This window comes from Rousettus aegyptiacus, unplaced genomic scaffold (assembly GCF_014176215.1).
Source record: "Rousettus aegyptiacus isolate mRouAeg1 unplaced genomic scaffold, mRouAeg1.p scaffold_m13_p_17, whole genome shotgun sequence".
Taxonomy (NCBI): domain Eukaryota; kingdom Metazoa; phylum Chordata; class Mammalia; order Chiroptera; family Pteropodidae; genus Rousettus; species Rousettus aegyptiacus.
Window position 1 is genome coordinate 22,157,458 of NW_023416292.1, and position 65,803 is coordinate 22,223,260.

General features: G+C 60.5%; 1 protein-coding gene across 3 annotated transcripts; it reads left to right on the plus strand.

The window, feature by feature from the left end:
• Positions 1–32,091: 32,091 nt before the first annotated feature.
• Positions 32,092–60,626, plus strand: RXRG (retinoid X receptor gamma). 3 transcript variants are annotated; one of them, XM_036234711.1, is made up of 10 exons: positions 32,092–32,275; positions 41,033–41,280; positions 49,454–49,598; positions 51,945–52,124; positions 53,446–53,606; positions 53,730–53,859; positions 54,880–55,030; positions 56,216–56,307; positions 57,469–57,574; positions 60,345–60,626. In XM_036234711.1, the coding sequence occupies exons 1-10, from the start codon at positions 32,227–32,229 to the stop codon at positions 60,490–60,492; spliced, it is 1,410 nt and encodes a 469-aa protein (XP_036090604.1). In that variant the 5' UTR covers positions 32,092–32,226; the 3' UTR covers positions 60,493–60,626. The 3 variants fall into 3 exon arrangements, with proteins under 3 accessions (XP_036090604.1, XP_016004041.2, XP_016004043.1); XM_016148555.2 differs by having other exon boundaries at positions 32,093–32,275; positions 54,880–55,012; XM_016148557.2 differs by lacking the exons at positions 32,092–32,275; positions 41,033–41,280 and adding an exon at positions 42,721–42,828.
• Positions 60,627–65,803: the final 5,177 nt, after the last annotated feature.

Below are 65,803 nucleotides of genomic sequence, written 5' to 3' on the forward strand. Positions count from 1 at the left end.
CGCTGGCGTTGGGTGTTGGCCGTCCACCAGCGTGCGTGGAGGGGGCGGGGCAGGGGCGGGGCAGGGGCGGGGGGAGGGGCTAGGGCGGAGACTGGATCACGTTCCCTCCACAGACTTTCTCCAGGGTGGGGAAGGATGCCCTAAGACCCCTGGGACACGGGGTCCCCTGTAGTACATGGAGCTCAGACGCCACGGTGTGCTGGTGGCGCAGGCGGGGCCTCTAGGAGGAGCCCTGGGCGGGAGGGCGGAGCCCCTCGGTGGGATCGGTGCCCGCGTAAGGGACCCCAGAGAGCGCCCTCGTCCCTTCGGCCGCGTGAGGACCCGAGAAGTTCGAGACCCGGCAGGGGCCGTCACCCGACCTCAAACTTCCAGCCTCCGGATCTGGGAGAAGCTCGTTGTCCAAGACGCTCGGCCTGCGGCGCTTTCTCGCAGCGGAGGCGCAGACGGCGGCGCTGGGGCACGAGGCGTTGGGTTCGAACAGGGGTTTTCTGTTCTTTTAACAACAGTGCTTCAACACGGCAACTTTGAAATATCCCCCCTATCGTTCTGGGCGCCTACACTGCCAAAAGCCTGAACATGGATTTCAGTTCTATTTAATTAAGACCGAAGCCTATAAAAATACACACTCAGTACTCACAGTACACCCCTGACTTGTTCCCTGTGAGCATAAACAGGTGAGATATCTTTTCGAACTCAGAGTTCTGAGGTAACTGAGATCAGTTGCCATAGAGAGAGAGACAGAAATGCATTAAAATGTAGCATTTTTCCGTGTTTAGGAAATTCATCTAATTAATAGGGCCATCACGTCAGCCCAGACCCAGATGCCTATTAATGTGTGGGGCGCACGAGGCGGAGTGAGCCGCCTCTGTCGGGGGAGCGTTCTGGCGGCTCCACCCACAGCCTGGTGACGGGGTAGCTCGCCGCTGTCCCGTGTGGGGCTGTCCAGGCTTCTGGTCCTCACCTGTCCTGCTGGAGGAAACGAGTCGATGGCATTACGTTGCCAGTTGCTAGTATGCGTTTGCGGCGTTACAGAGGTGTTCTGAAGGGAGGCATGACCCGGCCGTCTTCTCTGTGCTGCATGTAAAGATTCCGGTGTCCCGGGAGAACTGGGACGCCTCCTCATTGGCCGCGAAGGAAGCGAGGCCTCGGAAAGTGAGCCGGCGTGCATGGCCGAAGGCTTCGCCTTCTTCTGAGGACTGTCCCCACCCAAATGCCTCGTAGAAGCCATGAGTGTTTTAGAACTCCCTCACGAGGTGTGGCCATGAGAGAAAGAGAGAGGAAGGAACTCAGAGGGACCTCGATGATCTTCATTTTCAAATAAAATCTTTATGAGCCTAAAACCATTTTTCGTTGTTCTACTTTTTGCAAAACCATGCAAATTGTAGACAAGTATAAAGAAGAAAATAAAAATAATGTGTATAAAGAAGAAAATAAAAATAATGAGCCGCCACCCACATCTCGGCGCACTTCGGGTGCGTCTGCCGCGCAGATGCTGGCGCGCGCCCCTCGGCTCTCCTCGGACACCTGCCCTGCAGCTCCCTGCTCCCTTGGGACTGGCCTCGGCCCCCGAGCCAGCGTCTCCTGTTCCAGACGAGGCCCCAGCCCGTGACCAGCCAGGGTCGTGCCACACAGGCTGGCCGTTTTCCCAGAAGTTTCCCCTCAGAGTGCCGTTTGCTTTTTACTTGGCTTCGTGACATAGAAAAGTTTTACGTTTTCGTGTAGACTGATCTGTTACATTCTTTTGTGGTTTCTTCCAGGGCTTTTATGCCTGAAAGCCGTTCTTCGTCCAGAGACCAGGCAAATCTTCAACAAAATTCTCTCCTGCTCTTAATAGTTTCGGTTTTTCACATTTAACTCTTTCGTCCCTGTGAGGTTTATTCCGTTTCGCGGCGCCCCGTGAGGGACCTGGGTGAGTGACTCCTGCTTTTCCCGGCCCACTGGTTGGCCGACCAGGTGAGTGTCTCGGCCTCTTTGAACTTCCGTTTCCGTGTTCAGAGGACAGCGTAAACCCTGCTTCACCGGGTTAGGTCGAAGACCACGCGACCCCCAGGTCAGGGACGTGTGAGCGTTTGGCTCTGGAAGTGGCGGTTTTTGCCATTGTCATCCAGCCAGAAACGGGGTGGGGATGAGTGCCCAGCTGGTGTGGCCTTAGATTCCCACACAGCGAGGCTCCTTGGACCCACAGGAAGATCCTGGGACACCGTGGATGAGTTCAGGGTAAGCCGTTCGCAGCGAGGGCAGCTCAAGAGCGCACGCTTCGGGCTGAGGCGCCAAGGAGGACAGAGTCTGGACTGGGTCGGGGTGGTGACGGACCGGCCCGGGGCCAACGCCTTCCATGAGTGGGCAGTGCCTGATGAGGGCAGCACTTAGTTAGTCTTCTCTGGGGTCCTTAAGGACCACAGTGAGGACGGGGCTTCGGGAATCACGTAAGTGGCCGGAGCCACGCGGTGGGCGCGGGACGGGCTTCTCCAGCATGCACTGCGTTTGGGAGCCGGCGGGGCCGAGGCTCAGAGGGAGAAGCATGGGGCGCCGACTGGGATGCAGACACGTTCCCGGCAGCGAGGAGTTCCAGCTGCCTCGTCCCGGGGTGTTTTCGGGCGCTCGGCGGAGTCGCGCGGGCGGTGCCGGGTTGCGCCGCGCCGCCGAGCGCGGAGCAGAGACGCGGCCTTGGGTTTTGGTATCACCGAGCCTCCCTGTTCGGGACGCGTTTCTGTCCGCGACGGGGATTTGTTGGGGCCTCTCGAAAGGAGGCGACTCGGAGGGTCCTTGTCCCTGGGCGAAGATGCAGATAACGTGGCCTGGCCGGGGACGCCCGTTCGCGTCCTTCCTCGACGCCGGCGCGGCGGGGCCGCGTGTCCCTTGCTGACCGAGAGCCCGGCCCCCGCGACACCCAGCCCCCGCGACACCCGGCCCCAGCCCCTGTGCGAGGCCCCTCGGAAGCCCTGCCCGCTCCCCTGTCTCCAGTGATCGCCCCGAGTCCGAGTTCCTCCTCCAGCGACAGTCACGCCTGGGCTCACTTGGCACCGGGAGGCTCTGGCATGAAGTCGCTCAGTGTTTTGGGGCACATGTTCGGATCCCCAGCCGCAGAGCGTGCCTCTCGTTGTCCGAGACCTCGCCTCCTGTTTCCTTGTCACCCCCCAAGAGCGCTGGACAACCCAGCCCCACACCGGGCACCCAAAGGTGGTGTGATAACGTGAGGACTTTTAAGGATTCGATGAAGCTCATTTTCGGGTCCATCGCGGCATCTTATTCCCCCTGCGATGCTAACGAAGGCAACGCCGGGTTCGGGGACAGCGGCTGGGAGCCCTGAGCGGCTGGCCAGGGCTCCTTCTCCGGAAATCTGCTGACCGAGGTGGCGCAGCCTGTCCTCTTCGTGCGGGCCGCGCGTGGGACACAGTAGGGACACCGCTGAGTTCGAGACAGCCTGATGGATGTTGTAACAGAGGCACGTGCAGGGGCCGACGGGAGCCCAGAGAACGGGCATCACAACGAGGCTGGGAAGACTTCCCGGAGGAGGCAGCGCTTGTCCTCAGTTTAGACACAGAAAACAGAGGAAAGATTTTGTGGATGATCACCGCCTGAGTCAGGAAAGGGTGTTTGGGAAAAATTAGGAACTTTGCTAAGATAAAGTTTTTTTTAAAAAAATTTTTTTTTTAAACAAAAAGCATTGGGAAATCAAGGGGCTTTAATTACAACTGCCTCACGAGCAGGGTTTGAAAGGGAGTGGGAGGCTCACGGGAACCTTAATTGCCGAGAAAAGTTAAGAGGAGAAATATGACAGAAGCAATGTGTCTGTATGTATGTCATGTCTGATTTGTCACTTTTCTAGACAGGCACTTGCCTCCTGCCTTTTTCTAGGTGAGAGGGGAAAAAAAAGAAAGATCCTTCAGCTTCTGAGGCGAAGATACCGTTGAGGACAGAGAAGTGGGACCTGGAAACACTCCTTTTCCTTTTAGGGAAGAAAAAGGCCGTTTCTGGCTGCCTCGCTGTCAGGCAGAGGCATCTGTGCCGTGCCGGCGGGCGTGAGACGCCGGAGGAGTCCTGGGTCAGGCCGGATAATTTCTCCCTTCCTTTAGAAAATAAAAAGCAGCTTGCTCGGTTTCTCTTCCAATTTATTCTTGTGGTTTTCCATTCCTTCGGAAACCCAGGAGGATGCTTGTTTTACGAGCTTTCGTAGGCCAACCCTTCTGTCTTCAGAGAGGCCGTCCTTGTGGGTGTTAAGCTGGGTCCTTCAGATGAATGCGGGATGCAGGGAAGCGTGACCGACGGTAGGGCGTTCGCGGCCTCTGGTTTGTAACGCGGCTGCCTGTGGAAGGCATCTGGAAAGGTCATAAGTCACAGGGCGGCCAGAGCACAGCCTGCAGATGTCAAGGCAGAGCAGTGACCGGTCGTGAAGGACGGAGCTGGACCCAGCGTCCCGGGTCGTCCCCACGGGAATTGCTAGAGAGGGGGCAGGGTCGAAGGACGGCGTTTTCATAACTTGTAGAGCGCAGACGCGTCAGCAGGAATAGGTCTGCTGGGACCCCGAGGGGCGTCAGTGCGGCCGAGGACGAGGCGGCTCCACGCACAGGTGGGGTGGATTAGGTCACCTCCAGGGGTCTGACTCTGGCTTTGATCCCACGACTCGGAAGGACTTAACGAGATCTTATTCACGGGCTCTGTCTAGTGTCTCACAGGCCAAGGGAGTCCTTGGAGGGATATACAATGTATTTATATGTATTACTATATTTGAGATATATATGTATGGAAGTTCCCCCGAGCTTTACTAGTTTACATTTCCATAGTACTTTACAAGTCTTGGGAGTCTAATCCCTCAGATCCTGTTGATCGTCTGTTGCCACGTGACGCTGTGTAACAAACAGCTTTGAAATCTCCGTGGCGCACACGTGTTTATGGCGCACACGTCCGGAGGGTTGCTGGGTGGCTCTGCTGATCTTGGCGAGGCTGCGCTCGCACGGCAGGCGGTCGGCTGGCTGTCAGCTGCTCCGGGGTGGCCTCCGCGGAGATGACTTGGCTGCCTCAGCCCTGAAGCCCGGCTCCTGTCCTCCTCGGAGCTAACCCAGGCATGTTCTCATGGTGCCAGAGAGGTTAATGGGGGAGGCACGAGAGAGCAAGCCAGAGGTGTGTCTGTCTTCTGTCACTTAGTGAAGCCAGAGATCCTAACCACGAAGTTAGACGGTTAGACACGGATTGCATCGGCGCACGCTAAACGCACTAGCACCTGTGAGCTCGCTAGCAGAAGGGGCCAGGATGACTGGGAAATGAGACGAGAATTCCATTCGGCTTAATGGAGACACCCTGAAGGTCACCTGTGCGCCCGGGGCACACTCTGCCCTTGGGGGTGGAACTTCTGGGCTGTGGTCTGGAATCCAGAGCCAGGTGTCCACTGCTGGCTTCCCGCCCCAGGTCAGCCACAGCTTCCCATGGGAGCATGCGGGAGGCCGGGCCGCCGAGAAGCGGGAGGAGGCGATGGGTCTTTTGGAGCATTGCACAAGCCGATGCGTCCACGGGCGCCATGCTGCGCCCCAAGCCCGCTCTGTGGACCCCGCCACGCCCTGGGGGGCCAGCGTAAGGGGACAGTGCTGAGCCCCACAGACGGAAGGCAGCGGTGTGGAGCAGGCCTGGGATTGAGAAGGGGCCCCCACGAAACTCGCGTTCCCGAGTCTTGAGAGGCAGAGGAGGAGCGGTCCTCCCTGGGGAGCTTGGGGCGGTGGTTCTCGCGTGAGCTTCTGTCTCTGTGACGTGGGGTGCTGGTCACGGGGCCGTGCCTCAGCTCCGTCCCCACTGGCGGCGACGGTTCAGGGGCGAGGCAGCCTTTTGCGTGGCGTCGCAGAAGTGTGTGGATTTGGTTGGTCTGCTAAAAGCTGGAATTAAGTATTTGAGTTGGACACAAAAGGACCTACTGAGCGCCTCCCATGAGCGGAGGGCAGGGCCGGACACTCTGTTGGCTCCGGTGCGCGTCCCGGTGTGACCAAAACGGGTCTGGGCCTCGCTTCCCAGAGATGCCCCTGCCGGGGTCTGAACAGGGCCCCGTGGCCCCCGAGTCTCGCGGGCCTGTCCTCGGGCGACGATGACGTAACTGGCCAGGGACAGGCTGTCGCGCCCGGCAGAGGACAACGTCTCAGTGTCGAATGTGCGCGTGAATCGTCTGGGCATCTTGTTAGAGTTCAGAATCCAGTTCGTGCAGCGGGTCTGGGAGGGGGCCCGGCATCTGCACGGGTGATGCCCCCCAGTGATGCCGACTTGTTATTCTGGGGAGCCCTTTTCGAGCGGCCCGGCTGTGGGGGGTACGAGGGTAAGGCACGAAAGCGTGGTTCCCACTGGGGGAGCTCACCGCCAAGCGCAGAGGCCAGCGCGTCTCTGCCTGAGCCGTCCCCGGGAAGACTCAGCCGCGCCACGGGCCACGGGCGACGACACCCCACCTGCTTTGGGGCGTGTTCACAGCGACGCCCAGACACAGCGGCGCGTGCGGCTTGCGATGAGCTGCTTTGCAGGACGGAAAAGTACATTGCTCATTTGATGCACATGTTCCATCCCACATGGTTAATGTCTTCAGAAAAGACGTTGCCACTACGGAGGCACGTTCGCATTTTCCAGGAAGCTTGCCGATGCGGAACCCTCATTTCCGGACACTGCGGGGGATCTGGGCGCTCCGAGTGTGGCGCCCGGGAGCCGCGCAGCTTCATTGCCCGTTACCAGGGGTAATGCTTGCCTTTTAATGGCGGGCGTCACCATCTGGAGCTGGGAACCAGAGCCTGGGGCTCGGGGAGAGAGCACGCCTTCTCCACTGGGTCCCAGGCAGGGGTCCACCTGCCGCCTCGCCCCGCCTGCATCCCACACCGCCAGCATCCTTCGCCCCGCCTGCATCCTCCGCCCCGCCTGCATCCTCCACCCCGCCTGCATCCCGCACCGCCAGCATCCTCTGCCCCGCCTGCATCCTCCACCCCGCCTGCATCCCGCACCGCCAGCATCCTCTGCCCCGCCTGCATCCTCAGCCCCGCCAGCATCCTGCACCACCAGCATCCTCCACCCCGCCTGCATCCTCCGCCCCACCTGCATCCTCCGCCCCGCCTGCATCCCTGGCACCAGGCTGCCAGGTGCACAGGAACCATAGACAGATGTGACGTTAGTTCTGCTTCAGGAAGAAACAGCAGCAGCACAAAAGACCACGGAACTTGGGCTCAGGGACCGCTGTTTCCACTTCCCCGTTTAGCTTTCTCCTGACCCGAGCAGATATTCCCAAAGTGGCTTTCCACTTGTGTCCCCTCTCAGCCCCGGCGACCCTGGCTTTGCTGTCGGCATGTGACGTGCTGGGTGACAGGGTATTGCTGTTCTCCCAGCCCTCGGGGTGCATTGGGTTGGAGCACCTGAGTCTCCTTAGGAGAGGTGGATGGGGCTCGGGCCCCTAGTAACCACGGCAACCGTGCACACCTCCCAGTGGCTCTTGGAGGCCTCCCCAGACGTGGCCCACACCCGTCTCTTTCAGCTCCCCCGCCCGGCACCATGCACAAGGGCAGGGTTCTGGGACCGACATGTGGGGTGGTTCAGGCCGACCCGACTGCCTTTCTCTGGTCCCCTCACAGTCAGCACCCCACGGGGGAGCTGGGAAGGGGTGAGGGCAACATGAGCGAAAGAGCTTGCCAAGGAAATAAAAGGGGTGATCACTAAAAACGGGAGACACCAGCTGGTCACGGTTGGGAAGACGCTCAGCCCGCGGCGTGGGTGGGTCAGCGGTGGTCTGCTAGAGAGGGGGAGTTTCCAGCAGGGTTTGGGGCGGAAATGGGCGAGACTCAGGGCTCCAACAAAAGGGGGTGTTAGTGGTGCTTCGCCAAGCTCTGTATTGTTCAGGGGTACAGTGGGGGAAGGTACGGAGGCAGAGCCTAGGGGACAGCGTATCGGGGGCCTTAGGTTTGGGGTTTGCACTGCCAGCTTCCCTGTGCATGTGCTCTGGCCACCGAAACCCAGATGGGCTGTTCGTGTGACTCCGGGCAGGACCCCCTGGGACTGTGCGCTCGGCTGGACGTGTGCCCGCGCCGCCCTTTCCTTCCCCTCCCGCTGCCCGGGGCTTCGCGTGGTGGTGTCTGGAGCTTGGGCGGCCATCCTGGCCCGTGCTGTGGACACCATGCCCCGAGGCAGGCGTCCTGGTCCCCGTGGGTTTTCCCTCGGGCGTGGACACATCCATCACGTGGGGGGACGGCATGTTCGCATCTGGCGCCGTTTTGTGTTCGCGCTGCCGCGTCCAGTCCCGGCCGATGAGGCGGTCTCGTTCTGAGACGTCAGGCCCCCGCATGGCACGCTCCGTGTCCTGTGCACGGAGCCTCCGGTCACGGCCACAGGGCCCCGGGGCTGACGCCTGGGCCTGACAGGGCTCAGCTGGTGTTTTGATGATCAGGCTCTGAGGCGTCCCCAGGCCCCGTGAGAGGCCGCGGGGTGTCCGTGATAAGCTGGATTGGTTCCTCCTGCCCCACCTGCCCTGGACATTTGGGGCCCAAGCTCTGGTGGAGAGACGGAGGATTCAGGGCTGTTGCAGGAGGCCGTAGTGCCTGGAAGGAGACAGAACGGCCGGTCCCTCGGCTCTGAGCCTGAAGTGGAGACAGGACCAGGTGGGCGGCCGCGTCCCAGGGGGCTTTCGCGTTTGTCTGGGCTTCGGAATGCAGCCGGGGAGCCAGGTTCGGGCTCGGCTTTGGGTCGGAGCATTCCCTTCGCACCCACCGGGGTTTTATTTAGCTGCACCAGCCTCAGCTCGGGTTGACAGTGGATCCCGGCTTATAACTCCAGTTCGGCACGTGGTGGCTTTTAAAAAGTTTACATGCGCTGAACTTCACTTTTTTGGAGCACAGAGGTCTCTGGATTTTAACACACGCACAGAGTCTCATAACTTCCACTGTAAACCGGATACGGGACATTCCGATGTTTTAATGCATCCCTAGCTTACATGGTAGTTGTTTTAAAAAGCAGTTTTATTGAGATATAATCACACATCATACATTTAGAGTGTACAATTTAGCGGTTTTTGGTATATTCACAGATATGTGCAACCATCACCAGGCAGTTCGGCCATCCCATCACCACAGAGAGAAACCCGCTACCCCTGAGCCGTCACACCCCATCCTCCCGCCCCCCTCCGGCCCCGAGCAGCTGCCCATCAACTCCCTGCCTCTAGATGTCCCTGTTCTGGACTTTTTATGCGGATGAAATCGTATAACCGGTGGCCTTTGGTAACCAGCTCCTGTCTCTTGGCATAACGTTCTCGAGGCTTATCCACGCCGCAGCACACACCACTGCCCTGTTCCTTTTCATGGCTGAGTAATATTCCCGTGTATGGAGATGCCTCGTTGGTTTATCCACCCAGCGTTGGCTTTTGGCCGTTGTGAATAGCGCTGCTAGGAACACTTGGGGTCAAGTTTTTGTTTGAACATCTGTTCTCAAGGCGTCGGGGTGTGTAAGCAGAGGTGGAATTGTTGGGTCACATGGTACTTTTTTGTTTAATTTCGTGGGGAATCGCCAAATTGTTCTTCACCGTTCCTGAGCCATTTTACATCCCCACCAGCAATATGTCCAGTTTCTCAAATTTCCCGCCTACTCACCAGCACTCGTTATTTGCTGTTTTGTTTTGTTTTATTTTGTTTTTGTTTATAGCCATTTTAGTGACCGTCAATTTACATGGTTACCTTGGAGGCGGTAATATTCTCACCGTTTGGGTGAAAGAGCAGAGATTTTTGTCTTATTTATTTATTTATTTATTTATTTACTTACTTACTTACTTATTTTTTGCTATCACCTGATCCAAACTTAGCAAACTGCGGACTTTCGGAAGGAGAGCTATAACAGGGGGTCGTTAGAGACGTCACAGTCGGTCACCAAATACACACAACATGAGTAAGAGCCAAATGTCAGCGAAACGAGGCGAGTCCCACGTCCGCCCTCGGCAGGACGCCCTTGTTCTTACAACGTGCCAGGCCCCGGGCTCGGCCCCGGGCTGCTGACGCGTTAAGCAGGAGTAGAGCCTTCACAGCACTCATTGTCTGGAGGGCTGCGTGGAGGCGTCCTTTCACGGTCTGGGCGTCGGGAAGGCTTCCTGGAGGAGGAGGGATAAAAAGTAAAGATACTCTTATCAGATAATGAGGGACACCGGGTGCTTTGGGGGGGGGCACGCTGGGATGCTTGGGAAACATCCTCCGGACGGCCTGTATTTTGGGGCCATTACGCTGCAATCTCGATTGGAGCCCGATTTCTTTCGTTCCCCAATCTGCAGCTGGTGGGTATAATTCTTTCCTGAGCAAAGTAAACCATCGCTAAGACTTGTGTAAATAGCGCTAGCTCTTGATTACTCGTGCTCATTAGGGGGAACATGTAATTCGGGATGGCAACAATCTAAACAGAATGTAAGCCGACGCTGGAATATGGTTTTTCCCGTTGATTCCCAGACGTTGCCATGTCAGATGCTCCCAGAACACGCAGAGCCAGCTAAACCCCGGGGGCCTAGCAAGTGGGGCCTGCAGTCCCTCGGGCTGCCGCCGGCCAATGCACTGGCCGGAGCAGGGTGACTTGCTTTGGATAAGGCTTCTGGTTCTCGCCTTTCTTGTGGTGAGAGACAGTTGCTTGGCATTTAGTATTTTTGGTCTCCCAATTTTTGCCGAACGGGAAGAATCGTTCTGAATTCTTTTGATCCGTTTTAGAGGGGGCAAAAATTCTGAGATCACCTATGTGGTCCAGTCTCTCCTGGGGCTGTAAACACTTTTTACCAGATCCGTGGGAGGAAAATAAATTCTTTTGCTAAGAGATATATTTTTGGTGAGACTCTGCGGCTTTTTAAATCAGCACAAATAATGTGTGTTATGCTCTAAATAACAGCCTCAACCTCATCGTAAATATGCACGAACATGCAATAGGCCAGGTTTCCGAAAGGCCACCAGTGGAGAACGGACTCCAATCCAAATAAGCAATATCGCCAGTTGGTCAAAATAAGAAACAGACTCACATATGTATGATAAAACTCAAAACTTATTTGAGCTACTTATGGGGAATTAGCAACAAGTCTTTCTTATGAAGATTTTTAAAGTTTTAGAAGATAAGGATCCTCGAATATCTCGTCGGAAGGAGTGATAAATTTGTACCTAGCTCATCAGTTCTGTATTCGTTATTTATTGCTACGTAATAAGTTGCCTCAAAGTTTCGTATCTTAGAATAACAGTCGACACAAGTCATCTGCGCAGCCTCTGGGAGTGGCTTAGCTAGTGGCTCAGGCTCGGGGCCTGTCGGGGGGCTGCGGGCAAGCGGTCAGCTGGGTCTGCGTCCCCGGCGGCCTTGGCTGGGGCGGGGGGACCTGCTTCCGAGATGGCGCCTCCTGTGGGTGGACAGTGGGGGGCTCAGCCCCGTTTCGAGGGGAACTCTCCGTAGGACTGTTTGAAGGTCCTCACAGCATGGCAGCTAGCTTCTCCTAGAACAAGGTCTGACGGGGTGCGGCAGAGGCAGGAATACCTGTGACGACCAAGCATAGGCAGCCGCGCATTGTCCCTCAGACTGTGTTTTGCTGAGCACCCCAAGAAGCTCCGATGCAGCGTGGGGAAGACTATCCGGATGTGCATTCCGGGAGGTGGGGATCGTGGGAGCCTCTACCACCAGTTACCAGCACGCAAATCACACGTGAGTCATTTGAGAGAACTGGATCAAATAGCTCCATTCCGGCAATCGACATCTGCTGACTGCTGTTTAAAAACATCCCAAGTGACGAGGAATTTGAGCTCTTTTAGGAAGAAAGTTTTATGAAGAGCGTGCGGATGGAACCTTGGCCCAGGGTGAAGGAGGCCATCTACGGCGGACGGGCTTCTGCCTTGCCGCGGTGAGCAGATGGCCTTCGGGTCTCAGTCCCCCTCCCTCGCCCCCAGATTCTCTGAAACACGTGACAAGCCAACTCTCCTGCCTCCATCCGAGCCTGTTTCTGCGCCTGGTATAAAGAACCTAGACCGATTTCGGGACGAGTGATGGCAAAACCCAAGGAACGTTCTTATTAATGAGGAACTTTGTTTTGAAAACAGGGCGCTCGGGAGCAAGTAGGAGCTCCAGGCGGATCCCACAGAAGGACCCAGGTGGGCCGCCCCACTTTCCCAGAGCGCGCTGAGAAAGTCTCGCTGGAGTCCGAGGTTCTGCAGAGCTGAAGCAAGGTGAAAATAATTCTGTGGGCCATAAAATTCACCCACGAAGACTGACCTAATCCCTCGAGCCGAAGGTCCAGCTCCTTTCCAGCAGTGGTTTCCCGTGGTCGCGTCGGCCTTGAGGCGGGAAGGCGACTGCTGGTAAGTGTTCGTGTTCAGGAGTTATGTCTCCGTCGATGGACAGGAGCCGCGGGTCAGAGCCCCGACTGGACGTCCCGTCGCGGACGCGCGCGCCGGCCGATTCTAGTTTCTCCCGATTCTAATTCGTGGTGCCTCGGTGTCCAGAAGTTTGGTTTGGCTCTGCACGTCTATTTAACGACTCGCTTGTGGAATCTGGCCTTGGAGCCGTGCTGGCTTGGACTCTTTCCCTGCCCGTTGGTTTGCTCTCTGCGGCTGGAAGCAGGGGCGGGCGGTGTGGAGAGGCCAGGCCGAGCCGTCGCCGCGGGCTTCCGGGACGGCGCCCTGGCTGGGACGGCGTGCGACCCTGCGGGGCTGACCTGCACTCGGGCCTCCTGGGGAAGGTCCAGCCCCGGGGGCTGACCACCCTTCCCTGCAGGTGACTCGGCCAGCACCGGGAGGCCGGGCTCGGGCGGGGCCCCCTGGCAGCATGTCTGAACGGAGACAGGAAGCAGACGTTCACGGCCGGCTGGGCTGTCCTGCCAAATCCAGGCGCTCCTCACGACCAGCCACAGCCAGATTCTTCTTTTATTTTATTTTATTTTTTGCTTTATTTATTTATTTTTAATAATTAATTTGTTAATGGCGACCTTGGTTCACGAACTCCGATAAGCTTCAGCGGTGCGCTTTAACAGTAAGGCGCGTGCGTATATGTATTTACACTGTGCGTTCACCGCCCATAGTTAGATTTCTTTCCATCGTGACATATTTGATCCCCGTTACCCCGTCTACCTCCCCGCTTCCCATAAAAGCCAGGTTCTCGGTCAGCCCTCTGAGGCCTCTCTTTGTTGTGGTTTTGCCGTAGGTGAAAAGCATACTTCAAAATGTCCCAAGCCCCCCAAGCCCCTTTAAGAAGCAGATTTCTTCGACCTGGGAAGTTGAGGGGAGAGAGACACGTTCCGTGGGCAGTGGCTGGGAGCCTGCCGGGCCCGCAGGAGGAGCCAAGGTCACGTGGCGAGGTCCTTGCAGCCGGCCGTGAGAGTCTGTGTGTGGGGGGGGGGCAGCCCCGCCCCCGCCCCTTCCTTCAGACACCCAGGCGGACTCCTCCACTTTGACAGGTGAACAGGTGAAGGCTGCCTCTCCTTGCAGACTCTTCGCCCGTGGTGGTTCAGGTTTGCACGCAAGGACACCGAGGGCCCTGGGTTCTTGGATGGCCCCTGGGCATTGGGGGGGGGCTCTTAAAACCCCCCTTAAAATGGCTTTGCACTGAAGGCCTTGCTGTCAGTGGCCCCTGTGAAACCATGAGGCTGAATGCGGAGCCACACCCCAGGGGACTAGAGGGGACCCCCTCCTCTTCGTCCTTTCTGCCCTTGGCACCTTCCAGCAGCAGGAAGGCCTGCCCCGGCCAGCTGCTTGGGGCACAGGGGATAACCTCAGCTGGGCACCTCCGCCCGAATGCCTGTTCCCTCCCCCTCCCTCCCTCCCCCTCCCTCCCCCTCCCTCCCCCTCCCTCCCCCTCCCCCTCCCTCCCTCCCCCTCCCTCCCTCCCCTTCCCTCCCTCCCCCCTCCTCCATTCTATTGCTCATTTCCCAAGTCACCCCTCCCCCCTTTCCACTCCTATCCCTTTCAAGGCTTAATTTCCATATCCGGAGACAGTGGGTCTTTGTAAGTTAATGTCTGATCTATCAAAAAAATTAGCATTTACCAAACACAGTTATGCAGAGCCCTTAAGCCTGGTTTGTTCCTCCAGCAGCCTCCTTTCCTCCTGGTAATTCTTACTCGAATTCTTACCAGGAGGATTATCACCTTCTCCGGGAAATGGGAGCCTTCCCACAGCCTCCACGACCCTCTGTGGTCCTGGTGCGTGCACAGAATACTTTCTGAGAGGCGGAGGCCGGTAGTTAGCGCAGCAGAAGCTCGCGAGGCCCTGTGACCCAGGCCCGAGGCCGAGCACCACCTCTCCTGTCCCCCTCACGCCCTCGCTTGGCACCACCGGGTCCTCCCTGGTCCTGGGGGCCTCGGCCCTGGCCGCCCCTGGGCCTGGCAAGCCAGCCCCGCAGGCACCTATGTGTCACCTACCTTATCTCTTCAGATCTTTGCTCAAATGCCGACTTCTGCACTTAAAGTCGTGCCCACAGCCTTCCCGCTGCCCCAGCAGGCGGCACCCCCATGACCGGGCGACCCCCATGACCGGGCGACCCCCATGACCGGGCGACGGGGCCCTCCCGGCGGACCCGCCCCCTCACGCCAATGTCCTGTCCGGTCCCGCCTTTCCGTGTCCCCTCCCCAGAGTGTCAGACCGGTGAAGGCAGGGCCCCTGTCACCCAGGTCCCCCGAGGCCCCTCGGCGCCCGGCATGCTGTCCCCCCACCTGCTGTCCCTCACCTGGCTCAGCAGCCCCACACCCCTGAGGGTCCCCGGTTAGCGTCAGGGAGTGAACTGACTGACCTAACTCCCCAGCTGACCTCAGAGGCTCAGCCCAGCCCTGGCCTCAGGGCCACTGACTCCTGAGCTTCTGAGATTGGTGGGAGCAGCCAGGAAGGGGTCCGGGGGGCAGTGGCTGAGGGACCCCTGTTTGCAGTGAGGGGGGGTTCGGCGCACCCCCAGGGCAGGACTGCTCAGAACCCTCCTCCCAGCCCCACCCACGCCCATGGGTGTGAGCCTCACACAGGTGTCTCTGATGACCCAGTGGCCGAGCGGACCTGGGATGTGGGTCGGGAGGAGCTAGGTGTCAGGGCTGAGTCAGTGCAGCCCAAGGAGCACCTCAGGCTGGGCCTGGGGCGCCGCACCGCCCCCCTCCCCCCCCCCCCGACTTTCCAGCTGCTCAGAGGAACAGTAAAGCCTGCCTGTCCCGCTTTCTGCCTTGAGGATCAAGTCGGGTGATGCATATGCACGCGCCCCGGAAGGAGCCAGGGCCTGCGCAGAGAGACCCGTGTCCTCTGCCAGCAGGGCGTCAAGGGGGAGACTTCCGAGCAGCGATTTCGAATCCCGTTTGTTTAAAAAAAAATAACGAAACAAATCCGGACCTGCCCTCAAGAGAGTACGTGTGCCGACCTTGTCACGCACCGCCGGTCCCTTGGCTCAGCCGGTCCCTCGCGCGGCGGCTTGTCCGACGCGGGGCGCCCTGCGGCGGGCGCGTCCCTGGCACGGCTAGGCGTGGGCCGCAGCCTGCGGGAGGGGGACCCGCGCAGCTCGGCCATGCGGAGGCCGTCGCTTGTCTCCAGTGGGGGACCAGGGACGACAAAGGGATGTTGGGTCAGCAGCTTGGTTCGTTCAGATCTGAGAGGAGGGAGACTCATGTTTGCTGGACGTCTCTGCTGGGCCAGGGGCCATCACCGCCTGCCACCTGCATCTCTCCAAGGCATCGTCAGTCTGACTTTAAGAAGGAAGAAACAGGGGCTCGGGGAGGTCGCTCAGGTCCCAGCCCCACAGCTCACCAGTCACTGGCGGGACTGGCGGTGGAGCTCAGATCCGTCCAGGCGGCTCCGGCCTGAGCTCCGACCCTGCCTGGCGTGAGCCGCCGCCCCTTGCCTGCGCCTGGCCGTTGGCTCTGCCCCGCAGACCCCTCTCAGTGGGGCTCCCCGCCCGAGAACGCTGGCCTCTGTCAGCTCCCCGCCTCTGGGCACTGCCTTATGCCTGGTTTGTCTTCCAGCCTTCCTTGGGCGCACAGTAGGTGCTCGGTTCGTAGGTTTTACCGGAACTAGACGTGGATCTCAGGGATCTCAGGAGGAAGTCCGCGCCCCCGATTCCAAGCTCCCGGAGCTGCTGTGACTCAGGCCGAAGGTGCAGGTCCCCAGGGAGGGGAGGTGGCGGAGACAGCGTGGCTGCATGCCCGGTCCAGCCCGCCGCGGGGTGCTCCCCGCTTCTCCCAGAGCCTCGGCTCCTGCTGTGTCGACTCCCCGATGACGGCAACAGACTTTGGTGACAAGGTGGTGGGGAGCGCGGCTGCCAGTGCCACCTCCAGTCCTGTCCCCGAGCCCGTCGCTGAGGCCGCAGCTTCGACGACCCGCCCTAGGCCCTCCCCACGCCCCGGGTGGTGCTGCGAGCCGGGCCCCCTGCTACTGTCCTTCCTGGACCTTCCGGCGTCCGGACGTGGACCCCGTCTGTTTGGTACCAGAGGGTCAGCCCAGGCGGGCAGGGGCCAGGTCAGTCCTGCTCGCCAGTGCAGGAAACTGGGGCTCCCTTCTCCCTCTTTCTTCGGCGAGGAGCAGGTCCTCAGTGCCGGAGCCAGGGACAGCAGGCCCCTGTGCGCCTGAGGGAGCGCCTCCATGCTTTTTGATATGGAAAAGGAGCGTGAGGGTCTTGAGAGAGGCTTCATTCCACAAAACCTCCTCCTCAGAAGGAGAAAGGTCTGGGGGTGTGGGGAGGGACGGGTGCCGGTGACCTTTCCATGTGAGGCTGCAGAATGAGCACCCCACCTTCTACCTAATGAACTGGTTTTGGGGTGTCCCCTGCCTCGGCAGCTGGACACCCAGAACCCCCGGCCAGGGGAGAAGTCCGGCTGTTCCTGAGTGACAGCCAGGAGAGTCCCGGGGTGGGCATCCCCGGGGACGGCAGCCCGGCCTCGCCCTCCTTCCTGTGCCCGCCCACCCCCCAGCGCTCGGCGGGCACCAGACGGGCTCACGGCTGGCTGCACGTCGGTCGTGGTCAGTGCAGCCACCGAGAAAGCTGTGAACGCGGTGGCCCTCCTCGCCCACCGTGCGCACGAGGACGCTGGACGTGAGCGCGTGTGTGGGAAGAGGCGGAGGCCGAGCTCACTAACGATTTTTTGAGAGAAGTGGGGGGGTCAGAACCAAAGAGAGAGGGACAGGTGGAGGCAGGACTGGTGCGTCGGGGGCGTTTTTCAATCATGGGGGTGTCCGGAGGTCCAGGGGCATGCGATCAAGGCCGGCCAGTGCCCGGAGCGGAGTTCAGGGCCAGCGCCTCCCTGGAGCCCGGGGCTCGGGGGCTTCCGGGACGTGGGAAGAGGCGGGGAGGCTTTTCCGCGGGCGCCCAGCACGGCACCGGGGGGGGGGGGGGGCTGGGGAGCCGGGCGTTGGCGCGGCTGTGACGAAGCGTCAACTCGGGGCCCGTGGCGCCATCGGCAGGAGGAGGGAGGCGCTGGCGACTGGTCGGATCGCTCCGTTGTTTCTCTGTGTGGACCGTTTTGGTCTGAGTGAGCCCGGGGCGCTTTAATTTTGGGGGGAGGAGGTCCCAAGAGAGGGATGCTACTAGCCGTCCTTCAACTTGGGCAGGTGGGGACCTCAGTGATTCATGTGCACATAAAAACGGGGTATAATTCTATTTATCTTCCAAACCGATTACTTTAGTTTTTAAAAAGGAGAGGAGCGGCAACCACAAAGTAGCATGTGTGGTCTGTGGTAGTGCCATGTGTGTTGCGTGTCGGGGGAGGTGGCGGGAACCCCAAATCAATGAGGTAATTGAGTTATTTCCGCCAAGTGTTTAAGGCTATTACTTTAAGTGAACCGGGGCGTTGGCGGTGTTTGCTGTGATTGCTTCGGGTTCGCTGGGTAAATCAATCTCTTGCAGCCCTCGCTGGTGTTCTGGAAGCATCAGCGGAAGCACCCCGCCCCCTCCCCCTTCCCCCTCCCCTTCCCCCTTCCCCCCTGCCCTCTCCACTCCCAAGGCTTCTTTCTGGAAAGCACGGACACCCTGCTCTGCTGGCCGGGCTCTGGGTTTTCCACTCCACATCATCGCTCGTCCTAAAAGCAAAATGCGATTTCCTAACACTCTTCACACACACACGGCCTCTGTGCTCAACAATATGCTTTTTGGTGTAGAAAAGGAGCAGAGACAACGGGCCCACTATAGCCCTGCGAGGCCCCAGGGCAGGGGGCCCAGCCAGAGACATTGTCCCCATTGAGGCTGCCCTGCGGCTCCTGTAGCTCACAATCCTGACCTTTGTGACCACCGAAGAATCGTGGCCTGTACCCGTCCTCTCAGACTCCACCCTGCTGGCCCCCGGAGGTTACCGACAGTGACATCATGGAAAAGCATGTGGTCAGGGAGCCCGTCCTCCGAGAAGCACTGGAAACTGTTGACGGGTCCCTGCCGTCCACCGCCGTCCACTGCCGTCTGCACTGCCCCAGCCCCGGGCCCCGCCCTGGAGGGGTCTGCAGGGTGCAGGTCGGGTGCAGGGGCCGAGCAGGCGAGCCCGCGGAGGGGCGGGCACCCCGCCATCCCTCCGCTGTTCGTGTGAGCTCAGCCTGGCAGCCAGCGGGGCCTGCGCAAGCTGGGCCTGGGTCCCTCCCCAGAAACCACAGATCCGTCACACACACACACAGGCACACACACGCACGTGCGCACACTCACACGGCTACACACATGCACACACACACATGCGCTCACATACACATGCATACTCACACACATACATGTGCACACATGCACACAGGTGCACACACATATGTACACAGATGCACACACATACGCACATATGTGTGCGCACACACTCTGATCTTACCTGCAAACCTAATGCTCTCTGTAAGTGTCAGCCTCGTCCCGACTCAGGCCCCCCAGAATGGTGCCATTAGCTGGAGCCCTCGCATGTATCCCTGAAAGTTTGGGGGTGCAGGGCTCATGGATGCTCGCTCGAGGTATATAGAGAGGTTCCCAAAGAAAACAGCATAGTCTGTGTTAAAACTGCATTTTCAGAGAGCTGCCAATGTCCTGAGCAACCCACACACGTCATGTCCTGTGACAGCTGCACTCGCCTGGGAGGGGGCGCTTCTGTCCCTGGTCACGTCGCAGAAGCTGAGGCACGGTGCCGAGGTCGGCCACTTGCATGGGATTTGAAACCAGGCCTTGACTCCCAATCTGAGACCTTCTGTGCTGTTCCGTGGCCTAGAATGTGACCAGCAGCTCCAGAAGGGAAGAGTGCGTGCATGTGCATGCGTGCGTGCGTGTGTGCGTGTGTGTGTGTGCGTGTGTGCTGGACGCTTAGGGAGTCTGGGCTTGGTGCCGGGTGAGCTGGTGACATGGCTCGCATCTTCCTTCAGTGCCATCCTCGCTGATACATGTCTCCTCTTTGCTCCTCGGAATTGGGGCCTTCCGAAGTGACTCTCCCCAAGCCCTCCGCTATGGCTCCCATCAGGAAGGCGCTGGGCCCGTCTGTCCCCAATCCGCCTTCCGTCCTCCTCTCTGGTGGCCCCCCTCTGCCTGGCTCCTCATTCAGGCTGCTCCTCAGGACTTACCAGGCCCCAACACCCACGCACTGTGCCCCTCTTTGCACTGGCTGTACCCTTTGCCCGACGCCTCCCCCACTCATGTTGGTGACCTCCTGTGATCTTCCAAGTCCCGCCTGTGACGCCTGCCCTAGCCTCATCCCCACGGTCTTCCCATGACGCTTGGCCCAGCGAGCCTCGCCTTCCCAGTGTGATCAGGGCTGTGTTTCAGGAGGATCACCATGGGGGTGGCATGGAGCTGGGCTGGGCGAAGGCCAGCAGCTGGGGGAACTTTCCGAGTTGGGCGCAACCACCCCAGGGAGAGAGGCACCGGGCGGGGGTGGGGAGAGGCCTGGAGGCTGGGACTCCAGACCCGGAGCCGCGGGCGGGGCCAGCGCCTGTCCCAGGCAGGCTCCGGGGGACTCTCCTCGGAGACCTGTCGGAGACCCCTTCAGCCCCCCTGCCTGCTGCGTCCCAGCTGTGGCGCACTGCGGCTGCTCAGAAGGCAGAGGCGCTAAAAATAGAAAGCCCTGTTATTGCCTATTAAATTCCTTTCCACCTACAGGATCTTCTGAGAGTGAGGGGGGAGGCAGAGTCTGTGCGAGGCGTTCGCGTGCAGAGCTGCGCGGCGAGGTGACAGGTGAGGAGGGCGCGGAGCACGCGAGGCCGGGCGCGTAAGGAGCGGTTGCGCTGGAAAAGCGGCACTGACCACGGCGCCGGGCAGGGGCCGCCCCGGGGGCGCGACGCTCCGAGGGAGGCCACCGCCCCAGCCGGGGCCGGAAGGACAGGGCCCGCGCCATGCGGCGACTTTGCTCCTGTCTCGGCCTCAGAGCGACGCAGGCGCGCTCCCGCGCCGCCCGCAGGCGCGCCGCTCTGCCCGTCGGCCCTCGGCCCCCCGATGCGGCTCGTGCCCCCGGAAGTCCACCCGCAGCGCTGAGAAGGGGGCGCCTGGGGTCGAGGATCTAGAAAGTCACGTGAAGAGATGAGTCTGAAGAGCAGAAATGGAAACTACTGTATTTGCACATTTCTGGTTTTTTGTTTTTTTTTTTAAGGCAAACCCCCAAATTGAATCAGCGTCAGGTTCTAACAACCTGGATTCACCCCTGTAGCTCTGCCCGAGGACAACTGAGGATGATTCTTCTGCCCCTTTCTCGTGACATGAAAAAGTCTGGTCAGGTCCCTGTGTTCCCAGCGCGGCGTCTGCTCCGTGCGTCGCCCCGGGCCCGACCCGCCCGGGCCCCTCGGCGGGGACTCGTCGGGCCTTCGCAGTCGGCCTTGCGCCCCGGCTCGCCCGGGGACTGGCTCGCGCCGTGTCCGGCCCGCCGTCTGTCCGCAGGTGGACGCGTGGCTGCAGAGCAGGGTTTCGCACGGTTCCGCGCAGGTCCCCCGAGTCTCCAACTCTGCGAAACGCCGGGACGGAGGGTCCTCGGGGCACGAGTGCTTCCGTCCCGGGCCTGCTGTCTGGTGCGTAGCGGGACTGCACGAGGCTCTAAGGCGGTGCAGGCTGAGCCGCGCTCGGCTCGCGGAAGCACACTTGCATCTGAGCCGGGAGGTTTGAGGTCGACCAATCACAAACGGCCAACGAGGCACCCGCTGAGCTTTGGCCAATCGGATCGTTTCCTTGCTTCGCTTCCGCGTCTGCTGTATAAAGGCCTCCCCACCCCAGTTCCCGCCTGCCAGCCCCTCCAGCCACTTCCGGTTGGGTGCAGCCTGATTTGAACCCATGTGTACTCAAATAAACTTTTAAAAAATTTAAGGTCTCTAGTTAAAACTCCTCCATTCAGAGGTGAATGCTCCCAGACTCAATGTCACGTGTTTTCATACATCCTCCCCATGCTCAGAATCGTGGTGCGTTTTCATTTTTGCGTATTTGGATCAGGACTTTTTTTTTACAGTTCTCTACTAATTTTTTCCCCCCTGGCATTCCTAACTACCTTTATTTCTTCTCATTCTCAAACAGTGCCGTTCTTTTACCTTACGAATTAGATGGTCCAGCTTCTAGTTCCAACGGTTTGTTCCAGGAAATTTCCTTAACTCTGCTTGTCAAAGACCTCTGTCCCTCATTTCTAAGGGCTGGGTTCCTTTCATATTCTAGCCCCCCCCCCAAAAAAAAAAACAGCCACTCTGAGGTTGTAATTCATTGCGCTTCTGGGTTACTTCCACTCTCCTGACTTCCACTATTCTGAGTCCCATTTTCTCCTCTCTCTTAGATTTCTGTTTCGCTTGGCTGGAGCATGCTTTCAAATGATCGTTCCGGAAGGGGAAGGGCGTGTTGAAGGTCGAATTTCTGAGTCTTTGCATGTCTCAAAATCTTTCCTCCCTACTCCCTGAGTGGTTTGGCTCGAGTTGTAGGTTTAAGAAGATCTTTTTCTCTCTGCTTGGACCTCTAGCATACAGTTTTAGTGGTGACAATCTGATACGTGTTGCTTTATAGGTAACCATTTTTGTTTTTTCCTGAATTTTTAGATTTTTTTTTTAATATTTGGTATTGTTAAACTTTAGGCCATATTTGGGTGGTGGATCCAGCTTATATTTTTGTAAGCTCTTTTCTTTTTAGTCCTTCCCTCCCTCCTCCCAGGGGGAGGTGGCCCGGAGCCTCTGAGGACTTGTATCTGGAGGGGACCGAGCCAGGGAGGCCAGGGAGCCAGCTTCAGGAGTGGTGCTGGGTGCTGTCGTGTGCCAAATGAACTGTGGCTGAGACATGCTAATCCGAATTTGAAACAAAGAGATTTCTATGACCTGGGGAAGGGTGGCTTATTAGGGCGGTGGCTGCGGAGGCCAGACTCGGTGGGCCGAGAGCAGGCGGAAGTGAGCACGTGGGCAGGGGTGGAGTGGGAGAGCAGGGCACCGCCGGCACCTGCGAGAAGCTTCGGCTGTAAAGGAGACGACAGGGCAGCCGCGGAAGGTGGGTTTCCGCGTCAGGTACCCCTCAGACTGGCCGGAACCATTCCTCACACCGTTTTTCCTCCCCAGGCCGACAGCCGCCGAAACAGCTGTCAATCAACCCCGCGCTTCCTGAATGTGCTGGAAGACACGAAGCCTTCGCAAAGAGGACCCTGCGACCGCCCGCGGCCGGTAGAGCTGGCTCAGTGCTCAGCCTCCAGGGCTGCTGGGCACAGGTCCAGATGACGGCGGAGCCTTGACAGTCGTGGCCCGGGTAAGGTCCTCGTCAGCCTGGCCTCTCGGGGGTTAACCTGCTGAGGGCTCCTTGTGGGGAAGAGTAGAAAGATCCAGCCGGCCCCCTGGGCAACCCCGGCCGGCCTCAGAGCCGAACAGCCACTCGGGGTGAGGCCGCCCATCGACCTTTCTGCCGCCGAGTCCCCACCAGGGACTGCTCCCCGCGCACGGGTTCGCACGTTTTGTCGTCATTGCACAAATCTCGCATTCACAGCCGTCACTCCCATTTCGCAGGTGGGAGAGCGAGCGTTCGGGGTGGACGGGTCTGTTTGCTAAAGTCGGAGGTCGTAAGTGTCAGAGGTGGGATTTGAACCCAGGTCTTCTGAGTTCACAGGACGCACACTTCGTAAAGGCGTATGGGGAACCCGCGGGACAGAAGGGGAACGGGATGAGCTTCAATGGTCCAGGACTCTTGATGGCGTGTCTTTTCAGGGGCTTTGGAGGGACAGGGAAAGCAGATGGTAATTAACGGATCACGGCTGGGAGGGAGTGGGGGAGGCGGAGGGGGCAGGGGAGGAGGGGGAGGGGTGGCCGAAGAGGCTGATTCATTAATGGGATGAGGCAATCTAATGTGATTCAGATGAGTGGGCCCCAAGGGCCTGTCCCAAGGGGATGCCCGTAAGACTCTGGTGTTTGGCTCCGACCATATGGCATTTTCAGGGTGGCGAGGATTCCGGGGCCGGCGAGGATTCCGGGCGCTTTTGTCTGTTCGTTTTGCTTCTCAGCCACTTGCCATATTAAACGGACGGAGGGACGGGGCTGCGATTCGTGACAAACCTAGAGCAAAAACAAGCGATTCAAAGACTCAAGAATGCTTTTTGTTTAAAGCACTTGAATTACTTTTCTCATCGTAAATATAATGGATGATAGGAAAAGATCGTGGGGGAACTCGTGAACATACCGAGGAGTCTGCAGAAGAAAAGAGAAATCCTCTTAAAGCCCCACGACCTGCTCATCGTGTTCCCAATTCTGCACCGTTCCAGTCTGAAGAATATTTTTGAAAAAATCCAAAGCTCCTTTAAATTCACATAAAATATTGAAAGGACTCGTCGGTCAATCCTTCTTTTTCCCTCAGGTACGTTCGATCTCAAACTAATGGAAGGAAGGAAGGGTCTTGTTCTAATTAAAAAACATAGAAAAAGAAGCTTCTTAACCACCCACAGCCCTACGTTCAGTGGACCCCACATCCTGGCAGGCGGGGAGCCTTCCCGTTTCCTAAACTAAATCCCTCTCCTTTTCATACCCACTTCCTCTGGTCCTGGCAACAGTGGAGGCATCTATGCATTCGATGAACCCCAAAATAGCCACGTGCAATGTGCCTTCGAGGCAACTGCTGTTTTTCTGGGGGCGCCCAAACCGATGGGTAAGAGGCACCGCAAAGGGGCCCAGCCCCCTTCACCACCACGTTGCCTGAGGGCCTCAGGTGTAGCTGGGGCTCGCGGGAGGAGGCGAAACAGGAAGCCAAGGCTAAATGGGACACATTTAGGGACCACTGGGAGAGGAAACGCTTTTGATCACGGAATCACAGAAAATGTCAGTGAACAGACGTTCTTCTCTTGAAGAAAACTCAAAGATCTCATAGCTGCCTGGTGGCCGGAAGCCAAGATAGCAAACTCCCTGGCAGAGGCTGATGTGGATAAAGTATCTGGTCCAGTTTCTGGAGCAGAGACAGCCCCCGAGGCAGGGATCCCCTTCCCGCCTGCACGACGCGCCTTCCGTTGCGTTGGCAACCTCCCTCCCGCCTGTGCCCACGGCCTCAGACGGACGGGCGGCATCTTCACACCGTGACGGGGTTCGATGGTATGAAACTCAGTGTTGGTTTTGACCTTCTGTCCACAGTGCATGACCTTGCTGGTTCTCCACACCGGTGGGACGCGCGGAAAATACCACTGACCCGGAGGCCGCACCAAACTGAGTAACGAGAAAACTTCTGAAACTCCTCCATCGGTAAGTGCAAACAACAACAACAACAACAAACAAACAAACAAACAAGAGGCACATTTCTAATTCTGTTTTGCACATTCACAACCTGGTTTTATCCAGGTTTTTGCGCGTACTTACATCTCTAAGAAACCATCGGGCGCCCAGCTTCAGGACACAGGGGGGCCCTAAATTGCACGAGCACCAGGAAACGTGGAGATGCTTAAGATTCCCTCCCGGCAGCAGGGCCCGGACAGGAGGGGCTGAACCCCGATTCTGCTGGCTCGTTCCCCGTTCCCTTCGGTGCTCACTCTGTCTGTCCTGCGTGCGGCCCCGCCCCGTCTCCCATCTGCAGGCTCCCCGTTCTCATCAAAAGCTGCTCTTCCTCTCCAGATCCTATAATGCCCGTTACCATAGCAGCCGGGCACTTTGCATTATTGAGATGGTCTCTTTATTAGGAAGCCTGCCCCCCACCCCCGCAGGCAGCCAGGCGCCTCCGAATCCTTGACGAGATGATGAACCTGCGTCTTGGGAGGCTCAGGGCTTGGCCGGGGGGTCGTGACGGACGGGTCTGGTCAGAGAGCACGGCCCTGACGCCCCACGCCTGCACTGCGCCTCACTGCTGGGGTGACCGCGGCCCTGGCTGCCGCATTTCATTTCAGGGCCTTCCGTTTCTGTCACGCGCTCATAACAATTATTCACGTTACTGCACTTGACGCTTACGAAAGGCCTTCGAACACGTGCCTTCTTTCCGTCCTCACAGGACCCCTGTGAACTAAGAATCTGGGGCTCGTTGTAAAGGCCGAGGACGCCAGAAACGGACATTCAGAGGGGTCTGACTGCTCCAAGTCATGCTGTGACTCAGGGCCGAAGCTGGGACTCAGACCAGACTCTCTCCGTCTCCACAGCCCCTTCTCTTAATGGGGACAGACGGACAGAGGGACAGCCGCCTCACCCCCCAGACGAGATGATAAGACAGAGGGCCAGGTGCACAGACAGACAGATGGACAACAAACAGATGGGACATAATTCTATGCTTTACGTAGAATGGGTGCTCAATAATTATTTAGTGATTTCTTGGAAAAATGTGTCCACTTTTGAAGCAAATGTGACCCACCAGCACTGGCTTTGGGCTACTTTCCCAGTAGACAAACTGGCCCGAGACTGATGTCGGAGCTGTGCACGGGGGCGCGTGTGTCGGGAGGCCACAGGCCGCAGGATGGACGGGGAGGGAGGCCAGCCCTGACCCTCCTGCTGCTGCCGCCCCGCCCACTCCCGGCGTCTTCCTAGTGGACCGCGGCCAAACCAGTCAGTGGACAGAAGTGGCGAAGCCGTCCTCTGCCCGCCCTGCAGTGGAGAAGGGCCATTGATCTTTAGCGCTCATCGGGATGGCTTTCCTTAGTTAGCAGGGTGCCCGGGCCCACCCTGAAGGATGCGGGGGTCTCACGCCTCCCGTCGCTCACACGGCGAGGAAGTAACGATGTCCAGGGTCGCTGGACCCGCCTCCCCTCTGCTCTAGCTTTCGGGGCCCAAAGTCCTCGCAGCTGTGTCCACCGTCCGGGATGTCCAGGGAGAGGCCCCGCTGGTCCAGGCGCTCCGGTCTTGGCCGGCTGGGGCCGGCAGAGGATCTAGACAGACCCATCGCGCAGGGCGGAGGCAGGAGGGGGCAGCGTCAGCCCCCCGCAGGGGCTTTGGCGTCAGGAAGGCTCCAGTCCCCGCATGTCTGTGCCCCAGCCTGCGATGTGTCTGAAATTCCACCTGGAGAGCCGCTGGTGTTTGGGCAGCTTCAGAAATAGCATCGCATCCTTAACAGCTGCTCAGGGCTGAAGTCACAGGCAGCCGAGAGCCTTCCCCTGGGCGAGCACCAGGGAAAGGCCTCTAGAGCCAGCCCCTCCCCCGCCCCAGCTCGGTCTCTAACTGCAGGTCTGGGGCAGCTTTTCCCAGGCGGGGCTGCCTCTCCGCCCCGCCCTCTGAGTGTTAAATGCTTTGGACTATTGCTTTGTCTCTTGGGCCTACTTTCTCCCAGCTAAGTCTTTCCAAGACCTGCAGCTGAAAGCTAGCCCCACTTCACCCCAACAGTCCACCTATTTTCCAGAACCTTCATCTGACCAGAGCCTGGGCCTCCTGCTGGTCAGGGACAGAGGCTTGGGCGGATCAAGGGTGGCCGTTCCGAGATGAAGTGATGTGGACTGGCAAGAGCTCAGGATTTAGTCAGAAGAATTGGTCCCTGAGCTTGAGCCCACTACGTAGTGACCGTGACGTCAGGACGTCAGTTAGGCTGTAAAAGGGCGTCCCTGCTGGCAGCCAGGAGGCTCCCCGATGGAACACCTGTAGCCCCGTGCACCTGCCCAGCTAACACCTGGCCTCCTTCGGGCGCCGTCCTGGATGGCTGGCTCTCACGCTGTAGTGCTCGCCAGGCTCACCTGGGGGGCCTCTTGAAGCCCCCCGTGCCTGGGCATCCCCAGGCCCTTGCATCCTGATTCGGAGGGTCCAGCAGGACCCAGGAATCTCTGTGTTTACGAGCCTCACTGATGGGTACCTGGGAGGAACCGTCTCGATCCCGTTTCCCTTTATTAAATCTCTTCCATGCCCCACGGTTGATGCTGGCTGCACCGGGTCCAGCATCCCTTCCGGGGCGAACGCAGTACACTAACCAGAGATTTCTCAAGCTCCGTCCGGCATCGCTAAACATTCTGAAGTTGCAGCTTCCCTGGGCCATGTCCCCGCCCCGGTCAGCTGTTTCTCTGCATTTAGCTGTTTCTGTTCATTTTGCTACTGGAGTCACCCGCGTGCCGATGCCGAGTGCAGCCCTCACTCAGTTCCTCCCGAAGCTAAGTGCTTTCTGGCCTTTTGGGACTCCCTGCCTGGAAGTAGAGGCGGTCGTACGGGGTTGGGCTTTCGGCCGTCAGAGGACCACGTCTCGGCTGGACACTGATCAGACGGCCTTTCCTGTTATAGAGGAAACTATCACGGCGAGATACGCCCGCGCATCCTCACGGCCTCGTCCTTTCTGGCTGCGGCCCCCGGGGATTTCGCTTTTAACGCTGTTTCATACCTGTTTATAGATAAGCTATAGGAGCATGTGCGGGCCGCCAGGGTTCACATGGCCGACAGGCCTCGCTGTACCGCAAACGGCCAGGAGCAGAGGCTGGTGCCGCCCGGGGCCTTTGTGGCAGCTTCCTGCTTTGCTCGGCAGGTCTTCAGAGAGGACATCGTGGCTGTCACGGCCACACAAAGCCCATGGCCAGGGCCTCTTAAAGGAAACCAGTCAAACACAATGACACTGGCCCTTATGTAAATATAGTTCCACAAGTGGCTGAGGCCTTGGGGCTGCGAGGCTCCTGGGCGGCCTCTGCCGCCATCTGCCCCGCCCTGCTCAGCTGCTGGGGTGGTGATCTGCCCCCCGCAGTCACCAGAGGTATATTTAGAGCCTGTTCCCCAGGAGCGAGTGGGATCTGAAAATAGATCTCCCGGCCTTGTGCGATCGGGTTGCAGTGTCCAAGTCTGTGCCTGCCGTGGCCAGAGTCCGGCCTGCCCTGAATGGAGCCGAGTAGCCAGCTCAGCGCGTCTGTCTGCTCAGTGGACTCCGAGCACCAGCGGCCTGGTCTCGGGGCCCAGCCTGGCCTGGTCTCGGGGCCCACCTGGGCCTGGTCTCGGGGCCCAGCCCGGCCTGGTTTCGGGGCCCCACCTGGGCCTGGTTTCGGGGGCCACCCAGGCTCTGCTCCGGTCCTGCTTCCTTCCTCTCGGGGACCTGAGCTGGCTTTGCTGAGGTCCGGTGCTGACACCCACCTCTTCGGCCGGGGCTCCTGGCCTCTGGTCCTAACCCGGATTAGAGTGTCCCGTATTTGCATTGCGGGTCCCTCTAGAGGGACCGGATGTTTCCCTGTTCTCCCCTTGACGTGGTCACAGCTGTTCTGTGTTCCGTGTGCTCTGATGGCCTTTGTGGCCGTGCTCGAGCTGCTCTTGGCTGGGAGGGTTTCATGGTCACGGCCAGGCTGGGGGCCAAGCGACAGAGGCGTCCATGGAAGTGGTCCTTCCTCCTTGAGCATTCCGTGACCGCGTTTAGTTCAGAGGTGAAGGTCGTGGTGACAGTCATAGCTGTCATCTCAGCATCCATGCAATAAGTGCTTATCGTATGCGAAGCAAGCGGCCAGATGCTCTGATCACGGGAGGGTGGATGCGAGTCTGTCCCTACCCGCAGAAGAAGGTGCCAGTTTAACAGCCAGGTGTGGTACGAAGGGAGGTTAAACTACTGCTGGGATAGAGGCCCGGGCGAGTTTTCGGGGAGGACATTGGATGTGCTGGCTGCGCGAGGCGTGGCGGTTGACAGCGGAAGGCCTCTCGGCGGTGCCTTTCGTGGCTGAGACTCCGACAGCAGGTCTGGGTGCGGGGCGCGGGCAGCGACCCCGGGGCCGGCGGACACGGAGCGCATGCAGCAGGCGGCCCCGCACCGCCGCTCTGCCAGGCAGGAGCAAGCAGGATGTCTCGTTTAAGGGGACCGGGTCACTAGCCTCGACAGGAAGTGAGTTCGGCATCCGCATGGATGAGTGAGCTAATTCCCGCTAGGGACACTGGGTATTTGGCCTCTCGTGTGACGTCTGAATGAGAATGCAGTACCAGCTGGAGACCCTGGGCCCCCGGGGTTGTCTGGGAAGGGCGTGTGCAAGGGTCCTGTCACGTCAGCAGCGATGGTCGGCCCGAGACGACAGACCCACGGAGGAGCCAGGTGAGAAATGGGGATTAGAAAAAAAAGCCACATGCCTCGTTCTCGTACTTTGGGCAAAGTTGATGGCTTGTCGCGGGATGTGAAACCGTGTGGAAGGAATCGCAAGGGAAGCATGCTGGGCGCCTTGGGTATACGCCCGCGAGGCGTTTCCCAGTGCGAAAATATGTATCGGCGTGCACGTGGGAACGCAGCTCAGGGGGAGAAGCAGGTGGGAGGTGTGAACGGGCAGCGAGCCCGGAGCCGGACGCCGGGCGTGGGCTCCCACGGGAGCGGCGCAGCCGGGCCAGAAGGCAGCGCCGGAGAAAGCGAAGGAGGAGCCGCAGCAGAGTATCGCTTCCTCGAATCTGAGGAGAACTTTGCAGCGTAAGACGAACAAAAGCCCCAAACCAGCCCCAGACCAAACTCACGCAGAGCCCGCCACGTTTGATCTAAAACGAACCCCAGAGACGCCCGTGAGATCGGCAGCACGGGAGCGCATGAGCTGGCCGAGGTCCCGGTGGCCCCTGGGCCTGCTGGTGACTGTCCCACAGCACTTCCCAGGGGGTTCAGAAGGTGGGTCGCGACACCAGGTGAGGCCTCTCCGCGCCAGGCTGTGGAATCTGGTCTTTATTCCCGGAGGACGAGGAGACCACATCTGTAACTTAGCGAAAGGCGGGGGAGGGTGGGATCCACTGCAGACCACCAACGGGTCATCTCGACTTTGAGCTTGGACAAGGCTCTAGAGAGAGCCTCTCGAAGGGTGGTCTTAGGGTCCTCGGAAGAGCCCTCGCCGGCGCCGTCCACCACAAGGCCATTGCGCTGGAACAGCTCGCTCCCTTCTGTGTGAGAGGAAACGGGGTTCGTGCTTCGGTAAGATGCTTCGGATGCGCCTGTGGGGAAAGTAGGTCATTACGGAACGGGCGGTGGATTCGCGTGCACCGAATCTTAAGGTTCAAGGGGCTTTTAGCACTCACGCAGCCCTGTTCCGCCATTTAACAAATGAGAAGAAGGAAACAGGGTAAACTTGCTTATGTTACGTCACCGTCACCCTCGTCATCGTCGTCGTGGAAAGAGCGCGACACATTGAGCATTCGCCGTGCGTCTGTCTACGCTAGGTGATGAACTCACGTGGCTCACTCGTCCCTGGGACAGACCCACTCGGCGAGTGGGCCCGGGGCTGCTGGGGAGCTCGCCAGCACCGAGCTGGGAGCCGGGGCTCTGCGCTCAGCTCCGGAGAGGGCCGCGGAGCCAGGAAACAGCGGGACGGAGCGTCGGCGGCTCACGCGGGAGGAGTTTCGGGGGGCTCCCTGGGGGGCGTGGTCCTCGCTGTGTCCTTTTCTGCATTTCTATTCGTAAGTGGGAAAAATAGAGAGCGCAGTCCGTCAGATTTTCAGAAGTGCTGAAGCTGGGGGAGGAAGAAGAGGTTTCCCGGAATAAGGAATCCGCCCGGGCGGATGAGCGCGTCTGGATGTCCCGTTTCGGAGGACGACAGGAGGACAGTGCACGCTGGCCCCCAAACTCACTGCCAGCAGCGGGGTGGAGCCCGCACACAAAAGAGGACACAGCTGGGGAGGGGCGTCGGGGGGCTCTGCGGGAGTCGACATGCGGGGCGGCCGGAGGCGGCTGCGTCTGCATCGCTCAGGTCCACGTGGCTTCGGCCGGAGCCCTGAGCCGCGGCCGCGCCTGGAACAGCGCATCCAAGTCTGGCCGACCCTCTTCTCTACCGCGAGGGTAGCTCTGGGAGTTCAGGTGCGTTCATAAAGAAAGGACGGGTCATGAATGCACTTCAGCACTCGCTGACGCGTGGGACGATGGGAGCGGCAGGCTTGCCCAGGGAAGGCGGGTGTGGCAGGGGGACTCGCGTCTGAACTTTCAGAAGACCGCACTGTGACGGCCCCCACGGGCTTCCCTCGTGCGGCTCCAGGGTGCGTCCCAGAACCCGTGGCAGGAGCTGTAGGGAGAAGGGACGGATTTCAGTTCAATAAAAAATATTCCTGTATTAAGAGCTGTCCAGCAATGGAACGAGGTAATGATCTCCCCGTCGTTGGAGGCATTCAAGTCCAGGCTGGGCGCTGGCTTGTCAAGAAGGCTGTATCACAGACCCCACATCGAAGGGATACTCAGACTCGGTCCACCCGACAAGCTCTGTGTCAGGGGGGACTCGGGGGCGCGTGACCTCGGGGTCTAGGAGAGTGCACCGGCAGCAGACACTCGGGGAGCGGCCGCCCGGTGCAGCCCGCTTGGCCTCCGAACCTGGATCGCCAGCGAAGCTGCCGCTCAGAGCCCAGAGGTGCCCAGCCACCGGCCACCTGGCAGGAGAGCCCCACACACGGGGGGGGGGGGGGCGGCTGTGTGGCACCGCCGGGGACGGAGTGCCACACTTTTCTCACCTTGCTCGTTGTGACAGGGCTCTGTGCCCCCCGCCCCGCCCTGCCGCGATCCCAGATCCAGCACCGAGTGCGTGGGTGGGGTGGGGGGTGGGGAGCAGCCGGGTGAGAACATGCATTTTAATAAAACCCCATTGATTTCCGTGGGTGCCAGGCAGGGAGAAGGCGCCTGAAGAGCCTCGCTGCCCCGCCGCCTCCCCCTCTCCTGACCTGCCGCGGGGCGGTCACACATCGATCGGCTTCCTAGATAACGGATCGCGCGCTGGCGGGGACCTCTGGGGGCCGGCGGGGCGCTGGAAGAGTCGCACGCAGCAGCCCAGCCCCGAGTTAATCACACCGGCAACAGGATCTCGGGCGGCGTTCTGCGCGGTTACTGACAGGCGGCAGCTGCCGCGGTCGCCGCCGCCCCCGCGCCCCGGGGACGCCGGCGCGCGAGGCGGATTCCTGGCTAATCCCCGGGGGCCGGCCCAGCCCGCGCGGCCCGCGGCGCGGCGGCGGCGATGACCACGCTCCGCAGCCCGGGTCGCAGGGAGCCCGGCCGCGCCCGCGAGCCCGGAGGCCCCGGTCTGCAGCCGCCGCGGGGCCCCTGAGCGCCGAGGCAGCATGTACGGGAATTACCCGCACTTCGTGAAGTTTCCCACCGGCTTCGGCGGTGAGTGCTGCTGCGTCGGCCCCGGCTGGGGAGACGGGGGACGCGGGGCCCCGGTCCGTGTCGAATCGTGTGTGTGCACGCGCGTGGGTGTGTGCGTCCGCGTGTGTGCGTGCACGTGTGTGTGCATTGGGACGGGGGGACCGGCCACGGGTGAGGATCTCGGCGTGTCAGGATGAGCGAACAGGGGACGGGACATCCGGACGCTCCAAGGAGCGTGTCTGAAGCCACATGCGTGAGAATGTGTCTGAGACAAAGCTAGAAGGAGCTTTGTCACACCCAGGGTGTGGGGTGTGAAAGTGGAAGTTACGGGGAGTCCCTGGGGCGTACCTATCACCCAGCTGGCGCGGGACTGAGGGGTCCCGGACACTTCCGGCAAGGGCACGCTTGTCTTATTTAAAAGCAGATCTTCCCGTCGTTGGGTTTTTCAAAAGAAAACAGTAACTCTTCGACCTGCCTCTGCTGGTCTTCCTCTCTTCCCATCCCTTTCGGTTTGCTGACAGCCTCTGGTCCCCTCCCCTGCCGCTGCCGAAATCCCTTGCAAAGGTCGCGCCTTCGCCTCCACTCTGAGGGGCGGGAGGAGCGGGGTGGTCCTGGAGGGCGGGGCGCTGGGCTCTTGCAGAACGGGCTGGCGGGGCTGGCCGGAGGAGATTCGGTCACCCAGTCACCCAGCGGCTGGCAGCCGGCCACACTCCGCAGGGGCTGCCTTAGCGCCCAGGCGCACTCGTCCCAGGGTCCCCCGGATTCGGTGACAGCGGCAGCACAGTTGCCCAGCTCGAGTAAACGGAACCAACAGCTGACGAGCTGGCCCCTCACCCGTCGGCGGGCGGCAGGCAGCTCCGGTGTCTGGGAGCCAGGGCGGAGGGGAGCTTCCGCCCTGCGATGCTCCCGGCAGGCGGGACGCGGAGTTCTCGTCGGGGCCTGAGACCAGCACGTCCCTGTCCTCCCACCGCGGGTGGCAGTCCCTCCGAAGGGCTGGGAGCAGAGCTCGCCCGCTGTGCCCAGGAGCCCCGCCGTGCGGTGTGGGGGGTCTCCCGGGTGGATGTGTCCCCCGGGGGGGCGTGGGGAGGGGCATGCCCGTTCCTTCCGGGGGCTGCGGTGGTTTGTGTGGGCCGAGCGCGGCATCGGGCGCGGGGCGCGGAGGTGACGCGCGGCCTCGGCCACACAGACGGGCGTGTCACCCAGACACGCCGTGGTGCTGCGCCGCGTGCGCCGTGCCGGGGACCGGAGGGCCCAGGCGTGGCCGTGTTTCCGTTCCTGGGGCCGGTCCTGTGACATGAGCCGGTGCGCGTGGCCGCCAGGGCTGTGACCCGGACACCTGCCCTCTGGTCCTGGGTGTGCAGAGCCTTCTCAGCTCCCAGCCCCGTCTGCCGGGTGACTGGGGTCCCCAGCCAGCCCCCCGGGTCCCGCCCGGCCCTCAGAGTGGAAATGACGGCGGTGACCTCCGCAGTGGAATTTCGGGCGGCGAGATGTTGCGTGTCTCTGAGCCTCAGTGTCTTCATCTGCAAGACGGGGTTGACGGTCCTGTGCTCAGCGTGTCGTTGTGACAACTGCAGGTGCCACCGCGTGGAGAAGCAGCCGCTCTGGTCCCGTCCGTGTCCATGTTCGGCGCTTCGCACAAGTCACCACGCTCATTCTCTCCATCCCACTCAGGCGCTAACGTGCGAATTAACGTAAAAAGCAAACGTTACTCTAGAAGGATGAATTCGGAACCGGAGGAAAGGAACCCCGTGAAGCCCCCCGACTTTGCCGGTTCGGGTTCCTGTCACTGTGGGGCTCTGTGCCTGTAATGGGGTGTGAGGTGCAGGTCAGCAAGGCTGGGGGAAGCTAGCCGCCATGCAGCGGGGCGCGGGGCGGCCGTGGGGTCCGCACGCCTCCCTGTGGTGCTGCTCTATCCCGTGGCTGCCGGCGGAGGGCCACGGTCGCTTCGTTTGGTTCTGTGGGTGTTTCCACTCTGTTTGGGGGGGCTGGGCGAGAGGCTGCCCAGCCCCTGAGCTGGAGGACAGTCCCACTGCGGGGGGAGGCAGCTGGCGGCAGGGGGGAGGCGGGGGGCCCACCCGCAGGCCCCCAGGCCCCCTCGCTCGTAGGAGGAGGCGTCCCCTGCCAGCTCGACCCCCGCGCGGCCAGCGGCGCTGCACCCACGAGGCCGCCTGGCGTGTCCCCCGTCCTTGGACGTGTCGGCAGGTAGAGCGCAGGGCTCCGGTGACCCGCGTGGGGGTCGCCAGGCAAACAGCGTCACCCTCAGGAGCCTCGCCTGGGGCCCGGGCCCGTGCTCACCTGCTGTCAGACCACCGTCCACCAGTGAACAGGACACTGGCCAGACTGGCCACAGGGTGGTGCCCACAGGTGCCCGCTCTCCCCACCCCGGCCCTGCCCCATGGCGGGGCGAGAACCCTTCTCTTCTTCTCTGCCAAGTCTCGGCTTTGCCAGCAGCTCAGGAGGAGATTTGCTGGCCTGGATGAGACAGGCGTTGCCTCTGAGAGGCGGGGGACAAAGCCTGTAAGCCTCGTGCGATCGGGCAGTAATCCCCAGTGTGCACCCCACCCCCCCAGCACCCCGTGAGCTCCTGGCCGGCGTCGGCTTGGTGCAGCTCACGCCGGTCCCCTGAGAGGGCACCAACGCCGTTGCGGAGGACGCGGCGGCACTGCCAGGCAGAGTCGCGTGTCTTAGGTCCCTGAGCTAGAGAATGGCTCAGCCAGGGGTTGGAACGAGGCCCCTGGCTGCAGAGTCCATGCTCAGCTGCCCCGCGTGGCCTCTTTGGCCACAGACCGGCCACAGAGCTGCGGGCGGGCACAGCCCGGGGGCAAGGCCCCGTGTTGCCACGGCACTGCCCGCCGGCTGCAGACTCGTGGCCCGTCCTCCGGAATAAAGCACAGGACAGACAGCTCGGCCATCCCCCAGGGGACAGTGACATGCGGAGAATTAACTGGTGGCCTCTTCTGGGGGCCGCTGATCTGTAGGAGTCCTGCCTAGCCGACCCTGCCCATCTGTGGAATAGTCTCCTGTCACCCAGGAGTAGACGGGGAGAGGGTTGGGTTGAAGACGCGAGGACCCGGCACACAGTAGGCACTCAACAAATATTTTTGTGGAAATAAGTAAGCAGCGTAGAATTATAAAGAGTCACATGACTGTCAGGCGGTGGATAAATAAGCTCAGACCGTGAGCCAGAGACTCGCATTTTCATCCCGATTTTGTGGCCTTGGGCAAGTCATCAACCTCTCCGGGATTATTTTTTCTTCTATAAAATGAGATGGTTCAAGTCCCGAAAGTCTGTTTTTTAACCTAAAACAATATGGCCTTATTAATTTATGACGTGATTAACTTGGGATGGTGATTAAATTGTCATGGTATAAACTAGTTTGCATTTGCTCATTCGCCAAGGGAAAAAAAAAAAAACCAACAAAAAAACCCCAAAAAAGGTTTGTTAAGCAAATAAGATTGTAAAAGTGTGAGCCTATTTAAGTTACATCTGTTTTCCAGCGATTTAAAAAGCACGGTAGAAGCGTCATTAGCATATTAACGGGGTGTTAATTACAAGAGTCTTTTAAAGCAGATTTTATAAAATCCCCGCTTAATAACCATTAGCTTGTGGTACTTGAAACAAACTCTTCACGTGTGTTACTTAGAAGTGATAAAATTGTAATTTAAAAGTAATCTGCCAACTTGTCACGAATTTAGAATGATTTTTCTCTCAATTGATCCAAATGAGTTAGGTTTTGCCATAATTATATATAATGCGGGTAATAATGAGGCTGATTATCAATCTTTGCCTGCTTTTCACTACCTCCATCATTACAGGTTGGAGGGGGGGCGGGTGGAGGGGGTTGGGAGGTAGGCCACACCTCTTCCCTTCATTTGGGCACTGGAAGGAGCAAGGCCAGCCGCCCACTCCTCCTCTGGGGAGGCGGGGCTCAGTGGCGCCACCCCGTGTGGGCTCCGAAAGGCTGGCCGCTGGCAGGCCTGTGCACAGGGGGTCAGGCCATCTGGGGGCTCCGTTCTGCGTCCTCAGACTCCTGCTGAGGGGCCCCGCGGGGGCTGGGCCTGGGGGCAGAAGGAGGGTCTTCCTTCCTTCCATCCTGTCCCTCTTTTCCCAGTTGAGAGCAGGCTTCCCGTCCTAAGATGGGGCTTCCACCTCTGCTCCCCACGCCCACCCTCGGAAGTCAGCCTCCCTGTCCATGTCCATGAGGGTGAAGCGCAGCACCTTGCCCTGTGAAATGCCTCCTGGCCGCGCTGCTCAGACCTGCGCCAGCGCTCTGGGACATGCCGAGAAGAGGCCCCGTGTAAGAACTGCACCTTGCCATCCCTGCCTCTGAGCACCCTCCAGCTCCTGCCGAAGGAGAGGGGAGAGTCTGGCTGAGCTGGGAGCCCACGAACGAACCACAGTTGGGGTCCGAATTGTGAGGAGCCGGATCGGAATGTGCTGGGTCGAATTCTGAGAGAGGCCAGGAGTGGGGCTGGGTCTGGCAGGGTCTGGGACGGTCTGGGCCAGGGGACACCTGAAGGGGAGGCCGTGGCCCACACATGATGAGTGTTGGGGTGGCCTGAGTTTTGTCCATCCTTTAAATCAGAGATCCCCAACCCTCAGGCTGTGGGCCGGTACCAGTCCTTAGCCAGTTAGGAACCGGGCTGCACAGCAGGAGGTGAGCCGCAGGCGAGGGAGAGAAACCTCATCTGTATCTGCAGCCAATGCCCAGCGCCAGCATCACCGCCTCAGCTCCGCCTCAGGTCATCAGGTGTTAGATGCTCATAGGAGCCCCGGCCCCTGGTGCCAGCAAGATTGGGGACCGCTGCTTTAAACGGAATTTTCAACTTGCCAACTAAGAATTACGAGAGGGAATTTTTTTAATTAACAACTTTTCTAAATGAAAAAAAAATTATAGTTACTGTATGTATATCAAGAAAGCTACAACTTATGGGTTTTTTCCCCATATTTTATTTTTTATAATGATTTGTTTATTTTTCTAACTTTTCCCAAGTTTGCAGCTTAGACCTCAATCGCTATTTTAAATCACATAACTGCAGACAAACTGGAGCAATATTGTTTTAAGGTTTGTTTTCCCGCTCCTTATTATGAGATTGTAAATGTACAAGGAAGAAACAACAAAATTTTGTGTAGGCTTTTGCTAAAAAATTAAATATTATTTGTCCAGATTTTAGAGTGTCAGGATCAATGTCTTTTATGGTTTAAAAACACGGGTAACCGAGTAACTGCTGTAAGGAGTTGCATAGGCGATGTCTCGCACGCTGGGGCTGGAATTAGATGGAATTTAATCCCCATCTGCTGCTTTTCCCTGATTCCGACACCACTTGGACCACTAGACGTGCTCCCCCCTCCACCCCCCACCCCCCCACCCCGCCTCCACCCCCCAGCAAGTTAGTTAAGCCCCTTGTCTCCGGGCTTTTGCATTTGCACCATAGGATAGGAGTGAGCACCAGGCTCACCTTTGCAGGCGTGAAAGGTGTCGATATGTCAAGTGTGAGAAGCATGTGTGGCTCGTGGCGATCGCTTGACAAATATTTTCTGTTGCTGCCCTCCCAAAGCACCCGTTAAAGGACCTTCCGGTGGCAGGGCCCCACCTGCCTCCCTGAGCAGCCCCTCTGCACCTAGGTGAGCCAGGAGGGGTGGGGCCGTGCCCGGCCCCTCTGGGCAGGGAGAGGCGAGTGACTGAGTAATCTGCCATCTGGCTGGAGCCCACACCTTCCAGGGGAGGACTGGAGGTGGGTTCAGTGTACGATTGCGCCCTCCGTGGGGGTGAGCGGTGGGACAGGGCCCGCGTGCTCCCAGACTCCAGGTGGAGGGGACTGGCCCTTAGGAATAGCAGGCGTGTACCCTCTTCTCCTTTCCCGTGAGCGTGTGTTAACCCCTACCAACGATTCACTACTAGTTCCGCTCCGTCCTGAGGAGGGCTGCTAATGGGACAGCAAAGCCCCTGCCCTGGCGCCACAGCAAATGGGTGGGAACAGCTCGCCATTTGCTCCTAGCCAGCCAGTCAGAAAGGCCCATGTGTGGCATTTTGCTTTCATTGGCTGAGGCCGGGGTTGCTAAGCAACACCCTCACCTTGGTAAGAATCCCCGAGCTCTAAGTACCAAAGCTGCTCTTTCCTGGTAAGTGCCCTCAGCACGCACACACACATGTGCACACACACGTGCATGCACACACACACACATGTGCACGCGTGTACACACACACATACACGTGCACACACTCGAACACACATACTTGCATGCGTGCACTAGCACACACAACACACACGAACACACTTACATGCTCACACTTGCACATGCACACACATTCGCACACTTGCACACGCACACATTTGCACACACATACACACACATGTCCACAGACAACTTGTTATTCAGAAGTTTAAGAGGTTTTGGTAAAGCTCCAGGACGTAGATTTCTCACGCAGAGAATTTCTGTCATGGGCTCTGAGCAGCGTTATGTACTTATCCCACTCACCGGCTAGTCCACAAACGTTTTTCGAGCGTCTGCCCCATCTCAGGGGCCGGGGGAGGCGCCACAGCGATACCCGACGGCAGCGAGGGGGTGGAATTAAAAACACACGACGACCCGTGGGACGTCGGCCGGAAGTCGGCGCGGAGGACCTCCGGGTGTCCGGCCGGGTTACGGCGAGCTGCGGTCCTGGAGGAGGGGCGGCTGGGATGATAGGGACGCGCTGGGCTGGAGCAGTGGCTCTCTACTAGCCGCTCAGAAAATTAGACACCATAAACGGGCCGGCGTGTCCTGCCAGTGTCTGGCAGTGACGGTCCCTGATGAGCATTTCCCTGTGGCCTTTCAGTATGTGACCGACAGTGGCCTTCAGGTCAGACACGGGCCCCCTCACACATTTGCAGTATAGTAAGTCATCGCAGCTGCCACCGCTGGGCCATGTGTATCTCCCTCCATCTGTGGGTGACGAAACTCAGGTTCAGAGGGGTCGCATTCAGAGATCCAGCCTGGGTCATTTTGGCTTCGGGCCTTGTCACAGACTGTCCCCGACCCATAGTGCCACCATGCCCTCAGTGACCGGCTGGAGGTCCACGCTGTGTCTGCGATGGGCTCGAGGTCCACTCTGGCCTCTGGCCTCTGTAAATGTCATGGCCTCCCAGGACATCCACGGCGTCCCAGACCATTCTTTCTGTGGTAGCCGTCCAGAGGCTTCTCGGGTTTCCTGGTGTGGTCCCTGGATGCCGCCTTGGACCGTCTCCTTCAGGTGAATTTCCAGCCCGAGATCACTTTGGAGTGGAGTCATCCTGTACTTGGTGACGTGATGGCTCCTCAGAGCACCCCTGCTGCCCTTGATGGTGCACACAGGAGAGGGCACGGGCTCCTGATGGACGGTTTGACCCTGGGCTCTGCCGCTCATGACCCGGGCAGTGCCAGGTACCGTGCTTGTGGAGAAGCGAAAATGGACATGCCTCCCCCGCCCCCGCCCTCCTAGTTTAGTGGAAGAGACAGGGAAATAAACTGGCTGTTATTTAGAAAACAGGAAATGTTAAACCAGACCAAGAGTATCAGGAAAGGCTTCCTGGAGGAGGTGACCCTCAAGGTAGCCCTTAAAGAGTGAATGAAAACTCACCAGACCTCTAGGTGGGGCAAGTCACCCTGCAAGGGGGGGGGGGACGGGTCGGCTTGAGTCTTCTCTCCTGCAAAAGGCTGACCGACCCTCACGGGCCGACAGTCTGACATGCATCACCGTGTGGAGGTTCCCCAAAGCCGCCAAGGCCTTGTAGCGAGTGTCCGGCCTGTTCGCGGGTGCCCTGGACCCACTCCCCTGTGCGGCTCTCCCCTGCAGTGGGGCTTGGGACATGGCGACTGGGACTTCTCTGTTTATGGGTTGTTCCTGAGAGGCTGAAACTCCCCAGGTAGGATGACCGGGGAGCGACTGTCCTCTCCACAGCCGGACCCTGACCCGGCGAGGGGGAGCTCAGGAGAAGTGGCTGGGCCGACAGTCCGGGTGGGCGTCTGCGTCGAGGCCGAGCCGCTGGGGAACACAGCCGCTCGGAAAGGTCCGCCACCCCGTGTTCGCTGCGGCGGTGCCCACGAGAGCCGAGCCGGGGGGCAGCCCGAGCGCCCGCCGATGGCCGCGCGGCTGAAGACGCGGCGCGTGGCACATGCAGGGGTGTTAGTCGGGAAAAGGGAGGCAGTCCTGCCATTCGCAATGACTGGGCTGGACCGTGGCGACAATATGCTCAGTGAGGTCAGTCAGGCGGAGGAAGACGGGTACGCAGGCCCTCACCTACACGCGACTCTGAAGCAAAACGAAACAAACACCCACCTCCTGGGGACGGAGAGGAGATTGGGGGCTGTCAGAGGCGCGGCTGTGGGCACAGCTGTGTTCTCTTGGGTGTGGGGGCCCCCAGTACCTGGCACAGCACCCTGCACAGCGCCCAGCAGCTTCTGCCCAGCGGGTCACCGCCCCCCCCCCCAGGCGGGGTGGGTACTGACCGTCTTTCTTGTCCGGCTGGCCCAGGCCACAGCCACCGAGGCCTGGGCGCTTGTGGGCGGTGCCCCCCGTGGTCCCGGCTGCTGACCTGACGCAGTCCAAGGCGGGGTCCGGGCAGCGCACAGTGGGCGGAACGCCGCGAGCATGCGCCCCTCTGCCCGCTGCTCGACTTCGCGCTCCCGGCTGGGGCGGGGGGGGGGGGGCTGAGCTCTTCGGGTTCACAGGTGTGGCTGGAAGGGGGGAACAGGGCGCAGAGTTGGGGGTGGGCCTCTGTGCTCCCAGCCCCTCACGATGCTCTTCTCCCCCACAGGGTCCCCCAGCCACCCTGGTGCCACGTCCGTGAGCCCATCGGCAGCCTTGTCCACGGGGAAGCTGGCGGACGCGCGCCCCGGCTACACCGACACCCCGGTGAGCGCCCCGCGGCCCCTGAGCGCGGTGGGGAACCCTCTGAACGCCCTGGGCTCTCCATACCGAGTCATCGCCTCCGCCCTGGGCCCGCCCTCGGGAGCGCTGGCGGCCCCTCCGGGGGTCAACCTGGTGGCTCCGCCCAGCTCGCAGGTAGGTGTCCTTCCGCGACCCCGGCTCCCCGCAGGGTCCTCCCTGCAGACGCGACCCTGGGGGGCCCCCACTGGGCGCCCCGTCAAGCTGGCCGCCCCAGAGCTGACACCGCCTAATGCTCCAGGAGAAGGCGGCAGGTGGGCGCCGATGCGGGGCAGGGTGCGCGCGTGCTGGACGCGGCGCTGCCGCTGCGAGGGGCACGTGCCTGCCACGTGCCTAGTGGCGTCACGCGGAGCTCAGCGGCCACTGCCGCGATGGTGCCGCACGGCCATCCGTCCCCACCCGCCCCGTGTCAGGAAAGCACGCGCACGCCGCTTCTCGCGCGTTGCCGAGCGGCGCAGGCGGACTCTGCCTCGCAGGGCGGGCGCCGGCCCGGCTGGGCGCCCGTCTGCTGCTCGCGCCCCCGGCTCAAGGGGCAGCAGCTGCGTGCAGCCGGCTTCCCCCGCGGGTCTCACGGCGGGTGCCCAGGCCCAGCGGACTCGGGACAGCGCAGAGCTGTGGGCTGGCGCCGGCGCTCGCAGCCCCACGGCCTAAGGGGAGCGCACGGGGAGCGCACGGCCACTCCCGCTTCCGCGGGCCGGGCCGAGGCTTCGTGGGAGGCGCCGTGCAGGGCTCTGGCACCTGCGAGCGCATGGAGCGCATTGGTGCTGCTGCGGGGCCCGTGGGCGAGGCGGCCCGCCGCGCGCGCGTCATCGCAGTGTGGTAGGGGCAGAACAGGAGCTCAGGAGGGGACCTGCGACCTCCGCGAGGGTGGGCGGCTGCTCGGAGGACTGGGGACCGGGCAGCGGGCGATGGCCGTGTGCTGAAGCCGCGTCACCCCTGCAGCCGGCGGCGCTGGGGATCATGCAGGGCCCGCGAGAGGTTTGTTTATTCATTTTCTTTCCCGCGAGTGGCTTCCAGGCAAACAGGGCAAAGCCAGGGGCTTGGAGACAGGAAGACACGCTGAGGTTCTGGAACAGAAGTGAAGTCGTGCCAGGGGCTCGAGTTCCCTGAAACACCCACATGCGGGGTCCCCCTGCGGGTCGGCGAGGTTCGACACTGTCCTAGGACCCGGGGACACGCTCTGAGTAGGCGGCTGAGTCTTTATTCTCACACCAGAGCAGGCAAGACAGACAAAGAGCAGGCGGGCGGACAGGGAGCTGCAGACGGCGGTCGTGCAGCACGACGCAGCGGACGGGGTGAGCTGGGTGCTGGCGACTCGGGAGCCCGCGGGAGCCAGCCGCCCCGCGCCTGCGCCTCCCGCCCGCCGTCGGCAGGCACGCTCGGGTCTGACGGAGCCGAGGCCGGCCTGGGGAGCGGCCGGGCCGCTGTGTCTGTACAGAGGGCTGGGGGTTGCAAGGTCAGCCGGGAGCTGGGTGCTGGCCAGCTGGGCCGTGCGCAGAGGCCAGGTTTGGCTCCGGGACCCGTGTTCAGCCTGCCAAGTGCTGGAGGAGCTCGGCGGGCCAGACACCCGGCGGCACGTGGGCGGGGGACCCACAGAGCTGCGACACTTTGCCCAGTGACCTAGAGGACACACACGGGACACCCAGTGCTCTCGCAGCCCGCTCGGTGAGGTGGCACCTGAGCAGCCAGGACGCCCCTGCCTGGGTGGGACGGGGTCCGAGGGGCACCTGTCTGGGGGATGCTCCTCCGCGGCCTGGCGGGGTAAGCAGGGCTGGGGCTGAGGAGGCGGGAGGGGCGGCCCGGGCGGCAGGCCGGTCTCCTGCTCCCGGCTCTGCCGCAGGGACGGCGGCCCTCGCGGGGCTCGTGGGACCTGCAGTCTCGAGGAGCGCGGAGCGCCGGGCTGTGGCCCCGAGGGCGGGCGGCCTTCCGTGGACCGGCCCGTGTCTCAGCGCCTTCCCTGCTGTCCCGGGGCTGCAGGCTGTGCCCTCAGGACCCTGCAGTGGCTTTTATGGAAATCAAGGAGACATTGATTTGAAAAACTGCTTCTTAAGCACTGATTACTATTATTATCATCATCGTTGTCATGTTATTGTTGTTATTATTGTTACTACTATTATACTGTTGTGCCTAGGTGATAGATATTATATGCTTATGTGGTCACGGATTCAGGTGTCCTCTGTTGCCGGAAGGTTCTAGAGAAGTTCGTTTCAACAGCATTCACTGTGCTGAAGGTTAAACGTGTCAGTGGATGAGCAATCTCCAGAAGCACCCAGTGTGTACCTAGGGAGACACTGAGCTTTCCGACAAAATGGTCCAGGCCAGCGGTCCCCAGCCTTTGTGGCTCCTATGAGCATCTAGTACCCGATCATCTGAGGCGGGGCTGAGGCGGCGATGCCGGCGCCGGGGGGTACGGGCAGGCGGGCTGGCGGCCGCAGACACAGACGGAGCTTCGCCCGCTCCCCCGCCGCTCACCTCCTGCTGTGCGGCCCGGTTCCTGACAGGCCGCAGACTGGTACCGGTCCACGGCTCGGGAGTTGGGGACCCCTGCTCTAGGCCACATTTTCCTGTGTGTGTGTGTGTGTGTGTGTGTGTGCGCACACGCATGTGTGTCTGGGTGTGTGTCTGTGAGTGCATGTGTGCACGTGTGTGCAAGTGTGCAAGTGTGCCTGCGTGTGCATGCATGCGTGTGTGTGTGATGCTGCACGTCTTTAAGTGCAATGTCTGTGGGCGGGACTGGAGCAGGCCCTACAAGCCCCTGGCACCCTGCCAGCTCCGTGCCCTGCCTACCTGCTGCCTGGCACCTGCGTCTGTCCCCTCTGACTCCTGCCCGGGCGGTGACTGACAGCTGAATTACTGTCCTTTCCAATGTTTGCATGGTTCTGGAAAAGACTTAGGTAAGAGCTAGAGCAGGCCTCGAAAACCGTCTTGTTGAGTGACTGAAACGAAGGAAGCCGTCCCCTTCCTTGGAGTGAGAGCAAGGTGGAGCCTCCTACACGCATCCAGTACAAACCGGTCTGGGCCGAGGAGCCTCCTGCCGCCCGCCCTGCGTCTGAAAACCACGCACGCCTCTGCGGTGGGGAGACGCAGTGTCTCCGCGAGGCGACCTGGGCAGGCGGCACAGGTCTGGGCCGCGCCCGGGGCGCCTGTCTCCCCGCGGGAGGTCCAGGCTCCTCACTGGTCCTGACAAAGACCCCGGCTAGGCCCAGGCGGTGTCATGAGGAGGAGTCCGTTTCCGGGAGAGGGGTGCGCGCAGCGGCCGCCCGCAGCGGGAGCACATGGGCTGGAAGCTCCCGAGATGCGGGGCCCAGCTCTGCGTGGCGGCCGGGCCCCCGGGAAGCCCGGCGCATCCCGGCTGAGTCGCAGACGGCAGAGGGGCGGCTGGGGGCGTGTCCGCCCTGTTCTGAGGGTGCAGCCGGCCCTGGGGTGCTCGGGCCCTAAGGTGCTCCCTGCAGCCCGGCCGCTTCTGTGGCAGCAGACAGCGGGGGCTGGGGGAGGGGACCGGCCGGTGGTGGGCTCACACCCGGTGGCTGCCTCCCCTCGGGTCGCCTGTCACTCTGAGCCCACACAACCTCAGGCAGCAGAGAGGCTGACTCGTCCCGCCTGTCCCAGCCACAGCTGCCCCCGCCGTAGGGACGGGGGAGGGCACAGCGGAGGGCACGGTGGGGTCACAGCGGGGGGCACAGCGGGGGGCACAGTGGGGGGCACGGCGGAGCGGCTGCTCCAGGGGCGCTGTCACAGCCCGCCTCTGTCGTGTCCATCTGCCCGACACTCACCCCTCTGTGAAGGTCGCGGATCCTAGCTCAAACGCCACCTCCTTTGCCGAGACTCCCCTCTCCTCAGTTGCCTGTGACCTCGGCTTCCTAAACTGTCCTGACTTTTCACCTCAGAAACGGCCAGCTCCTCGCGGCGGTGACCGCGTCTCCTTCCCCCTCGTTTCCGCGTGGGGTCTCTGAGCGAGCAAACGAATAGCCCCCCTTCCAGTCTCCGTGCCCTGGTCTGAAACGCAGGGGGACCTCGTGGAGCCGCGTGGGTTAGACTGCTCAGCGCTGAGCGAGCTTCCCGTACGTGGGGGCGCCGGGGCAGCAGGGACAGTGGATGCGGGTGGCGGGGGGCGAGCTGGCCCCGGCAGACGGGGCGGGAGGGGAAGGTGGCGGGAACCCCGATCCCGGGTCGTTTCGTCCTCCTCCTCATTCGCATGGCCTTTTTTGCCCATCTGAGGATTTAGGGCCAGAGCCAGGGTCAGCCAGAGGGCTCTTTCTGTGAGGTCATCTGACCTAGAATTTCCTGGGGAGGATCTAAGCGCTAACATCTGCTTTCTTGCACTCAGGAGAAATGTTTGCCTAGAATTCACACTCGTCACCTGTTTCTTAAAAATCAGTATACACCTGAATGTATCACGTATCTTGAAATAATAACAGTGTAGCACTAGGACGACCTCAAATAACTGTCTGACAACCCCCGGCCAAGAAATGGAAACATTTAACCCTCTTGGCACGTGTGGCCTCGTTCGCTGCAGGGTTCCTGGCACATGGTAGAACGTCGCCGGCTCGTGACCAATGCTCACAATTCTTGTCTGAACTAACCAGTTTTTACCGGAATAATAACAGCTACCGCGATGGGCTGACCCCCTGCTGCGTGCCAGACATCGCCATGGGTGTTTGCCACCACCGTCAGGTGTGACCACACTCGGTTTATAGGTGGGAAACTGAGTCAACGGACACAAGGAGCTCTCTGATGTCGTGTGCCAACGAGGGCAGCCTGGGGGTCGCCCTTCCAGTGGCTCTTAGCGCTGGTGGCACCGCGCTGCCTGGCGAACTTGAAGGTTTGTGAGGAGGGAGGGAGGGGGAGAAAGAGAGAGGGGGGGGGGAGAGAGAGAGAGAGAGAGAGAGAGAGAGAGAGAGAGAGAGAGAGAGAGAGAGAGAATTCTCCCCTCCTTATGCGTTTTCATCCCTCACACAAATCATCGTTGTGAAGTCCCGGTGACTGAGATCTGGAGCAAGGCGCTGTGAGTTCCGCATCCCGCGCGGCATTTAAACCCGCGGCTCTGCCCGCCTCCTGCGCTCACTCACTGCTGGCTCAGTGAGTGGAAAAGCGAGTAGCTTTAGAGGGAGCCTAACTCGAGCCTAACTCGGCTCTGTTGTGTTTCACGTTTCATCTATTGGTCCTTCTGCCCCAGAGGCCTTGAGCAGAGGAGAAAACCCGGCCCCAGGTTCAGCGTGAGCGTTACAGCTGCGTCAGTTAGGCAGTGTGACTCGCAGCTCACACGGACCCCACGGAAGTCAGGGGCCCTGCCCTAAACCCTGACGGTCACCAGCTACCTCTGCGGGACGCTTACGCATATGCCACCTCCGTGTGAACTTAGCCTGGAAGTGTTCCCAGCTCGGCAGGCCGTCTCCGGTGCCCCAGATTTTCCAGTTTCAGGGGAAGAGCGTTTGTTCTTTCAAAAACAGCCTGTGGGGCTCTCGATGTTTGGCGGGACCGCCATGATTCGGACATTTGGGTCAGCATGGCAGTGGCCCCTGGAGATGGCCGTACACATCTTTTCCATTTTACCGTGAACTCCGAAGAACTTGAGCCTTGGTGCCCCCGGCTGGCACTGCGCCTGCTCGGTGAATGTCTGCTGATTGACTAAATGAATGGATTCGCATGTTTTCTTGGCTCTCCTGGGGTCCGCCTTTCGCCTGAGGGCCATAGGTGTTCCTGGAGCCCCACCGGAGGTGGCCGGCACTTCGTAAAAAACTTAAGCATGCACCGCGGACTTGCCCTAAGTGTGAGGTTGGGCGTGGATTTCTAGCTCGACCGGAACACACGAGTACGGTGAGCAGACGCGGCGAGCTCTGATGCGGATGTGCCGCGAACCGCGGTTTAGGTTTTGGCTTCTAGAAATGGTCCAGTTCCTCTTGCCCCATCTTTTCCTCTTAAATTCACATCGCACACAGGCATTTGCAGATATTCTGTGTTTGCGAACTACTGTTTTTCCTTTTTTTTGTGATAGAAATTTTTATTAAAAAAAAGTTTATTTTTTAATTACAGTTGATATTACGTGTTATTTCATATTAGTTTCAGTCGGATAGCTAGTGATTAGATGTTTATTTATATAATATTCCTTATTCTGTGCTTCCCAGCAGGTGGCTGTTGCGTAACTGCCCGTTGCACTTCTTAACGCCTTCGCCTGTTTACCTAGTGCCCAACCTCCTGCCCCATTTGTCAGCCATCAGTCTGTCCTCTGTACCTTTGAGTCCGTTTCTGTTTTGTTTGTTCGCTTGCTTTGTTCTTCAGATTCCACATATAAGGAAGATCGTCCGGTGTCTCTCTCTCTGTCTGACTTATTTCGCTCACGTGACATCCCCTAGGTCCATCCGCGCTGTTGCAAGCAGTAGGATTTGTTCTTTTTTCCGGCCGAGCAAGACCCCGTGGGACACACGCACCACCTGTTCGTTATCCGGTCGTCTGCTGACGGGCGTTTAAGTTGCTTCCGCATCTCGGCTACTGTAGATAGCGCTGCAGTTAACATCGGGGTGCAGATAGCTTTTCAAACTAGTTTGTTTTCTTCAGATAAATAGCCAGAAGTGCACTTGCTGGGTCCTATGGTGGTTGCATTTTTTAATTTCTTAAAGGTACTTTACATCGTTTTCCATAGCGGAGGCACCACTTTGCAGTCCCACGCACAGAGCAGTGCGCGAGGGCTCCCTTTTCTCCGCATCCTCACCAACACTCGTTTGTTGATTTATGGAGAACAGCCATTCTGACAGGTGTAAGGTGATACCTCACTGTGGCTTTAATTTGCATTTCTCTGATGATTAGTAACTTTGAGCATCTTTCCCTGTGCCTGTTGGCCATCTGCATGTCCTCTTTGGAGGAATGCCTATTCGGGTCCTCTGCCCATTTTTTAATTTTTTTTTTTCTGGTGTTGAGTTGTATGAGTGCTTTATAAATTTTGGATATTAACCCCTTATTGGATGTATCATTGGCAGATATTGTCTTGTATTCAGTGGGCTGTCTTTTCATTTATTGAGGGTTTCCTTTGCTGTGCAAAACTTTTTAGTTTGATGTAGTCCCATTCGTTTATTTTTTCTTTTGTTTCTCTTCTCCAAGGAGATATATCAGAAGAAAAAAAAACATTGCTATGTCAGAGAGTTTACTGCCTATGTTTTCTTCTAGGAATTTTACGGTTTCTGGTCTTATAGTTAAGTCTTTAATCTATTTTGAATTTACTCTTCTCTGGGGTATAACCACCCCATGTCTTTTGATTGGAGCATTTAATGCATTTACATTTAAATTAACTATTGATAGGCAATATAGTTATTGCCACGTCATTATTCATATTTTTGCTCTTTCATTTGTCTTATTCTTCTTGAAGACGTCCCTGCAGCGTTTCTTTACTGCTGGTCAGGGGGCGATGACCTCCTTTAGCCTTCAGTCGCCTGCGAGGCTCCCGATCTCTCCTTCGGTTGTAGAGCACAGCCTCGCTGGGCAGAGTCGTCCTGGTTGTGGGTCTCTGCTTTTTCTCCCTTTGAGTGTTTCGTGCCAGTCCCTCCTGGCCTGCCAAGGTTCTGCCGAGAACTCGGCCAGCAGTCTTACGGGAGCGCCCTTGTAGGCAACGAACTGCCTTTCCCTTGCTGCTTTCAAGGTTCTTTCTTTGTCTTTAACCTTTGAATTTTTAATGATGATGTGTCACACAGCTCGCGCTCTCCCTGTGTGCCTCTGGTGCCTAAGCCGCTGTCCCTCTGGATCCCAGGGTGTGAGCGAGTCTGTGCGTGGGCCCTTGAAGAGGATGCCTGGGAGTCCGGCCACCTGCCATCTTACCTGAACGGAATCCTCACTGATTTTCACAGCCAGATGTTGTGGGGGCTCCTCCTCCCAGCACTGGAACCCTGGGCCGTGGAGCCTGGCGTGGTGCTGGGGCCCCTCGCTCCTCCGGGGGGGACTACTGCATCCGAGGCATCGCTCCCACTGCTCCACACATGGTTACGCGTAGGCGTGGGCCCGGCCTGTTCTGCGTCTCCACCTCTCCTACCGGTCTCCACGCGGCTTCTTTACGTCCTCAGTTATAGGGCTTCTGTTCAGCTAGACCTCAGGTGGTTCTGCAGGTTGATTGGTCTATGATTTAGTTGTGGTCATGGGAGGAGGCGAGCACAGCGTTAACCTACCTCGCCGTCTCGACTGGAACTCTCTGGAAACTACTTGAAATAGACCTTGTTTTTAACTGAGAATACCCTTGTTACTTTCGTCCACAGGGTTGGGGTTACCTGGCTCTGTGTTTTATTGTATATATTTTTTTCTCTCGCAGCTCAATGTGGTCAATGGTGTCAGCATTTCTGAGGACATCAAGCCCTTACCAGGGCTTCCTGGAGTTGGAAGCATGAACTACCCGTCCACCAGCCCTGGCTCTCTGGTCAAACACATCTGTGCCATCTGTGGGGACAGATCCTCAGGTACGTAAAGAAGCAGAAGGCCCCTCCCCGGTGCCCCAGGTGACAGGGTCCCCGAGAAGGCACTGCTCCACTGCCCACCTGCTACCTGTCTCCTGATGAAGAGAAGGGCCCTTTAGGGTGGTCCAGCTTGGGGCCCAAGCTGTGGATTTCTGTCACTGGGCTCGTAGCCTGTCGTCTTCATGAATTTAAAGTGTGACTTCGTGTTTGAGGATTAGATTTATAAGAAACAGTTCAGAAGCGTTTTCCTCTGCAGTTCTTCCTGTGTTTGGTGTGTATCTGGGATAGAGAGCTGCTGTGATGAGTTAGCATCTCAAGCTAGAATTTCTTTAATTAAAAAAATATATATCTATTTTATAAGTCTAAAAATAATGTCCCAATGTAGAAAATTTGGAAGAACTAGAAAAGTGCAAAAGAAAACTTAAAAAGCGATCTATAACATTGCCGACAAGGATGAAACCTTTAATATTTTTTACCACATTTCCTTCCATGGCATTCCTGAATTTTAACATGTTTTCATGGGTAGAACTAATGCGTTTTCACTGGCTCTCTTCCACTTCGCCCGCATTCTTTCTCTCCTGACTCCCTTCCCTCCTGCGGTCACTGCCGCCCCCGCGCCCCCTCCCACCGATTCTAAAGACGCCGAGTGTCTGATTGGCTGAGTGAGCACGCGGGGCAGGTTCTTTCCCACAGCTTTTCGTGAAGGCCGACTGAATATATTTCCTCATCCTCTTGTCGCCAAAACTACTACAAAAGGTCACTCCACCAGAAGTTTCTGGAGCCTGGGACGCGCTCAGCTACGTGGATGTTCGCTTGTTCCCAAAAGGTTCCTTTCGAACCATGCAGCTTGGCTGCTGCCGCAGCGGCAGGTGCCGGCTCCGCCCGATAAGAGCGCTCTTTCCTGCGGCTCAGCTGAAAGTCTGCGGAGGGCCACGGGGGTGGCAGAGTGCTCCCATGTTTTCCCAGGACAAGGACTGCGGAGCTGAGAGCGCTGGGTTCTTTGGGCCCGAGATGAAATCCCACATTTATGACCAATGCGACTTCGTTTAATGAGTACGGCCGACCGCTCAGGCACGGGCTGGCTTCGCATCAGGCGATCCGTCTCCACCGCTGTTTCTTCTTCTCAAATGCTAGGTCTTGGGGTGCAAATATCAACACTTGGTAGTTTCCAGGGACTTCACTTGCCTGTCACCCCAAATATAAGTGAATTGGAAAGTCATGGCAGGTCCGGAGCCAAATGGCATCCCGCGTCGCACTCAAGACTCAGACATAACTATGTTTTAAATGTCCCATTCTCTTATGTTTTTCGAGTCCCACAATTCCAGCCAGTGGGGCATAGCGGCCTGGCGTGCGGTGTGCAGAAGACTTGACTTCGGCTTAGCATGTTGAGATTGGTCGCTGATGCCTGGCTGGGGTGGGCGTGGTGGCTCTCCTGACATGTATTAACCATCCCTGGCTGGGGTCACTGAAAACGAATGTGCGGGACAGGCAACGAGGTCACTGGAGCATGTAGCAGATCATCTGGATCGAGCGAACTGCCCTCCATAGGATCTTACGTCGTGTCTTGAAATCGTACATCACATTGCGCTGTCATGATCACGTGCCGATTTACTCCTCCAGCTGACGATAGCATTTAAAAATCCATAATTCAGGAGCCTGCTCATAGTTTATAGGGAAGGCTAATACTTCTAAAGGGGTTCCTAAGTCTTTGGGCCACAATTATGGGGAAATATTGGTAAAGCCGAGGTTCTTTTACTGCCAGACCAGTGGTCCCCAACCTTTGTGGCCCCAGGGACTGGAGCGCCTATGAGCATCTAACGGTTGATGATCTGAGGCGGGGCTGAGGCGGGGGGGGGGGGTGGGCGGCGCTGGGGAGTGGCTGCAGGAGCTCACGAAGCTTCGCTGGGCTGCCTTGCCTCTCCCCCGTGCTGTGCGTCCTGGCTCCTGACAGGCCACGGGCCAGTACCAGCCCGCGGGCCCGGGGTTGGGGACCACCGTGCAAGACAATACACAACGAACATGAACGTTTTTATTTATTCTGCATATCACTGTCTTGAATGAAGCCAGAACATTTTGTTTAAGCCACACAAGCGTCCCCTTGATAAGATAAGTGTGAATGACATCTTAACTCAGGGCTTCTCTGATGATGCTCCCGGGACCGGCGAGTCCCAGGGAAGGAAAGGCGTGCGGCCCGGGCCCTAGTTTGGCTCCTGGGCTCAGCCTGCGTCCTCTGCTCGTCACTCTTTTCTTCCCGCCCAGGTGACGTGGCTGTTTCCCAGGGGCTCTTTTGGATGGAGGGAGCAGACACGCGGCCGGGCGACCTCAGGACGCTTCTCTCCTTGTGAGCAGGCAAGCACTACGGCGTGTACAGCTGCGAGGGCTGCAAGGGGTTCTTCAAGAGGACGATCCGGAAGGACCTCGTCTACACCTGCAGGGACAACAAGGACTGCCTGATCGACAAGCGCCAGCGCAACCGCTGCCAGTACTGCCGCTACCAGAAGTGCCTGGCCATGGGCATGAAGCGCGAAGGTAGGCGGCCGGCCCCGCCCCGGTGGGCGGGGCTTCCCGGGGGCGGGGCCGGCCGGTCGGTGACGGGTACCTGCCGTGGTCTCCAGGGCTCGCGGGCGCTGGTGGCGATGGGACCTGGCTGTCCCCCGCCGCGGTGCACTTTTAAATGGTGACCGCCTTCCGCCGCCGAGGGCCCCTGCGCTGTCGCAGTGACAGGACATGGCCGAAGGCTTCCCGTCCACCTGCGGGGTCGGAAGCCCTGCGGTTGAACCTCACGCGCGCGCGGAAGGGCACGGGCGTCGGCGGGCGAGGGCGCCCCGCCTCCCCAGCAAGGAGAACCGGCAGTCGAGGGGTGGCGTGGGGGCCGGGGGAGCTGGAAGGCTTTCTCCTCGGTGGGGGGGGGGCAGCTGACCGCAAGGCGACCTGTAGGAGGTGTGGCCTCCATTACGCATATCTACACGTTAACCCACCTTAAAACATCAGCGTGAGACACAGTCGGCTTTAAATGGCAAGCCCAGCTGACAGCAAAGTGCACGCGACAGTCGCTTACGTGGAGGGGGGTGAGGAGAGGCGGCAGAGGGGCCCAAGGGGGACACGGGGAGGGGACCGGACGGAGCCCGAGAGCGCACAGAGGTGGGGACGGGAGGACCTACCTTTCTAACACGTCCTGTGGTGATGTCACTTACTCCTCGAAAAACGATGTGGGTGGAGTGGCATGAGCCCCGCTTAACCTCTGTGGGAACCGAGCCTGAGGCTAAGGACCGTGCCCCGTGCCCCTGTGCTGGCGCGTGGCGAGCGTGACAGCTCACGCTGTCCTCTTGCCTACCTTCCCTGATCGCTGACCTCGCTCTTGTGACAAACTAGAGGTTCCAGATCATTCTGCAGCCCGTGTGGCTCGTCAGCCCCTCCGGGGGTGGGACGCTCTGGGCAGCGGGGGCCGGGGCGCGGGGGAGGGGCGCCGCGACGCAGCAGCCCGTGCCGCTTGCCCGCTGCGTGCCCGCGGTCACTAGGGGCAGCAGGGGAGGGCGGGCGTGGGGGCCGGCAGGGCCGGCAAGGAGAAGGCGGCGCCTGGAGACCCGGGACAGGCTGCCGAAGGTTCGCGCGCCGACTGCTCAGTGCCGTCGCCGTGAGAAACGGCAGAACGCGGACTCGCGGACCCACACTGGTCGCACGGGCGGGCGCAGCGTAGCTCGGCGCTCTCGGGTCCGTCTGCCCCCACGGTGACGCCTGGACGCAGGGCCGCGACGATGCCCGCCGTACCACTGAGGCTTAGCTGGGTCCCAGCGTCCCCCCCGGTCACCCGGGGCACGTGGTGACCTCCGTGAGTCCTTCTGTGCGCCAGCCGTGCAGGAAGAGAGGCAGAGGAGCCGGGAGCGGGCGGAGAGCGAGGCAGAGTGTGCCGCTGGCGGCCGCGGAGACATGCCCGTGGCGAGGATTCTAGAAGCCGAACTCGCTGTTGAACCAAAGACGGAGTCCTACGGCGACGTGAACGTGGAGAGCTCGGTAGGCGCCCCGCGCCCCGCCCCCCGCCCCCCCCATCTCCTGGGCCTTGGACCGGGCTGCGGACGGGCAGGGCGTGTCCGGGAGCCCGGCACCTGCCCGCTCCGTGCTCTGTTCCTCTTCTAGATGAATGACCCTGTCACCAACATATGCCACGCTGCTGACAAGCAGCTCTTCACGCTCGTCGAGTGGGCCAAGCGCATCCCGCACTTCTCCGACCTCACCTTGGAGGACCAGGTCATTCTGCTCCGGGCAGGTAAAGGGCAACAGGGCTTCGTTTCTCCTGGGGGCGATCGTGCGCGTGGCCCTTTTGGAATTACCCCTGGGGACCTACGCGGGAGCAGGTGGAGCCCCGCTCCATCCAGGAGCTGCCCAAGCTGGTGACAGGATGACTCTCCAGGTAGTTTTGTTTTTATTTATTTTAATGTTATTTATAGGCTCTTAAATGTGGATAGCTCTCCCCAAAAACCTTTGTTCCCAAACAAAACCTCGTTGTTAATGGGGCAGTGAGACATGCCACCACAGCCTTGTCATTAGCGTTTAACTTTCAAAGACAAGTCCCCGGTTTGAGGACATCCGCAGCCCCGTCTCATTATCGCTATGAAATTGGAACCTAGAGATAGCCCCGCCTCGCAGGTGAGGTGAGAGGGGCCGAAGATGTTGGCTCGGCTCGCAGGGGGGCGGGTGCCGGGTCCCTTCCTGCTCAGGACCCCGTGTGCCGTGTCCGCTGGTGGCTCCCATTCCTGGGACCCGGTGCCGTCGACATGTGCCATGTCTCCTCTCTGTCACGGAGCCAGCGGGAAAGTTTCCCCAGGCTGGCTGGGCACGAGGAGCCCGTCTGCTGGCGTCCTCCCGTTAGGTAATGAGCCAGTGCTGGGTGTCGACCGAGAAATACGCGCTGCGCCTGCAGACAACGACGCGGGACGAGGCCGGCGGGGCTCGGGGGCGGAGCCTGCAAGGCCTGCGCCCTCCCCCAGCACGCGGCTGGCGCAGTGGCCGCCGGGTGTCACGTGTTTGTCCGCGTTCGTCGACGGGGTGGGGGAGTGGTGGTGGGGGAACAGAATCCTCCTCAAGCCGCCAGTCTGGGCGGCGCTGGGGAGACCGCGGGGGTGTCAGAGCCACAAGTCAGGGGACCCGGGTGCCATGGGTGCTTCTGCACTAATGCGCTGCGTCGCTGGGAGCCGGGTGCTCAGTCCCGGCCCCCAGCCGCCCCCTCGTGCGTGGGCGCCGTCCCGCACGTCCTGGACGCCCGCCCCCTCGGCCCTCTCGCCTGCAGGGTGGAACGAGCTGCTCATCGCCTCCTTCTCCCACCGCTCCGTGTCGGTGCAGGACGGGATCCTCCTGGCCACGGGGCTGCACGTGCACCGCAGCAGCGCCCACAGCGCCGGGGTGGGCTCCATCTTTGACAGGTGTCTCCTCCGCTTCCGGTGTGTGCGTGTGTGTGCACGCATGTGTGTGCACGTTGTGCACTTGTGAGTGTGTACACATGCGTGTGTGAGTGGGCTCACACGTGTGCGCGTGCTCATGTGTGCAGTGCACACATGCATGTGCATGTTGTGCGAGCGTGCACACACGTATGCGTGTGCATGCATGTGTGTGCTTGTGCCTGTGCGCGGCTGGGGTGTAGCGCGGACAGCCCCAACAGCTGCTCTTGCCTAGAAGCAGAGCCCCCGGGGCAGATGACGGTGTTAACCTGGGGGGCACTGGAGGGGGCCTCCACAGCTGCTGGGCAGAGGGAGCCGTGAGGCCTGTGGGACGAGTCGGGCTCCTTGACACGCAGCAGGCAGCGGGGGCGGGGTGGAGCGGGGTGCGAGGCGCCAGGGTCTGGCTTGCAGGGTCCCGGTGAGCCGCGCTGAGGTCCTTGCTGGACTTGGCAGCAGGATCTCTGCTCGGCGGCGACAGCCTCAGTCTGGGTGTCTGTGCCTTGAGTGGCTCTGAAGAAAGATCAAACCCCGTGGTTTGAGGAGGAGAACGCAGTGAGCGGGGTACACGGCTGGGGGTGACCCGGATGCACAGTCTTGGGGTGGCGGCTGCAGGACGGGGCATGCGGAGGGTGAGGTCGCATCCAGTCTCTGCCCAGTGCCTCGCCCGCATCGGACAGTCTCCCAGGCCACGCGTGTGGCCACCTCCGTGCCCCCTCCCCCTCTGTGCCCACGGCCTGCTCCACGCCGACCTCCCGTGGCCTGGTCTTTGGTTGGCTCCTGCCTCCTCGTGGCGCCTGGAGATTTCTACCCCGCTGCCAAGTGCTGCCCTCCATGTGGTCTCAGACAGGCAGGGCCTGCGCCCTGCTTGGCTGCCGCACGCCCCCAAACTCCCGAGCCCCCCAGCAGCCCCCGGCCCCCCGGGCCCCTGCCCGCACCCCGCACCGCCGTGGTCTGTGCTCCCAGCCGGCGCTGGCTTCCTGTTGCCACGCGGTTCCTCGTCTGCGTCTTTGATTAGACGGTGGCTTCTGGGGATCGGGAGCCACATCTGTTCACCTGTGTGGCCCCGGTACCCAGCGCGTCGCCTGGAACACGGGGCGGGGTCACACAGCGAGTGCAGGTCGCGTGGATTTCGTCGGCCGTGGCCTGGCACTCACGATTCTCTCGCCCGTCACTGTCTCCTGCAAACAGAGTCCTGACTGAGCTGGTCTCTAAGATGAAGGACATGCAGATGGACAAGTCGGAGCTGGGCTGCCTGCGAGCCATCGTGCTGTTCAACCCAGGTGACCGCGTCACGAGTGCTGTCCCCATGGTGGGCCCCCAGGCCCCGGTGACAGAGGACACGGGTCGGAAACCGGCCCTCGGGGAGGGCGGAGTCAGCGCGTCAGGGCCTCCACTGCCCCTCGGGAAAAGTCTCCACGGGGCGTGGAGCGGGCGCGTTTGGGGCCAGTGGGGAGGGCGAGGGGACAGCGGGCCGGGGAGTCGCGAAGCGGGCTGTCAAACGTGGTCAGTTCTGCAGGCAGCGCCGGCGGGGCCCCTGGCGGACCAGGTCCGGGCGTGAGAGCGGGGGGCGTGGAGCACAGGTCCCACGGAAACCGCCCGTTTCCCTCGCCACTTGCACAAGTGGCATTTCCGTTTACTGAGGTGGGGTCCTCAGCGTGGGCGAACGGGGGCCAGACTTTGTCTTGGACGCGGACATCGGAGATGAGAGTAGACTCCCAGGCCAGCTGGCCAGGGGGCAGTGGCCACAGGGGTTGAGCTCGGGGGGAGGGGCAGGAGCAGAGATGCAGCCGGCGGGGCCACCGACACCTGGTGTGTCGGGCTCTGTGCCAGGTGCGAGCTGGTCCAGGGAGGAGGACTGGCCGGCGGGGAGGAGGGTGGAGGGCCGAGCCCCGGGGCCTGGAGGCTGGGGGGGGGAGGTCCGGGGAAAAGGAAGAGTCAGCCGAGAAGGGGCCGTTGGGGAGATGGGGCGGGGCCCAGCGACAGGTCCTGGAGGCGAGGGAGGGGGGCCTGTCAGGGGGGAGGATGGAGCAGCTTCGTCACATGCTGCTGGGTCGGGGTGACGCGCCCCGGGAGCCACTGAGTCGTTGACACACGAGCCTCATCTCCTGAAGCCGCGGTCGGCTGATCAATGCAGGACACGGGTCTCCCTGTCTCGTCGCCCAGGCCACGCTTAGCACACAGTAGGCACCTAATGACTGTGCGAAGGCGCCATTTCTAGAATGGCCCACATGACTCGGCAGTGTGCACCTTTGCCCTGAGAGTTCTGGGGTGGACTGGCACAGGCGGGAGATCTGGGGGCACAGACCGCAGACCAGCTGTGTGTGCTTCACGGCTGTCCCCCACCCGGAATGTCTCGGTAACTCTGGGAGAGGTGGCCAGTGTGCGTCGGGACGGCCGCTGTGGACAGTAGCACCAGAGGTTAACTCGGCCGTCTTCTGCAGATGCCAAGGGTCTGTCCAACCCCTCTGAGGTGGAGACTCTGCGGGAGAAGGTCTACGCCACCCTCGAGGCCTACACCAAGCAGAAGTACCCAGAGCAACCGGGCAGGTGAGGGCTGGGAGGAAGGGGTGCCCGCGGCCACTGTCCTTGGGCGCCCTTAACGAATGCATGGCGGTGTGCCGGGGCCACCCCCGAGGTCGTTCCCACGGTCACGTAACCTTCAGGACGAGCAAAGCCAGCTCGACTCCGCCAAACCAGAGGCTCCGTCCCTCTGTTCACGGCTCCCCACGCCAGCGGCACAGGCGAAGGCCACGCCCGACAAATCGTTTGCATCTTTGCACGTGGAGCAAACACGAGCGAACGACTAAGTCGTGTGGGTCTCATCATCTCCAATTTCTGATGAGGCGGCGAGCTCAGAAAGGGCCGGCAACTTGCCCGGGGTCCCCGAGCTGGTGTGCGGGGGAGCTGGTGCTCCCTGTTCCGCCCCGGGGGCCCCTGCAGGAGGAGGTGCAGGCTCTGGTAGCCAGGAGAGGGGACCGCGGGCCCCAGGCGGCCACCTGTGTGGCCTCGGTGGGCACTGGGTCTGGGCTCCTCGTCTGAAAAGAAGACACAGGTCAGACGCTCTCAGACCAATGAGCTGTGGACAGGTGAGGGCACCCCTGGTCGTTAAAGGATGCTTTTTTCTCAGACAGCTCCCCCAAACATGGCTAAGCAAAATGAGAACACAATCCTCAAATCTCACGGGAAACTGAAAACGGAACTCAGAAAAAACTGGCTCAAAGACGTTAGGCTCTCTGTTCTCGCTGATGACTGATTCCTCCGTGAACTCGAATTTCTGCTCGGCAGTTAAGCCAGCGTCTGTCAATTGTGCAGCAGAGGCTGAGCTCTGTTTTCTGCTGGAGGCCGCAAAGGACTCTGAGCAGCGGGTGTTGGCCCTTTGTTCGTGGGTGGGCAGCCTGTGCCCTGGGGGCGCTGACCTATGAGCATGGACTGGCGGCTGCCAGCAGTGGAGGCCAGGAGTCCATTTCTTGTTTGCAAATGAGTCCCAGGCAGGCGGTGAGTGCGATGGGGACTCTCCTCCACGCCGTCACTCAGGGACCCAGGCTCCTTCCCTCCCGGGGCTCCGCCGCCTCCCAGAGCCACACTGTGTTTCGCATCCAGATGAAGGAGGGGTCAGAGGTGGGTCTCTGTGGTCAGGACCTGGACCTGGGAACTCCCACCCCTGCCTTCACCCATGTCCATGGGCGGGAACTTAGTCCCATGACCTGCCAGCCAGGGAGGCCACTGGAGGGTGTATCAGCTGTATGACCGAAGGAGAGGAGACACCTGGCCGTCTGTTTCTACCTGCAACAGGTGAGACTGAGGAGTTCAGCCCAACACAGGGCCTGGCTGCCGGGAGCTAACAGAACCCCCGAGTCGGGGGGTCTCCCGTCTCCCCATCTCGCAGGTCCCAGCTCCCGGGCACCCCTGAGCACACGCTGAGTGGGGGGCGTCAGGCAGAGGAAGGCCCATACTCCGTCTTCTCCTGGGGTTGTGCTGTTTACTGTAAAGCAAACCAACAGCAACAACAACAACAACAAACCCCAGACAAACTTTTCTCCTCGTAATAAAAGCAGGGCGTGCTTCGGTAGGACATAGGGAAAATATTTTTAAGACGTAAAGCAGGTAATAAGCTTTGATTGTGAACCGGGATACATTTCTTTCCAGTCTCCTGTGTATCAATGTATGTGTGAGTAGAAGTGGGTTGTCTTTAACGACTGTCACTTTTAAGCCGGTGGGACACGCCCATTTTCCTGGGTAGGGGCTGCCTCCAGGCCCTGGGGACAGGGCTGTGCCTGGCCTGCCGCAGAGCCTGGGAGCTCAGGGAGGGGTTGCAGAGGTCGGGCCCCCTGCGCGTCCCTTGGGTGCTTGGCCTGGACACAGGGTGACCATCCCGAGGCTGAGCAGCTACAGCAGGGATGCTGCCGGGCTCAGCCGCGTAGGGTGAGTGTGCTGAAGTCACCGGGTTTGCGGACCCCAGCGGAGGGGCCCGGGGACCGGGCGACGTGCTCGGGCGGTGGAGTGCTGCCGCCTGGTGGACGCTGCTCAGAATGCACGTCACGGCCGAGCTCCGCTTCCTCCGAGGGCCCGGGGCTGGCGGCCGGTCCCCTCACCCGCAGCAGGCGCCTTCGAAGCCCGCGAGTCCTCCTGCTCCCCACACGGGAGTGAGGACAGCGGTGGCCTTCCGGTGGCTGGCTACGAATGGGTGGCTCTAAACCCAGGGGCGTATTACAGGGACTGGGCATTTTACGTGCCGTGAAAGTGGCGTTTTAGAGTAAAAATACATTTTCAGTGTTATCGTCAGTCTAAAGTTGCAGTTTTTAGAGCAGCTGTTTCCTTTGCCCGGTTCTAGAAAAGCCTTCCGTGGCACAGCCACGACGGGGCCGGCCGCCTCACGCGTCACCTCGCTGGCCCTTGGCGGCGCCATCCAGACGCCTGCGGAGGTTTCATAACCAGACGTTTCTGGGATTTGCGTTGGCCTTGGTAGTGACCTTTAGTTTTTTTTCCGGTATGGAAGGAATTCCTACCTTTTCAGATGGTGCCACTCTATTTTCCTTATATTGCTGCAATTCTTGAACGCTTATGGCCTGAATATAGACACACACATGCTTCTAAGGAGAATTAAAATTCCAGTTTGAACCCTTGTTGCCAAGAGGTCACGGGGCCCTTCAGAGGTGCTCAGCCCCGCAGTCCTCTTCCCGCTCCTCAGGGTTTGGGGACTCCCGCGTCTGCTCCAGGCGCTCTCTCTGTCGCAGATGGTCCAGATCCTGACCCGCAGCCACCTGGCCCGGCGCCGCGCATGCGCCTGGGGCCTCACCCCGCCCGTGCCCCCCCGCAGGTTCGCCAAGCTGCTGCTGCGCCTGCCCGCGCTGCGCTCCATCGGCCTCAAGTGCCTGGAGCACCTCTTCTTCTTCAAGCTCATCGGGGACACGCCCATCGACACCTTCCTCATGGAGATGCTGGAGACCCCGCTGCAGGTCCCCTGAGCCCACAGCCACGGCCCCCCGCCAGGATGAGCCCTGGGCCGGTGTGCGTGGCCCCGCGCCCTGCGCAGTCCCCCGCCCACCTCCCACCCTACCCCCTCCTGTCCCTGGACGTGACGCTTGTAATAAAGAAACCTTTCTACACACGAGACTCTCGTAGGTGTTTTGCATACATGTCACAGGTCACACCCTTCCTTGTGATCTGAGGGGCTGGGGACCTTTCTGGAAGTCCTTGGGAAAACTCACCCAGCCTCTGTACATGTAATTGGTTTAAATTATTTCTTCACTTGCCATGGAAAGCAAACGAATGAATAATAGAATAACGTCTGTGATACGGGCATCGCTCGGAGCGTGGGGTGTCACTGCTGCCGTGAGCCCACCTCTGTGGGCTCGGAGGCGGAAGCAAAGGTGCTGGGCGTCCGGGTGGGGGCGGGGCGGGGCTCAGGGTGCCCCCCGGAGAGACAGGAAGAAGCGCGTTTCGGATCAGCGTGGGTTTTTCCTCGTCCGCACAGCAAACACGTCCTGGCTTGGGGACTCCTGTTCGTGTCTTCCGTGGAACCAGCCCAACGACGGGCACGTTTCACTCCACGTCTTTGCTCAACACTTCCAATGATTTGTCTACTAGGAGGCAGCTCTCACTGCGTCCCCCACCTCCCGCCCCAGGAAGGCGTAGCAATGTCTGAAGATTGTCAGGGCGGGGGAGGTCTGCCTCGGGGAGGCCGGGGATGCCGCGAGGTGTCTGCGATGCATGGAGAGCCCCCCCCTCGTCCCCCCCACCCCCCCACACACAGAGGTGTCGGGCCCCAAATGTCAGCAGCACTGACTGGGACACAGCTGTAAAGCCCCACTAAAGGAACAGAAAATCAGGTACCCCGGGAGTACCTGAGTGTGTCACGGGCCTGGGGTACTTGAGAACTGGGCGGGACCAGTGCCTTCCATTCGACTAGAGCTCTCTGAGGACCGGGTCCATCCTGAGGGTGGCAGCGGGCAGGGGGAGGAGGGCGGCAGTGCCGTCTAAGCCGGGAAGAGGTCTGGCCAGGATGTGGCATCTTCTGCCGGCCAGGTGGGTACCCCGGAGGGAAGTCGAGCCCAGACTATCTAAAGGTACCAGGCCTGAGGAAATGGCCCACCTAGGCCAGAGGTCCCCAGCAGTGAGGGGCCGTGGGCTGGATTATTGTGGGCAGCGACTCAGGGGTCAAACAGGAGATCATATCAAACGTGAAGTCCAGCCGAGCAGTGCCCACACCTGGTTCCCCAAAGTGCCCCCTGAAGAAGGAGCTCACCTGTGCCCTAAGGAGAGCCATCTGGGCCCGCGCCACGTGGAGGGCATTCCCTGCACCGCGCCCCCGAGCACTTGCCCTTCCTGCCCGCCCTTCCTCCGCGTTCCCTGGTGGGGAGAGAGGAGGAGAGGGGAGGCGGACCCGGACAAGGGCGGCGCAGGGAAAGACGTGCCGGCTTTTTCGTGAAGCAGGTGCCCGGGCCAGCGCGCAGGTGCGGCAGGCGCAGGCCCGGAGTCGCCGCGAGGCTGAGGTTCGGCTGCCCCCGCGCTTGCTGAGATGCTCTGAGCTTCGCCGGAGGTCCTGCCCGCGGGCGCGGGTGGCGACCCCACAGAGCAGGTCGGAGGCTGTGGCTGGGGAAAGGGCCGCGTCGTGTCTGTACCCCAGTGACTCCGGACGCTGTCGCCACCAGCGCACGGCTCCACGCCAGTCCTGGCCGTCGCCGCCGTGACGTCGGCTGCCTTGGTTACCAGTGGCCAGCCTCGCGGGTCCCTCCGCTTCCCGTTTGGAGGGGCCCCTCCGAGCCCCTGCATGGGCCGCAGAAGCTTCATTTGACTCTGGGACGAGCCAGGCCCCTCAGCTGGGCAGCCGCGCCCGCCACGGCGGAGAGGAGCTGGCGCTGTCCCCACCGCCACGCGCCCCAGCGCGCCGCAGCCCGTGAGCTCTCCACGCTACCGCGCGCACGCGCCGCCGGCTGCCCGTGTCCTGGTCCTCCTGTACGGCCAGCTCGGAGCCGCAGCTCCCTCTGGGCCATTTCATCATCATTTTGTGCCTCCATTAAAAACAAACAAACAAACAAAAAAACACCTAATGTTCCCATTGCAGTGGACACGCAGTAGGATACGAGTTGCAGGCACGCGTGGCGGGGGGGGGGGGGCAGGGCATGACTTAGGACGTGCGCGCATTGGACTAGTCCCCGCCTGGCGCCTCGCGTGGCTGTTACCGCGTCCCTGACTGTGTGTCCTCATTTCGAACACATCCACGCCGCGCTCTGCATCGCCTAGCAGCTGCACGGCCCGTCAACCTCACCTGAGGGCAGAGGTCAAGTGGCTCGGCCTGCACCCCCTGCCCCTCCCCCGCGGGCAGGTGCGTGGAGCGGCCTGGGCCAGGAGCCGCTGCCGCCAACGGACGCGACGAGGGCACCAAAGTCCGTCCCAGCCGGGGCAGAGCCGCTTCCGCCGCCCCCTCCCCGCATGAGGCCCACGGAAGGGACGCGGCGTGGGCGCGCACGGCCAGCTCCGGCCACACGCGGGGACGGAGCAGAGGGATGCGCCTCGGTCCCTGGGTCCCTGCAGCTGCCCGGCCGGAGGGACCCCGGGCGCCCCGATCGTTGCGCGCGCGCGCCCTCTGCTGCCGGCTCGGGGCGCGGCGGGCACGTCCCCGGGGAGCGGCCCCCAGGGCCTGCGAAGCACGGGTCTCCCCGGCTTTCCGAGAACCCACACCACGCCACCCCACGTCGCTGTTAGGAAAAGGCGCGACGCGAGGACACGGCGGTGGTGAGTGAGGCCGTTTCCCCGGCAACACGCAGGCAGCGGTTTTCGGTCTGTGGCTGGGGAAGGGGCCGCCCTTAATTCCTGCTCTCGGGGGTGCTAGCGGCGTCAGGCCGGTCCCGCATTCCCTGCGAATCCGGCTCTGGGCACACTCAAAATTTTCCCACAGAAATCAGTGGTACTTGCTTCTTTGCTGTAGGGCCACTTGGACTAGGAAAGGCTTCCTGGGAACCTCTAGTTTGAAAAGTGAGCCTCAGAAGGCGGGAGGGTCAGACAGAGCTCTGGCTCAGCGTCTGTGGAGACGGGGCGCTGGGAAGGATGGAATCCGGGGCAGGTGCGCTGGGAGCCGCCGTCCCTCCTCGCCTGCCGGCCCCTGGCTAGCGGGCCCCGGCGGTAACCGCCGCCACCCACGACATCCGGCATGGAAGGACAGGGCCCTGCCTGGGCGGGTTGCAGCCGGTGTTACCCCGGCAACGCTGCGGACCTCCTTCTCAGAGGTCGGACGCGGGACTTAGAGTGCCCGGACGTCGGTTCCCAGGGGGACCGTGCGCGAGGGACGCAGTCACTGCCGTTCCCGGCCAGGCCGCGAGCCGGCCGCAGGGCACGTGCGCCTGGGGCGGCTCAGCCCTCCCGCTTCCAGGGCCCGATCCGGGCACTCAGCGTAGCCAAGGTCACAGCTCACTCAGAAGTGGCGACACCAAGGTCAGGCTGCGAGGTGGAGAGAGCGGAGGCCGGGGTCAGAGGCCGGGGTCAGAGGCCGGGGTCAGAGGCCAGGGCCCACTTCCGCTCTGCGTCAGGCTCCTGCTCCGGCCTTGGCCGGGTCACCCACTGGCCCTTCAGAGCTTGGATGTTACAGGTGGCCCCTCCCATCCGAAGCCGTTTATTACCTCAAGCAGAGTCTTTTGTCCCGAGGTAGCCAGACCCGTCCATTTCCCAGGTCACGGTTGGCGGCTCCGGAGCCTCGCTGGAGCGGCTTCTCGCACAGGTGGGGAATCACCCCGACGACAGCTGCGAGGGTCCGGTGCGGGCTGTGCCTGCTTTGTTGGTGATGGGGTCCCGTGGAGGGCGTGACAACCCCCCCCCCTGCGGAGTGAAGGGTGCCCAGGTCCACAGGGCCGGGGGACCGGCCTTCCCCGCCTTCCCCAGCCGGGCACCTCCTGTGGGGACAGGGGCCCTGCTCAAGGGGCCCTCCCATGGGCGCTGGGAGCCCGCGGCATCTGCGCTTGGACCCACGCAGGGCTGGCAGAGGTCGGGCCCTCCCCACCCACCTGGCCCAAGGGGGCGACATGCCCGCTGTCCCCGTTGTCACCAGTCAGACGCGTCACCTTCCCTTCCCCGAGGAGGCACGTGACAGGGTGGGGAGCAAGGCCAGCGGCTTCGCCCAGCACCTCAGCCTCTGGGGTCGGGCAGGGGGAGCAGAAGGCTCTCGGCTTTGGGCTGAGATGGAAGCGTGAGCTTAGAAAGAGACGAGAAGTGAAACGGTCCCCTTCACGGGATCGTCCGAACGTCTCCGTGCCGTGGTTGCGGGGAATGAGGCTCAGAGAGGTGGGGAGCTGCCCGTGGTCACACAGCAAGTCGCGGAGCCGGGATTCGAAGCCCGAGGCACCCTCTAAAGACAAGCGCTTAATTTCTCCGCGTCACCCCAGACCGGAGCACGGCCTCTGGTCCCCTCCATGCTCTCCCTCCCTCAAGTCACGGACCCCCGGGACGTGGGAGCCGGATCTTGCTGCCGAGGACCCGGACGCCGGAGGGCGAGGGGTCGTGCCTCGGCAGTGCCCACGGCGGGGACCCTGCGGGGTGGTGGGCGCGGCGAGGCCTGAGTCCCACGGGCGCAAACGCGGCGGGGACATTCCCAGAGTGAAAGCCGGGGGCGGTCACCGGCGGAGGTGGGCGCGGACCCCAGAGGAAGTGACATGTGTGGGCTTCCCTTGCCACGCCTCCTCTCCCGCCGGGCACCCTCCGCTCACGCGTCCCGTGGGCCAGGCCCGGGCCGGGCGTTTTACAGACATCGCCTCGCTTTACCCTCAGGGCGATTCAGTGAGGTGGGTTCCCCTAGGACCCCCACCTTAGTGTGGAGGATTGCCAAGCTCGGGGAAGTTATATAACTGATGCGAGGTCACAGAGCGATGAAGGGACAGACCCACATCACGCGCGGGACCGCCGCCCTCCACTGCGGCGAGACGCCTGAGACCTGGGAAAGGGGGGGCCTGCCTTCCGTGCAGACAAAACGCAAGCCCCGCCCCGTGGAGGGAAGCCCGAATCCACGCTCTGATCCCCTGAGGTTTCTTCCGTGGAATCTGCATTTCCCTTCTATCCCCTCCCCTGGAAAACCTGACCCCCCACGCGAGAGCCGATCTTATCGGGGACAGCTGCGCGGGTCGTCCACAGCCCGAGACGCACCGCGTTTTCCAGCTTCCAAACTGGCCGAACCACTTCTGTTCAGATTTTCCAAGCAATTTCATCCCCGGGGCGGGAAGACAGTGTGGAGTGATTTGGAGCAAAAGCCCAATTTCTGGATGATTACGAGTGAGTGAAAACAGGAGGTCG

Bases quoted from the DNA above. Each gene is read 5' to 3' on its own strand.
- RXRG (XM_036234711.1), top strand. From the start codon at position 32,227: ATGTACGGGAATTACCCGCACTTCGTGAAGTTTCCCACCGGCTTCGGC. The intron at 52,125-53,445 runs GTAGGCGGCCGG...TCTGTGCGCCAG, and splicing joins CATGGGCATGAAGCGCGAAG to CCGTGCAGGAAGAGAGGCAG. The intron at 56,308-57,468 runs GTGACCGCGTCA...CGTCTTCTGCAG, and splicing joins CATCGTGCTGTTCAACCCAG to ATGCCAAGGGTCTGTCCAAC.